The sequence below is a fragment of the Lepidothrix coronata genome, unplaced genomic scaffold (assembly GCF_001604755.1).
Source record: "Lepidothrix coronata isolate B3197 unplaced genomic scaffold, Lepidothrix_coronata-1.0 Scaffold17, whole genome shotgun sequence".
NCBI classification, from domain to species: Eukaryota; Metazoa; Chordata; class Aves; order Passeriformes; family Pipridae; genus Lepidothrix; species Lepidothrix coronata.
Genome location: NW_016690197.1, coordinates 2,994,931 through 3,067,019, shown reverse-complemented (window position 1 = coordinate 3,067,019; position 72,089 = coordinate 2,994,931). Strand labels below are relative to the sequence as shown.

The 72,089-nt window shown below is 37.6% G+C and overlaps 1 protein-coding gene and 2 long non-coding RNA genes across 7 annotated transcripts in view; 1 reads left to right on the top strand and 2 right to left on the bottom strand.

Annotated features, from left to right (window-relative positions):
* The window catches only part of SH2D4B (SH2 domain containing 4B), a 65,270-nt gene extending 62,511 nt beyond the window's left edge, over nt 1-2,759 (top strand). For all 5 annotated transcript variants that reach the window (XM_017806904.1, XM_017806905.1, XM_017806907.1 and 2 more), the window contains one exon: nt 2,103-2,759. In XM_017806904.1, the coding sequence (XP_017662393.1) occupies nt 2,103-2,195 (93 nt within the window). In that variant the 3' untranslated portion in view covers nt 2,196-2,759. The remainder of the gene's footprint in view (nt 1-2,102) is intronic.
* Nucleotides 2,760-7,069: 4,310 nt separating this feature from the next.
* LOC108493466 lies at nt 7,070-11,416 on the bottom strand. The gene is made up of 4 exons (XR_001873476.1): nt 11,147-11,416; nt 10,005-10,114; nt 9,195-9,288; nt 7,070-7,450 (listed from the first exon to the last, which is right to left on the bottom strand). It is a non-coding gene; the product is annotated as an uncharacterized LOC108493466 (long non-coding RNA).
* A 5,397-nt stretch (nt 11,417-16,813) lies between these two features.
* Nucleotides 16,814-50,153, bottom strand: LOC108493511. The gene is made up of 3 exons (XR_001873500.1): nt 50,041-50,153; nt 36,888-37,083; nt 16,814-16,862 (listed from the first exon to the last, which is right to left on the bottom strand). It is a non-coding gene; the product is annotated as an uncharacterized LOC108493511 (long non-coding RNA).
* Nucleotides 50,154-72,089: the final 21,936 nt, after the last annotated feature.

Here is a 72,089-nt window from a genome sequence, read left to right as displayed (position 1 = left end):
GGGACATGTTAAGGGTCACTCCTTATTACCCAAAGCAATCTTACAAGAGTAGTTTACTACTCGACTTTACGTGGGTTTGAATTACTTTGCCTCTGACTTTTGTTTCCTGTTGCCAGACTGTAACTAAACAGTAACACTGTTTCTGATAGCATAAGTTGTTTTCATGATCTTATATCTCTCTCCACCTTCATCAGTTTTAATTGCTTTTTTCTTAGCCACCCTTAGAATTTCTCTACATCATCTCTTTTCTAGTTCCTTTCCCCTTTTTTTATCCTTTTCTCACTCTTATCTCTAATTAATTTTATACATTTTTTGCTCCTCCTTTTCTTCACACCTTTTTATTTTTTAAGTGTTCAGCCTCACAAAGGTTATTTTTCTTCTAAATTCCCCCTCTTTTAAATCTTTTTTTTACCTCACCTAGTTTGCAACATCTGTTTAGTGTTGTCTTAGTGTCCCCTCACGGATCACTGTTACATGTCCACAAGTTGTATTTCCATATGGGGATATAGTAGGTGTCCCATTTGACTAAAAAACACATCCCCCCCTAATTTGATGAAATCTTCTCTCAATGGCCACCTTGGAAGCCAAAATCCCCTGTTCCCTTCTTCTTCCTCTGCCTCAGTTTTTATTGCTGAGCATGACATTATATGGTATGGAATATCCTTTTGGCCAGTTTGGGTCAACCAGCAGGACTGTGTCCCCTCCTAGCTTCTCTCTTATTTCCAACCTACTCTGCCAGCAGGGCCCAAGTAGGAAAAAGAGAGCCTTGATTCTGTGCAAGAACTGATCAGCAATGGCCAGAACCGTGGTGTGTTATCAATACTATCTTAGCCACAAATTCAGAACACAAGATCTCAATTCAGCACAGGCTGCTGTGAAGAAAGTTAACTCTACTCTAGCCAGACCCAGTACAACTGGAAAGAGTCAAACCAGAGGCTTGTCAGGGAAAGAAAAGCAGATATGCAACACCTCAAATGCAGATTGTCAGGTGCTGGATGTAGGACCTCTTGCTCATGTAGTATCCTCTCTGCTCCTGTAGAGGGGTGACAGTGACAACCAATTCCAACCAGCTCTGCTCCAGCTACGTTCCTGTATTTTCATCACAGCTCATGCTAAGCAATCAGTGTATTAGAGACACATCTATTTACAGACAGCAGTAGGGCACTTGTCAGAAGCAGAATGACTTTTAGTTCCTGCCATTAAAACGAAAAAACCAACACTTTCTTAGGTGTCCCCTGATAACAGTTAATAGCTGCCCCTGTAGGAAGTCTATCAGAGAAACTGGTTCATCTTTAATGTCAACGCACAATTCTCTTAACTGTCTAGCTTATAGCTATATTAAATCAGTCTCTTTGGCAATCCCTTCAGGAGGCATCATCCTGTCTGTCACGTGGTTTTCTTTGAAGCTTTTCTTCCTGCTCTTTCTGGTGAAGTACACTGTCAAGAGTCCCAAAGTCTTCTGGTAACCAACTAAGCAATCTGTATGTAAATGGTTGTGCTGTGGGCACACTTTCTCTTGCAGCTATTGCTGTATCATTTGGAGAAAATGCTGCTTTCTTCAGGACTATTTTTGTCAAGGGTATACTTTCTCACCCCATGGGTTGCATGGACTTCTCTTTGAGGGTCTTTTTCCCTTTCAGTAATCAGTCAGAAAGTTGTTCGTGTTGTGTGTGAGCAGTCAACGTTGAACTCTTGCTCTGTCTGCCCAGGGAAGCTTCTTTCATCCTATGAAATGACTGTGGAAATAGCATAGGAAGACTGGCATATGTCTGTTAAATTAACCCATAAGAACATCCTTTATGGGCATCTGTAGCTGGTTTTCCTAAGTAGTGTAGCAACTTGCAAGTAGTACAAACCTCAGCCTCTTGCGTACATTGATTGCGTACACTAATACACAAGTTACTACCAGGGTAAGTACAAGATAAACAAAGCATGAAGAAAATGATTAGTTGATAGGATCCCTTTTCTGATCTGTAATTATTTTATCAAGTGTTTATTCATAATTGGTTGCCAATGACAGTGGAGTGATGGTCTTTATTGCTATTCTTAGAAGATAAGGAAGGCTTAGATCCTTGATATTTTAATTGGTTTTATCTTTCCAGGAAGAAATCATCACATCATCGGGTGGGGAGCTACTACTGGAGCCATGTGGACAGCAGAAGAATCCACCAGACTATAGTCCTTTGTTTGAGTAACTGATCCAGGACTAACAGGGATGCATTCTGGATAGCTGTAGTAATAAATAGCTACAAAAGTAAACATTGAAAGTATTTAACAAACTTCCAAAGCCACTGGTCTTGTGGCCAAAAATATCCTCAAAAGAAGGCCTAAACTATTCCTGTTTTGCATCTGATTTATCATTATTATTCATGTTGCTAGCAAGTGAAAGGTGAGAAATTACCAGCAAATTACTAAAGAGAACTACTCCCAGAAAATTTTCAAGGTATTGTGGCCAATTGCACTGAATGCTACCTTCCTATCCTAATTTTTTCATGTCTGATGCAGCAAGAAGCACAGCCAGGAACTCTTCATAGAGTACTGTGGGAAGTATCAGTGTTGGTGAACAGATTCTTTTTTCCAAAGCAAGGTTTGTCAGGTTTTGTTGACAATCTCATTACTTGGTGGTGCACTTTTGATAACAAGAGAAGCAGCCTTAAAACATCCTTTTGCAGTTTGTGATTGCTTAGATAGGTAGGTGTAGCTTGAAACTTGGCATTATGCTTTTGAATTCAGGCCTACAAAATTCCTCACAGCAGAGACAGAACAAGGTCATACACATTATATTTACAATTTCATGCAGTCCAGCAGCCTTGGAAGAAACTTTACTCCTGTACAGTAAGTGGTCAGTTTATTCTAAAGAAAACAGTTTGACTTGCTGCAATTCTCTCACTGTCCTTGTCATGTTTTCTACTTTTAGATGTGCAAGAGACACACTGGACATTTCTAGCTTTACTTTGCTGTAGGACCAGGTATTTTCCTTAGCAGAGTTATAAGTGCTAGTGGGCTGGTATATTTGTACATAGAAAAGGTACAACTAATTACATTATCATCGTGCTATTTTATGTTTAAAAAAGATGCACATAATGTGTTCCTCATCCATCTGCTATATGTATTAACCCCATGTAAATAGACCAGGAGCTGAGATCTGTGGAGTAGTTGCTTAGCTTGCGGACTATAAAAATAATAAAATATCATCACAGTAGTTAATTTGTCCTCTTGAAATTTGTGTCTCAGCCATTCTTGCACTCTGGGCTGTCACATGGTATAGATGTAGTCCTGCATTGTTTCATTGCAGGACTGGACACTACTAGGGCAGTCAATTCAGAAAATGGAGTGAGAGACCTGCAAAACTGTTCCTATTACCTTCCTGTGCTCTGTTCCCATGAATGGCCAGATAGAAACTGCTGAATATAGAGGTGAGATTTTTTCAGCTCCAGGCATTAATTTTGCAGGGCAATATTTCAAATAACAGGGTTGTGACAGTTTTGCATGTAACTGATTTGTTTCAAGAGTGAAGTGGAACATGAGGGAAGAAGATGTGTACCTATTGGATAGTGTCAAAGCCATGACTTTAATAGGGAGTTTCTCTGTGCTTTTCATATGTGATGTGTATTTTGAGGTGTAATGTGGAGCAATCCATATGTGTTACTGTAACTTCGTGGTTCATTTTTCCAAAGAGCCTCACTACCTACCAGATGCTTCCTCTGAGAAACCAGCTCTGCACTTGTTCCATCTATAAAAGGCATCTCTAGAATCACCTTGGCCTGGAATCATTCGCAGCTGCACATGTTCCATCACAGAACAACTGGATCCCTACTTTGAAGGAGAAGGGGAAGGGATTTTTAAAGTTAAGGTATCCATAGACTTACCCTGAGGCCAGAAAGCAGCAGCTGGCTGTGTAGGACTGAGGGTCCAGAGGTGGTACTGAACAATTAAGGTGGTATTTAGACACCTAGGCATCTTTGCAGACCGGTGTTTTTCCTTTATGAACTTAAAAAAAACCCCACAAGCAAACAAACCAAGAACAACAAAAAAAACCCCACCATAAAATGGCACACCTTCTCTTTGGAAAAGGTGCTAGGCATGCTAGAAGACATGCAAATTACAAAGTTTTTGGAAGATTACTCAACCCATGGTGCACAGTTCTGTGAATATTTATAGACACAATATTGAAGAACTCGTTCCACATGGAATTCACATTCAGAAACTGAAAATAATACATCTATTTATTTCTAGAGTCACACTTCCCAGCACCTGCTTGTGTTTTGTTTAGCCATTAAGAAGGATTGGAAATATCAGCTCTAGCTTATGTGGCCTCTTGTGATGTGATTAAAATCAGAACAGCATCATCGTTGTCACTTCAGAGTACATTCCCTAAATTCTAATTTTCTAAATTTTTCTATCTGAATTCCATCTATTTCTCAGTCTAAGTTTTACCTAGCTTTAAAATAAAGCCCTTGTAAGTTCTCCTGCACATGATATTACTCAGAAAACTGCAATTTTGTGAGAGTTTTATTATGCTAATAAATGGCAGAATTCTAAAGTAAAGAAATTGCTTTTTTTTTTTCTCCATAGCCCTGCAAAATTAATGAAAAATAGCCAGTCAATTCATAGAGTTACAGTAAAGAAAAACTCAACAATATATAACCAGGAGCAGCAGCAGCAATGAAATATAGTGCACTTAACTGAAGGTAAATTTTGAGGGAAACAAAAGGAGATTGTAGGTAGCAGAAATTAAGAAAAACAAAAGCTTTCCTTGGTAGAAATGTGTAGCTGTTTCCAATATATTTGAGTGAAGTACAAGCATGGAGATCTTTTCTAAGCTAACAGATGCTTCTTACTGCCTTCCAAAAAAATAAGTGGACTATGAAAAGGTAAGCCAGTTAATAGGAAGAATAGAAGGAAAAGCAGGGAAGGAGTAAATATGGAAAATTAAGAAAATAAGAAAGGGGGAAATGTGCTTATCCCACTGCTTTGAAAGCATTTTGGATTTTTTTTTTTTTTTGCTGCTCTGGGAGGAAGACTGGGTGCTGCTACCTCCTTTTCTCTCTGCAAGATTTCATCTTTGAGCTAACAATCTACCTTGGAGCTAGATTTTACACTCTTGAATGTTAATAGTTGGGCTGGTCTGTACTGCAGCCTTGAATGCTCCATCTGCTTCACTCTGCCTCTACATGTAATGCTGTCTGAAGCTGTTCATCATTGGGTAAAAATATGTTCATAATGCTGTCATTTCCTTGTCTGCAATTGCTACCTATATTTCATCACACAATGACCTTCCAATCTTGCTTTTTAACCTCCTTTCTAGTGGTACCTGTTGTTGAGTCATAAGAGGTGCATGTTATGGATTTTCATTGTAAGATTTTCTGTCACTATTTCTTGTTGATGAGACCATTGGGAATACACTGAGAGACCTACCGTGGTAATTGTGTTTCATAAGGAAAAATACTACAGCAAGAAGGAAAACTTAAATGAATTGAAGTTTTCTCATGTCTGTTTCACACCAATGACACACGAGGTCCCAACCTTGTTTGAAGGTATCTTTGAAAAAGCATCTCTTGAGGATTTATTCTTGCTTCTTCCTGGATCCACAGATCCATCTGTTCTTTTGAATTTTGTTTTAATCTGTTATTGTACATAGACATCTCCAATTTAATACTCTCTCTTCTCTAAAAAAAAGAACAAAAACCAAGCAAAGAAAGAGACAGCAATCGTGGAGATTTTCAAGGCTACTCAAAGAATATAGATGCCAGTCTATTACCTCATTATTAATGGAATAATGATGTAGTATGAGTATTTATGTATTAGTTTTATAATAGTTGTCCTGGATTATTATTTGAAGTACTAAAACCCTATTGTCCTGAACAAGTACTAAGCAAAAGGAGATAGCATCTGCCTCAAGAAACAAATACCTAAATTTTTTTTTATAACAGAGATTTAGTTTCAGGCTTACTGAGTAGAAACTCTTTCCAAAGACCTGATTCAGAGTGAGAACTTCCACTAGGTTTCAATCACTTTGAATTGAATTAATAAAACCTATTCCATTGCTGAAGTGAAGCAGGATAAATAAGCTGACGACAGTAAAAGAATTTAATTTTGTATGAACTAGGGATCCACTTCTGCTCAGTCTTCCCTTGGTCACCACAAGCGTGAATATAGAGCACTAATGGAGTTACTCCACTCTTCACTGCACCCTAAATTCTTCCCTTTACATAAAGCCACAATAGAAACCTCATCTTGAGCAGAATGTGGCAGTTCACAGTAGGAGAAACTTTTCTCTTCCTTTATATGAATAAATTTGTTTGCATTATTCACAGCTTAGAGTTTATTTTTCAGTGATTTTCAAGGACTGACTTTCTTTACTGTTTCATTATGCCTTTGCTTTAAGATTCCTTTTTCCCTTCCCGAGAGGATAAGGTAAGTGACCTCTGTGAATGATGTGTCCCTGGCTGGGCTATAAATTGCAAAATGAGGTGTTTGCACTTGACCAGATGCTTGGTTTGTGTTTCCTGAGATGAATCTCCTGGATGCATACTGTCTGATGATAATGATGCATAATTGATTTTTATGGCTAATTTCTTGCCATGCAAGTGCTGTGTGAAGCCTTCTCTTCAAATATTTGTTTACTGCTAGTGATTAGTCCTGTAGCTAGTATATTTACATGATGGCCCATAGCTAATGCAAATTTTCTTCTAGGCTGGAGCCTTCAATGAGTTGGTTTTTTTCGCTCTTGGAATTTCTTCCATAGTTTTAAATGAAGGTAACATTTTATGGTATCTTTATTATATATCAAGAAGTGATTTTGCCTATGGAGGAGAAATAACATCAAAAGAGACTAGACATTGAGTTTGGTCCTAATCATGTTCTTTTGATCTATGCACAAAGGAAACACTTAGCATGTTAGTGTTTCCCTTAAAGTTTAGCTGCCTTTTCTCCCTTGTTCTCAGTTTTAGCGAGAACTGTGTGTGGGAGAAGGTCATATGCTCAAAACCATGGAGAGAAAAGAGAGAAGAGGCAGGACTATTTTATTCCATGTAATTTTACAATTCCATGTAATTTTACAGGCAAAGCTTGAATGAAGTATTTCCTGTGAGATTTACTGTTTTTCCCGCTTTGTATTCAGAGGACCTGTGCTGAGGCCTGTGGTTACTGTTTTCTTTACACAGCAGCAACAGGAAGGTGTTTCTACTGGGTATGTAAAGGGCACAAAGGGAGTTCAATGAGTAGTATTACAGTGCCCCAGGAATGGTACAGAACTATGCAGATCAAGCACATGATAAAGACATATTTTGTGCATAGGTGTGTAGAGCAAGGAGTGGTTGCAAATTCTTGTTTGCTAGAAGTTAATCCTTCTGATTGTATGATTGTCGTCATTGATGGTCAGTGCACATGAAGACATGGCCAATCTTAATGCACCTCTGATCCCACAAATTGATAGAACATAGATTGCCTGAAAGGAAAATCAGACATAGTTGTCTTAGACAAGTGTTAATAGGTAGTACTGTTGGATATTTATGGCAGAAAATTTTTAAATGTATAATGCATGTCAGGATACACAAATGCTAAACACTGCTTACCACATAAAGCATAATGTGACTTTTATAGCAATTAAAAAGTCAATGAAGAATAAAGCTACCCCTGGTTATACTGCTTTCCTGTAGGAAATATCAATACTGAAAACAAGAAAATGTTTTCTCATTTAGGAATTTAAGCTTGATAATGGCCTACAAGTCACTTCTGAGAGCTGTACAGTGATCTCCCATTACTAAGACAGCCAGCCTGTTGGACTTATATCTGTTCTTGATTCTCAAAGTTGTCTTGCTTGGGATAGCCTGAAGCTAATGAGAAATATGTTTTTACTAAGTCATTCAAATCCAGTGCAATGGAAGATGTGTTAAAGTATATGTTTCATTATAATTTTTACTGTTAACCTTTTCTCTCAAGGAATCCTAGAAAAAAAAAATTCTGACAGTGAAGGTCTGACTTCTAGATAACATTTTGTTACCTGTTATGTGCCGTACTCACAGCATGCTGGTTCATTCATTTTGAATTTCAGAGATCTATGTGCTACACTGGAACCTATCTCCATTTTTTAATAAGAAAACAGTAGATACATGTGTGTGAACAAACTGTTCTGTGGGATGAAAATGTTCACTGAATTCCAATGCTGAGCCCCCACAACATTCACTGGAGTTCATGTGGCAGTCCTTAGTTGATAAATATGAAAATCTTTTTTTAGGGTTACCTGTCAGAATCATTTTTCACTTTCCACAGAAAGAAATTGAGCTACGCTAAAATCTCCCATTGATAATTCTTAATGGAGAAATTTTGTTTTCAAAATAAAAAGCTCCATGGAATTGTTTCAATTTTTTAGAGTAAAAACAACATTTAAAAGTATCTAAAGGCATTTTTAATTGCAGAAAATATGAAAAGTAAGCAAAAATCTAGCACAGAAAAATTCTATTTTTTTCATTCATCCCTAAAAGAAAATGTGTTACATTAGGCTCAAAATTCAATACAGATATTGAATGTTTTTGACATTTCATTAGGTATCCATTCTCTCCCTTAGTGCTAGTTTTCTTCTAAGGAAAAATGGAAATACCCAGGGAGCAGTTATTCAAAATGTCAAGCCCATTAAATATCTGATTCGATGACTGAAATAAATTCATGAAGGTTTAAATAAGACCCTAGATAATTTTCTCCAAAAAAAAAATCAAGCTAGGAAAATGAGTTCAATAAAAAAACCTGATGTATGTCATTCACAGTTTTGAATATTTGGTGTTACATGCTTGGATTCTTACAATATGATTTACATTTATACATTACTAAAAAGTGTGAGCACTGAAAAATAATTAATTTAAATAGAATAATAAATAACATAGTGGAAATTAAGCCTGCTGTTCCAGTTTCTCTAAAAAAGATTAATTCTATCAATGGTTATGTAAAAGACTAAGTCTAGTCATGAGCTTCTGCAAAAAAAAGGATCTAATTTTCTAAGTAGTCATTGTGACTATTCACAATAGAAATCTCATCCTGGATTAAGGTTTCTGATTAAGAATGCAAAGTTCTGACTACGTGTGCAAATACAAAATGGAAACATTTGCAATGAACCAGTTATGTGTAAAAGTGAAACATCCCACAGAATAGTCACTGTAGTGTGGAGAAAATGAGTAGCTTGGACTCCAGTTGTTCACCTCAGGCTGGACTAGAAACATAGACTTCATCCAGAGTTCCAGGTCAGTGTGATCTCAACTCCTCTGCCAAAGACCACTGATTATTCAAGGAGACCTGGGGTCAGGAGAGAGTGTGAAAACTTTTGAAACTTTGAAATATTACCATGAAAAGAAAAAAAAGTACGTCCCCCTCCCCACCCTAGATAAGGATCAGTTTGCAAAAGGAAAAAAGAGGCATTATGGAGCTGGCAAGACATTGTTTTCCTCTTGGTGAACAGACATGTTCACAATTTGTTGAAGTCAATGAGAAGAAAGTGGGGAATAAGGATTTCACAGCCGGGTCATTTTTTATTCATTCTGTTCTACAGCACCACACATATAGTCATGAAGTGCTATCCCATCTGTTCTCGGAAGCAGTTCAAATCCAGTGGGCTAAAAATACCCTGTCTGCCAAGGAGACAGTCAAGGTGGTTTGAAAAGGCTTGAATGCTTTAACTTTGGGACACAGATAAAGGTGATAAATTAAGAGGCATCGGGGCTTTTTTTTTTCTCTCTCTTCCTCCCCCAGACTTATTAATAATGAACCAAACTCACAACAACCAAGGAGAAACCTGCCTACTGGCTAATACTGTTTGTAATCCTGTGTCTGCACCTGCCCTCAGTGCTAAAGTTCATTTCAAGTTACACTTCAGTAATTGATGATCACTTGCCATATCCCTTTATAAAGCTTTTTTATCAATGTCTTTAGTGGTTCATTTTCTATCAGCAGCAAATCAATGAAATTTTAATGGAACAGAGTGCCCTACTTGAGACTGAATTATGTTGCTTTACCTGTTTCAATATCAGATGAAGTTCTCAAAGGCTAGACAGATAATAGTTTTTCAGATTTTTTTTTTGCTGATAACTTTGTTTCTGTAGAATGGTGGCATCCTTGTAATCAGCTGTAATAAAGATTGAAGACATTAATAAACTTGTTTCTACTGTGAGAGACAATGGGAAAATGTGGGGTTTGAAGCTGATAGCTGGATCCTTGTAAATGGCACAGTGGTGTAGTTGGGAACAGATTGACTCTTGGAATACTGGCTGGGGATTCAGGGAGGATCTGAAATGGTTTAAAAGTCTGCAGGGTCATGCAGTAATTAACTATGCACAGGGAAGTACAACATGGTCATGAATTGAGTTCCCTTCTTGAAAACTGCAGGAGGAGCCTGTAACTGTTGTCAGAATAATCCCCCAGCACTGCTGGAACAGTGCCATCCATGACATCCCCCTCAGCCCAGCCTGGGAAGTACAGATGTCCTGCCACTGGCCTCGGCAGAGTATGGGTACAAGGGCTTTCCGTGTGTAAATCCTACCAGGCTATGTTTGCCACAGAATAAGAAATTTAAGAATCTTGAGAAGCTCCAACAACTCTTACATTGTCTTGGAGCCATCTGTACAGCAAAGTGGAGGAATTATTTTATTCCTTTGTAGAAATTCTTTCTTAGTCGTCCTCTAAGCCACGTGACCTAATCAAGTGGTATTTCATAATGTTTTTGCCCTACTGTATATCAATAAAAAAATATGACAAGATAATACTACTTCTACTGAAGCTTAAATTGACTTTTCCTGACAGTTTAGCTCCAGGCCTGTGCTCCACACCCCAGGCCATGTCACACAGGGTTGGCACTGGGCGATCCTGGTACAGCACACACAGGGGAGCATCCACTGGTGCCTCGGTGTGATGTGGGCGAGGCAGTCTGAGGTTCCTCAGAGCTACCTAAGGATAAACATCCCCTGGAGACGAGTCTTTGAGCAATGATGGGGAGCAATGAGGTGTTGGGTGATAACACACAGTGGTTGTGGGGCAGACCTGCAGCCACGGAGTGGGGCTGGCTGAGGGCGGCTGCCCCGAGAGAAAACTCGAGATAAGTATCAATCAAACACTTCTCTCTTTGTGTGGGGTAAAATTCCCTTGATCGATTTGAACTCACCTGAACTGATCAGGATTCACTGCCTGGCTTTGCTTTATGTCACCAGTTCTAGTGGATTCCCCCTTTACTCCGCTCCTGCTCTGTGGCCCTGGTGCGTCTGAGGGGCGGCTGGATGGAGGAGCCGCACCCCGGCCCGTCCTGGTCACTGTGAGAGGAGTCTCCCTCGCTGGATATTCCAGAGCTGTCTGGCTGCAGTCCTGTGCCATGTCCTCCAGGATGACCCTGCTTGAGCAGGGAGGTTGGACCAGATGACCCACTGAGGTCCCTTCCAACCTGACCAATCTTGTGACCTGTGAGGGCTCGGGAGGGGATCCTGTGGCTCTGCCGCGGTGGCTGGAGGGGCTGGTGGCTGCAGCCGAGGAGGAGGATGCAGGATGGAGTTGTCCCACCACACTTTGTTCATCACTGCTCTGCAGTGAAGACTCAGAGGCTGAGGGCTTAATTTTGCAGCTTTGCAGGAGGAAATTTCCCTATCAGTTTTCCTCTGCCAAAAGCCTCCTGTTTCCTGAGCCCTACCGAAAACCAGGCCTGAGAAAAAGGCCTGATAAAATCTTACTCCATGTCTTGATTCCTCTCAGGCTGAACAGAGCAGATAATTTACACATTGACAGGATGAAACTGGCAGTAGGAAACACTTGGGAGAATGCTGAATTGCTCTGTTTTAAGAATTCTCTGTCTGATGAAGAGGATTTAGTTGTGCTACTTGTGGCTGGACAACAGAGATACGAAGACTCTCAGGAAGGAAGCTGCCCTGTTGTCTCCAAAGAGAAGGAAAGGAACACTTTTCTCCAGTAATATTTACCTGATGGAGGCAGACCAGTAGGTAAGATGCATTTTTTTTTTTCTGGTTTATCTTAGAGTCTCATAATTGTCAGGGTAACAGTCCTGCAATGCTGGAAAGATACTAGCTAATTTTGGAACAGCAAAACCCACGGTGATTGCTAAAGAGGTTATTGTTCAGTGCCCCAATTTGTTAACCACGTCCAAAGTTTGAGTCTGATGCAGAAACAATCTAAAGGAAAAATTGTCCAACATGTTTGTATTTCCATGAATCACTAAACACAAATCACATATTAGTTCAGTATTGAGGTTGTGTACAAAAATGTGAATGTTTTCCAATGATTCCAATGGGATCAAGCTTTGAATGCAAAGGAAGATAAATTTGCCTTCTCACCTTCACAGTCACAACTGAAGCACACATCATCAGGGCAGCTTGTGTTTCTCTTAATGGAACTGTTTCTATTTGATGAAATAAACTATATCAGACTCTGAAAATGTAAATCTCATCACTAACACCTTTCTCCATACAGCACTAAACACAATTTCAGATATAGCAGAGGGAAAACTGTCTGAAGACTTAGAAATGTCAAAATAAAAATGTCCAAAATAGAATTGTTGTGCTAGAGAGTGGAGTGGCAAACAGCTATGTTCTGGTTGATTTGATGTGCTTTGGTACAGTCTATAAACTTTCAAAAACTGGGAATATATAACACATACTGAAATCATGCTCAATAATGTAATATAAGAAAGCTTTCATATAATAGGGAATGTTGTAAATGGCTACCAAGAATGTAATTTTGCCTGATTTTCACAATGAAATTATTCTGTTTCGATTTTTTTTTTTTGTAAAGTAATCTCAATATGCATCTTTTCACTACAGGAGAACAAGCTACAGAATATCTAAACAAAGTTAATGCTTTCTCAAGTAGTTCAGATGGAATGTTTATGTTAATATTTTTTGGGTGTTTTCCATGGTAATTTAATTTTCAACAAACTGAAGAGTACAACAGAGAAAATAAAATGTGGACATATGACACTGTAATTTTACTTGAATAGAAGCAGCAAATAGAGGATAAAGACTCTCCTGTGCTCGTTCTACAAAGCACAAAACTTGGTTAAAGAACTGCTTCATGACATACAGGAAAGGAAGCTGCTTTTAACTCAGAATGGAAGAATTGTAGAATCATAGAATAATTTGAGATTTTAAGGGATCTTTGAAGTCCTGTTTGTACTAAAATTTTAGAATATCTTCCTCTGGATTTGTGTGGAGTTTGCTCAATTTTCTCTAATCTTTCAGTATCTGGAGTTTTATTTTTTTCCTTGTCACCAGACCCTCTGGAGGACCATAGCTGATTAATTTGTTGGTTCAATCAATAGATCTGCCCATTTATTTTCATTATTTTCTTTTATATTGTCATTCCTAGAGCTCATCTTTCCATAAAGTTTTTGCCATACACCCTTTTTTTTTTTTTTACTTTTAATCTTACATTACAACAGAGCTACTGGAATTCATTATGTGTGAATACAAGCAGAAGTTCTACTGAAAAAAGCTGAAAAATGTTTTACAGAAACCAACTGGAAATTCTTGCCCATGTTTCATTTTTGCAGTATTAAAATTCTTAATATGTATGTCATAGAGCTATAGAGGGGTGTTTTGCTAGTGGTTTTGTTGTTTTGCTGTGGTTGTTGCTAGTGTTCTGTTTTGTTTTGTTTAAAAAAATATTTAATGGGATACTAGAGGATTTGTTGAAGGCTTCATAAGCCTAGACAACTGGAGTTTCTTCTTTAAGCTTGATATTTTACAGTGACTGCTGTTGTTTCATACCTAATGAAATGCTGTTGCTAGGAGTTCACAGCTACAGATGTGGCTGACAAAGTGTCTGGGGTGTTGGAGGTATATAAGAAAAAAAAAAAGAAAAGCAGCCCATTTCTAACCAAAGAATGCAAGGACACAATTTGTTGCTATTGACAGCATGAAAATGAATAAATATTGCAATAGTTACATGTCTACTCAACAAATTTATACCAGCAACTGAGTGATGTCTTTTCTCAGGATGGCAAGCAGACCAGTATTATCAACTTCCTTTATGGAGATCCTTCCTTTCAGGCAGTGAATTTGTGGTGTGAAATCAACATCTTGTTTATTGGTTTTCTTGTGTTCTTCCTCTTCCTAAAGCAGTATGCACATTATTACATTATACCATGTTTAAAAAAAGAATCTTAGTTGCATGTTAAGAGCTAGGCTCCAAAATTCATTATGGAAAAGGCCGACTGAGAAGTCTCAGATATTCCACATAGCATATTTGGAAAATTATTATTCAATACAGACGTAAAAAAAATGAATTTTGAGCTTTTGTTGAGGCACAGAAAGTTCTGAGAGTCCTTGTCAATGTATTTAGACACATATTATGAGAGTTAGTCACTGATAGTAATCATAAGGCTATAATAATCAGTGGATCATATTTTTTGGGACAACAAAGAGCTTGTTTATTGTAGCACAATTGTAGCACAAAGCCTATGTACTGGTTCACTATTTCTACTTCATTCTTCTTGTTGCTCCATTTTACAGGTCCATGATCTTCTGCTGCTCTGCTTCTTTCAGAGACATTGACATCTCCCCCTTCTTGATTCCTACCTCCTGCCTGCCTTTTCTTCCTTTTTTTTTTTCCTTTGTGTTACATTCTAATGTTTACTAGTAAGTCACTTCAGTGCCCCAATCAATGCTTGACACATTCCTTTGGCAACCGTGCCAGAGTAGTTATTGTAGAAAAGTTATTGTAGAAAAAGTAGAGAAGAAAACCTTGGATAAACAATTCAGTTGAAAAAAGCAAAACAATTTCAGGAAAACTGTATTTGTTCTGGTTTTATAGGTAACCATAATAGAACTCTCTTGAAGTTAAAGAAAAGTTCTGTGCCTCCACTGCCAGTCCCCTTAGGGTCTCATAAAGTTCCTGGCTCTTACTAGTTTTGATCAGAGTGCTGAAAGGACGCTCTGTTAGTGCCTGCCTGATCCAAAACTCCTGGAAATCCATGCAAGTCTGCCTTTATCTTCATCTTACAACTTGTTAAATGGCTGATACAAGAGGATGTATAAAGAATGGGAAGTCTCAAAAGAAGACCTTGATGCACCTCAAAGACCTGAATTCCATGAAACACTTTCAGATGAGGGTCTGAACTCTTGTGCTTTATATAAAAGCATCTGAATTTTTGAGAGCAGCCAATCTCTAATGAAAATGTCCTTATGTATTTTTTAATCTATCCTGCTACTTTAGATGGTAAATCCTTTAAAAACTCTTCAAAATAAATCAAAATGTCATACTGTGCCAAACGCCTGCTTTTTTCCCTCTGGATCCTAGCTTAAAAATGAATTCTCTAGAGTAGGAGATCACTCTGGATTACAGAACAGCTTCTTAAAATGTCAGTGGCAAACAGTCAGCAAATCCCTCATTATCAATAAAATGGCACCAATATGCAGTTAAAAAGTCATTTGTAATACTTCAAACCCATATCCTCACAAACCTTCTATCTTGTAGCAGTCTCACCAGCACCAGGCAAAATACAGTTTAATGCAAGAGGGACCCTTGGGGTTTTTGCATGCCTCATGATCTTGAGTAAAGGCTTTAGAAACTCCTGATGGACAAAGGACTTTGATTTTATTAGTGTTTTAAATGAAACCATTTAAAGTTGTTTTTAAGTCATCATCTTTCATTACTGTAATAGATATAAAATCCTTTAGTATGTTTTCAGATACCATTAATTTTCTGGATAAGAGTCTATTATTGTTTATGAAACTGCATTGCTCTGAATACTAGCTTCAATGTCACTAAATTAATCTTGTCGAGGGTTTTGATATCTGACTTGTGTTTAGTTACTTTATTCATTTACAGATATTCCTTAAAAGCTCTCTAACCTGTGAAGTGAAAAAAACCCACCACTTTAATGTAACCTGTGTGGAAATTGTAACTCAATAAGCCTTATGCTAGTATTTCTTCCATGTAGGTCAACTGTAAAATTCTCACTGACTTAATTGGCAGAGGAGTTAGACCTATATGAGAAAGAAAACAAGTCAGTGGAAAAAGAGTATGAAAATTTTATACTATCAGAGAAAATGTGGTGGTGTTCAAAAAAAGTGCAAGCACAGTGACAGGCATTGGTGTTGCATTGAAGAGTGCAGGTTTGTTTATGGTAGTGCTGGGCTTTCAGCACCACATTACTGTAAACTCATCTTCTTTCTGTAGATTTTATGGCTGCAAGGATTAATTTGACTCTATACTTTTGACTTACCCACTGAGGTTTTCTGACTGGCAATTAGGTGGCTGTTTATTGGGAATCCCATTAATGGAACACAGCTCATCTTACATTAACATCTGTGAGTGAGCATCCTGAAATGAGCTGTCCTTGAATATATGACTCACAAGGGCAAGTCTAGGTGTTGGATTGCAAGCTGCTGGCAGTCAAACATACCTGATGTATTAGGAGAGCTTGTAAAATATAACTCACTAAGAAAAAAAAGCTGGCCAGAAGATTAATAGATCTGTAATTTTTTTCTCCAAAAGAATTACAATGAAAATGATCTTGTAAAATGCATCTGTTATGAATTGTTGCTTACCAGTAAACATTCTTTCAGTAACATGCAGTACTAGGGCTCAAAATAGAGATGTTTTTGAAAGGAAAAACTCTCAAATTTTTGAATAAAGAATGGCCAGATTTGACTTTCAGAAATAATCCAGTCTGAGTAAACCAGTGTCAAGAGTGTGTGTCAAAGTTATTCTCAAATATCAAACCATTTTAAAATAAGATTCATGAATAGGAGGTAAGTTTCAAACACATACATTCTTTTTTATAACACATTACTCACATGCTCATGATAAAAGTTGTAGACCTCTGGTTGACTTCACTAAATCCTGAACTGCCCGTGTAGCTTTTCTTGTGTTTCCTGAAAATATTTTATGATTATTTCTGCAGCCTCTATTTTGTTCTAAGCTGTCAATCATGTTCATAACTGAGCAGTCAGCAGTGCTGACAGTGAATTGTGTAGTTGAATCTCAAAATACTTTCTGCTGGGAGTACAGATTAGACTATTGCAGTGGTATCCTTCATTTAACACTTGAGTTGGGAACAGCCAGGGCTGAACTTACTTGAATAACTCCATCCAAAAGGATGGAATGTGCAAGTTCCAGAGGATAGTCTAGACACACTTCAAGATGTAGAAAGTAGAGTTTTAAGATGTAAAAATGAGGCTCTAAAGTTTGGTGGTCACCACAACAGCTCCTCTGAGGTAAAAGTAAGTAAATGCATGTCAAGCTGTTTCTGTAGTCTAATCTATAACTTGGTTGTTTTGACTCTAAAGAACATAATCCTCAGCTTCAATTCATTCCCTACATGGGGATTTAAATGATCTTCTTCCCCTTACATAGCCTGGTCCTCTTATCCTACCAGAGAAAAATTCGAGCTCATTCAGAACAACAGCACACAGCCAGTGGAGATCTTAAGTACTGTTTTGAAGTTTCTGATCAGCTGTGTAGAGGGAGTTGGCATCCTGGGAAAACTGTAATGGTGCCTTGCCATGAACACAGTGTTTCCACAGCCTGTTAGAACGAGGCAATTGGATGTGGGCTAGAGACATAAGTGGAAAGAGTGTTTGCTCCATGACGGGCTGCAATCCAGTGAAGGTCCACCAGAGCAATAAAGTAATTATGAAACAAGTTCAAGCCAAACATTAATACTTTAATACAAAAGTATTAAAGTTAGGTACCAAACGTTTACTTTGCTCAGAGGGTTTATTTAAGGCTACACAAAACAGTACATCCAGTTTGTGAAAAGGTATGCACTGCCTGAGGAAGAGAAGTGTAATTAAAACCTCATTAAAACTGATATAAAAGGAAGTGCTTTGAAAAAACTACTCTCTCAGAGGCTCAGCATATCTAATTTCTTTCCTTTTGAGACTAGTGTACAGAATCTGAAAATGAGAATATAGTCTAAATAGTCTTATTCACACCGATATCAGTGAAATCATTTGCTTTGCATATTCCTGCTGCAAGCAGATGTAAAAGTATTCCTCTTGTACTCAGAGACCTGAAGTCAGTGAGCATAGTGCTGAGCCAAACTAGTAAACCCCGAACCGTGTGTGTATATTAACTCAGCTCTGACACTGTGCAAATTGTTAAGCTCAGCTCATCATTTTTGGTGCTCAACTTGATGATCATCTATAACTCATAATGCTGGAGTCAGGAAACTTCTGATGGGCCAAAGTTAAAGAAGGAGGAAAGGGGAAATAATTCACCAGTGATGATTATTCTCAACTGTTAGAGATCTTCTTGTAAGCTTTCTTCTAGAAAACATTTCTATGTCTGATAGTATTTATTCAAATATTCAAGAGATTTAGTCACTAGGACAAGCATCCTGAACTGGGATTGTGTAGACAGGACAATTGTACTTTGGCTAGTTGCAACATTCTTTAAAAAATATTTTACTGAACCAAGATGCCAGATCAATGTCTTTCTCATTTGTTCTTGGTATAATAGGAGATATTTGAGTGACTGTGGCATTCCCTTGTAGTTGGGTCAGTTTCATAATTATATATATATATATATATAAATATATACACACACACAGACAGAAGAATAGAACAGGGGACCCCCTGCTGCAACATCCCACCAAGATTTAACAAGGGTTTATGACTCATCATAAATGTTTAATGAGTTTTGACAGGTATGGAGTCAAGTAGGTTGCATTCTGGTTTTGTCTGGAGATTCACAACTAAACCTTTCTCAGGGTTTGGCAGACACAGCCAATTTAAGATGTTTCAGATCTCACTAAAATTGAAACAGGCATAAAATCCTCCTTAGCTAGTGTGTCACTGTCACTGGAAATGGTCTGAGTACTGAAATATCAGTTAATTCACTTTCTCATCACCCTTCTACTTAGGAGACAAGCAAACAGCACCCTCTGTAAAATAAATATTTTAATAACATTTTTTTCTTTGGCTTGCATGTGGTGTTATGCCTTTAAAATTAAAGCCAGAGAACAAGAGAAAAATTGACTTGTTTTGTAGCAACAGTAGCCATTTATGAACCATGATGATTATACGTTCTTCCAAGAAATGTAGCAGGCAGGGCTGACCGTTTTGGCAGACAGTGCTCTGCAGTTCATGCATTTGGATCTCACTGGGCACACACTACAGCCCAGCTTTTCAAATGTGATCCATTTTTCATTAGAGCTTCTAAGGGAAATTAAGGGTCTCGAATATGGTTATCAACAAAAATGCTCAATTGATGAATACTTTTGATGTATGTTAAATACAGCACACAGATGCAATGCTGTAACCCAGCCTAATCAAGAGAGTGTCTAGGTCCTATCTAGCCCACCACCATCTTTTTGAGAAGATACGGGGGTGTGTTGCCAAAGCAGTAACTGCTCCTCCTCACCCAGTGATGTGTAGAGAAGAGGTTGTTTTTGCAAGAATAGGAGTGTGTTTGCCTACAAAGGAGAGGAATACTAAGAAATACTTGAGACCTTTTGGCTGACTCAGTCCCAGCTGGAGGATAGCAGCTGTGGTGCCCCTGCACCTCAGGTGAGGGGGATGATGAGGGCTAAATTGCCCCACCCGTTCATTGGTGCCTCCACTGGTCGATGCAAATTTAGGATGTCTCTTCATTTCCTTTCCCCATTTGATGGGAATGCATAGGATACTTCAGTGCAAGGTAAAAGACCTCGCAGACTGAAATAAAGTGGAAAAAAAAGAAATCCTTGCTAGCAAGTCTCCAGGCAGTAATTCATCTAGGAGGCAGGCTAAAGTTCTCGTCCCCTTTTCATGATTTGTTGCCACTGCTTCTTTTCTTCTACATTATCACTGCAAAGAGTTGTCCTTTTGACTGTGTAAGCTTTCAAGGTCTTCAGGTAAGTGTTATTAGGAAACCTATTTCTTTTTTTCATGAAGAATATAATGGACTAAAACTATGATTTTTGTTTTGATATATCAAACTAATTTCAGTATTTTAAAGTCTGTTTAAAAATGTGAAAGAAGTTTATCTAGAGTTTCACAACTCTAATGACTACTGAAAGTAGTCAAATCCATGGACACCACTGAAAGCTGTCTTAAAACAAGAACTTGAACTTCAGCCTCTTACATCAGGTTGCAGGTTAAATATTTAGTAGGCTTTTGGCTATCTTGGGTAAAAGCTTTTTCTCTGTTCCTCCCTCCCTTCCTTACCTCTGTATTCAGAGAGACTGAATTTGTGTAATCAATGTATCTTCTTAATGTATCTTGTAGCCTTCTGGCTGTGCCACCAACACCAGATGAAGACATCAGAAATAGATTTGTTGTCTGGGGGAGAGGTGTGTTTACGGGGGTGTTTCTTTGGGTTTTGTGTGTTCTCCTGACTTTCTTTCTCCCAAAAGTTGAGCAAGAGGCCCCTAACTGAAAAAAACTGGGCTCAAGAAGTTAATGAGGGGAATAACTGGAGGATGATTGGCAGTGGAGGGTGATGAAAGTGTTTCAGCATGCAGTCAGGAGAAGGCAGATATATATGACTGTATGCTTATTTGCATATCTTAAGCAATTACCTGCAGAGACAGTAAGATTGCTAAGCAGTACTAAATTTTGGGAATATGTTTGTAGTACACTACAAGCACTGCCAAGGCTAAATTGCAGACATAATGGCTGGAATAACATACCATTATTAATCACATTTACTAATTAAGAAAATTGCACTGTTCCCCCCAAATATCATTAGAAAGAAAATATACAGTATTGAAGTTTCCATGAAAAATCAACAGTAAAAACAGTGTTGTTTTCCTGATAATACAAGTATTTAACTAGGAGGAAAAGCAGCATCAGCACTAAATTCCATGGGTTTCAGACATGATAGCAATGGACATTGTGAATTGGGGTTTAAAAAAGAATATGTCTACTGTGAATATTTTATATCTTGTTTACAAGATTCATCTACAAAAGACCAGACAGATTTAAAATATTTGTTTTGAATAGCAGAAAATGGCTTAGCTGTTACTCAAACTCTTTCAAAGACAAAAATAAGCTCAAAAAAGCAAGCAAATAAGCTACTTATGGTGAAATTTTCTATTCAGGACTGGCACATACATAAATCTGGGAAAAGTTCCTATTACCTATCATTCTCACTGTAAAGCTGCGTGAATGTGTGTAGTGCTCACAGCTTGAATGTGCAAAAGAATACACAGTGCAGGACAGGTGATGATCAATGCAATTTAAACACTTCATGGAACATCTGGGCTTTCAGTTCTTTTAAGATGGAGAAACAATGGCTTGACATGTTGACTGTGAAACTGCAAATGCCAGTATTGTACAGTATTTTTCAGTATTTTGTTTTGTGTCTTTCAGTGAAAGAATGCATACGAATCTTAGAAGTGTAGCACCAACAAGACATTTCTATGTAGCTGATCTCCTTTCAGTGAGACAGCGTTCATGAGAGATGTTTTGTCCTTCATTGTTTAAGCAGTGACAGAGCTTCCCTGGACACTAATGATAAACACAGAAACACTGTGAATTAGAATTTTTTCCCCAAAATTTCTGAAATCTCTTCTGCAAGCAAAGTTGATTTGTCTTTTCCCTTCTCCCAGTGAGAGTAGAGAACAATTTATAGCTACAGCATTTTTATCAGCTTTCACATTAGAGAACTGTTGACATGTTACTTGGAAGATTACTCTTCTCTAGACTAACCCTACTGAATTCCTGCAGCCTTTCCTTTTAGTTCACATTTTTAAGCCTTTATGACTTTTAATGTTTTCCTCAGGATTCAGTAGTTTGCTTTTGTGTGCCTTAAGCAGACAGACCAAAACACAGTCACTGTTCTTGCTGAGCTCTCACCAGGGTGAGGAGAAGCAGAGCAATTTGCTCTGCTTCAGATTTAAAATACTCCTGTTAGAACATTTCAGAATAAGTGCCCCAAAATGTTGACCCTTATTCAGGTTTAAACTTAACAACCAGATTTTTCCTGGCATAATCTGATGGTTTGCTTCCCTTCTTTTATTTATGCTCTTTATTTCCCCTTCCTATGGGTAGTGCTTTGGTCTGATTCCAACTGAATTTGTCTTACAGATTTTAAACCATTTTTCTGATTGTCCAGGGTTATTTCAAATTTTGATCATCTCCTTCAAAATCCTTTTAAATTATCCCAGTACAATGCAGTGTGTGATTTTTTTTTTTTAATGTGTGTTTATTTTATTACTCAAATAATTTATAGACCTTGTGGCTTGAACAGTTAAAAAATCTCTGAAAGACCTCACTTCAAGTCCTCTAGTCTGATACCAAGTCATAAACTATTAGTTTCTGAGATTTTTTTTGCTGGCCATTGTGCAAATATTTCTAGTTTTTTGTAATGTCAATGTCAAATACCTCACCAAAGCTGAGGTGTGGCACATCTATTGCTGAACCTTCTTCATTGGGCCAGCTAGCAGGAAATTCACTTGCTGTAGGATTGTGTTTTGTTTCCCTCATGGAGGGGATTATTTTATTTACTTATCACTATGCTCAGAATGCTGCAACTCTTCCAGGATCTTCCTAAGTATCAGATAAGGCTGGGTGGTCTGTGATCCTCAGGTACTCCTTTACTCTTTTAAAAATAGGTATTCTTTTCCCCTCCTGCTTTTGCAATCTCAGTCTTACTTTTCCCTAAATATCAGGATGAGTTTCTGATCTTGAAGCAAAAGTGTGTACACCTTTGTTTCTGGCGGAGCTCCGTCCAGCTGTATGTTTATTCGCCTTGCAGACTAATTAATTGCATTTCTCTTCTAGGTGTCACTATCTACACATGCATGCATGTGTTCAGGCACTCCCAGAAGTCTTTGTATGAAAGAACCGAGTTCAGAAAAAGCAGGCTAGAGCCCACAGAACAATACAGCTTTTTCAAAAACTCTCTCACAATATCAGTGTCTAAAAAAACATACATGAAGGAATGTTTTTAGGGATGGAAATTTACCTGTACTGTGTAAAGTGGGTGAGATACTTGCTAAGGTTCCACAGAATACATAGATGTAAGTGAACATGCAAAGTTCTGAACATTGGATAATTATTTTCTCCATTTCCACATCCTAAACTTACGAAGGAAATTAAGAGAAGTGTCTCAGAAAAATGTGAGCTGTGACTGTGACCATCAGATAGCCAGTGTTCCTTCTCAGGATAAGGACATGCAGACAATACTGAAAGCTGTTAGTACAGGGAAGCCATAGTCCCAGCCTGAATTATAGGGTTATAGAAGGATTTTAACTACTAAACATAACTAAGCCAGTTTGTACTTTGTATAGACGAATTTGGAACTGCAAACATACCCTGCAATTCCCCCAACAATCAGAAAACTCTTTGCCTGGTCCATAATGGAGGGGTAGAGGGAGGGCAAGCGCACAAGGGTGTCTGTGTTGCTATTAGATATCGTACACTTGATGTATTCTGATCATAGGTTACAATCCAATGGGTGAATTAAGATGTTTTTAGTGAGATACATGTTACAGGAAATCTCCAATTGAATGAGATGGTGGAAAATAATAGCAAAGTAATAAAGCATGAGTTAGGAAAGTTGCAAAAGCTACCTTTGCTCTGCAATATTTATTTTTATTCAACAAAGGGTCAGCACTGTTGCACAGGTGGTTATTTGCTAGTATTTATTTAACAATTGAAACAAGAATGCCTGCATTGTTAGAGCCTAGACATTGTCACTGGATATGTGCAAGCAAATACAGTGAGAGCAAAGGCATAAGAAAACATTCACTATATTTCAGCCTGCTGCAATTATTTGGTGAAAATGGTTCAGAGCATATCTAAGTCCTCAGGAGTTTTCAGGGGAAAACTGTTAAGTGTATGATGTTAATACATAAATACCTGAATTCCACAAAAGGACACTTAGAAATAGAGATCCTGCATAAGAACTTAGGGAAGCACTATAATAGAGAAGGTAATCCTGGTTGAATGGTGTCAAAGTGCTGCTACTGATGTTTTCATGTGCTGACATAGGTCAACTTAGTGATCAGTTGAATCCAGGAGATTTTTTTAACGAGCTCAAATTACAAATATCACTAGTTTATTAGTATGTCAGAATGATTAGAAAGTATGCCCTGGAGCTCTGGCAATAACCCTGGGGCTTGATTAGTGCAAGTAAAATGTGTTTGTTGCAAGGGAATGGAGCAGACCTTTGTTAATGTATTTTTTTCTGAGGTATTTCTGAGCACTGCCTCACTTGCAGTGAGAATCTTTGTGGGAGGCTGAGACTGCTACCAGGTTAGGGAAAAGACTCTTAAAGCAGGATTTACTTTGAAGTAATCTAAATGACTAATTAGATGATCGATACACAGCTTAGGGCAAGGTATCTAGAAGTAGTCAATACTCTCTTCTGAACTGAACTCTGTATCTCCCAACAGAACAGAGGTTTGTGAAGTCTCATAATCAAATATTGGACCTTCAATGCAAGTTGCCCAGCTTCCATGGGATCAGCTGAATTTTATCAGTGTACACCAGCTGGGATTTTCTCCCACAGACTTGTAACAACAGGAGATTGACAGTCAGATAAACAAAATTCACGTGTCAGGTTTTCTTTTCGGGAGCTGCAGTTTATCTGGGAATTAAATTTTAGTGTTATAGGGGAGAAAAAGCCTTTTAAACATGAAAATAATTAACGAACATTAAGCAGCAGCTAAAGCAAAATTAAAGTGGATAATCATGCCTTTCACCAGTAGTTCAGATATATGTTGTTATTTTTCTTTCAGAATGTTCAGTCAAAAGGATTGAATTAAAGAAAGTAAGATAATAATAGCCTTTTATTTTAATTGTAAATACTTATTTCTACATCAAAGACTCCATTTCTGCTTTCAATACTGAGCAGAGAATGTTTTGAAGATTTAATATTTTTTCCTAAGCCTATGTTTTTTCAACTCCAGCATTCCAAAACCAATTCTACTCTCCCAATATGTGGTCTTTCATCACACTGTTAACTTTGAGAAAAGTCTTTCCAACATTTCAGAAATTCTTTAATAGAATAAATGGCTGCAGTTACAATAACTGTTTCTTGTAGCCCATGGGGGTTCACGTGTCTAATAGTTGAGGAGCAAACATCTTTTTATGTGTTGAAAGGGAAGAATGACACATTCAGGCTTTGATGCATGTTATTGCCTGAGACTTCATCACGTTCATTAGGCCTTGAAATTAAAGTTTCTTGTAAAATTGAATGGGCTTCTACTAAGATTTGCCTGGGAAAATACAAGAGCATAGTTGTACCGAAATAAAAAACGCCTTTGTTTGTTTTTGGTTTAGTAACATTGAGAGCTACAAGTTGTATGTTCATTTTATGGGTTAAGTAAAAAGCTGCATTTTTCTGAAATGTTACCATGGCTTTAGGGGTAGTAGCTCAATATGATAATTAATTTTCATGTATTCTCTAAAGGAACTTCTTCATGTGGGAGATGTGGGACAGAAACCCTTATTACATTCATCCTTTACAGCTCCTAGCAGAACCTTGTGACTGCAGCTTTCCAGCATGACTTATTTCTTCCTCAGAACAATAAGGAGAATTAGAGATAAAAAGTTCTGGTTCTGGTTTTTGCAATATCTGTCTGAATCAACCAAACTCTCTGGAGTCCTTTCATTAATTTCAGTGATTTGCTATCAGTATATTTTAGGGACTGATTTGATGCCCTAGGACTATAAAAGGACTTAAAAAATTCTTAATGATATTATTTTAATTGCCATTTCTTTTATGAATATTTTACTTATTCACTTGTTTCTCCTAACTATCAATCTTACAATCCCTAAGTAAATGTTGGTACCATGTCTTCTCAAAGTTATATAATGAATTCAACAAAGCCCTTGCGGTTTCTTTTTAATAAAAAATTGCTTTTGATTTTAAATATGTGGGATGAAGAAGAAGGAAAAGAGGAAAAAAAAAAGAGTTTGCAAAAAAGACATAAAGCTCTCCATCTCATAGTAAACTGTGGACAAATTTTCCATGAAAGCAAAGTAACTTTTTCCTCTTGCTGTAGTTTGGAATTGATTTAAACAACAAGTAGAGGTTTAAAGAGGAATAACATTGACAAAGAGGACTATATTGAGTACATTTAGCTAAATAAACAAACTCGCTATCCCCAGTGACTTGATGGAACACAAGAACAAGATTTTCTTTGTTACCACTACTTAGAGTATAGAGTATACCACTCTCACTTTTTTTTTTTAAATTTTTAGATTTATGCACAAATACTTGTTCAACATGTATGTAAACATGTATAATCTGCAGTGACAACTGTGGTGTGTGTTGGAGACACACAAGTGGAATTATTAATTCTGTTTGTTCTCAGTCTGAAATCTCTGTTGTCTATAAGGAAGGTACAATATCTAAGCCTCAAATTGAAACTGGTGAGCCTTAATTATAAAATCAACTAGGGGAGAATGTTAAAAAAAAATGGTGTTAGCAGTTAATACAGAAAGGAAATGGCGCATGTGCAACATTCCCAATAGTAATAGAAAAATTGAAGTTCCATGTTTTAAATTAGTCCATCTAGACTAGATCTTTTTCTTACTTACACCTTGCTAAACATTTATTCAGAATGAGGCAAATGAATAATCATTCAGAATTACACCTGTAGATTAATAACTTTGAAGAACTCTTTGGTTAATTTTTTGTTTGGTGAATTGGGAAATTGTAGAGGTATACCATGAAACTACTGAAAATAAGTAAATTATGCTGGTTCAGTTGACATTAAAACTTGGAATGAAACTACACATGATTTAGAAGGATACCTTAAGGAGTTCAGTGTATTTTTTCTTATATACTAAAGTCACTATGTGCAGTAATTCCTAGGAAGCTCACAGTACAATGCAGCTGTTGATACTTGAAATAGTTGTAGTGGAACCTGGGTGTTTGCATTGCCATGTTTTTGGAGCACATGTTTACAAGTAACTGTTATAAAGTCTATAATACAGTGGCAGAGTTGCCATATAGAGAGAGCTTCACACTGCTTCTGCTGTGACTAGAACTTGAGTGGAGTAATCAAGGTGGTTTTCTCTGTTTCATCTGGCTCTAATACCCCCTGGTTAAGGGTCAAGGCCCTTAATCAATTCTCTGGGAGTCCTGTGTATCTGATTTCAAGCTACCCTGATTTGTTCCATAGAGAATTCTTGCAATCTCTCATCTACTGCTATTACCATCAAGAATTTCTGTTGGCACCCAGTAAAATGAGGTCAAGAGAACTGAAAGCAAATCAGGAAAAATCTTGTGCATTTTAGGTAATCACTGTTGTACTTCAGTAGACTTCTTGCAGGCACACAGTAAAAACTAGACTGAATAGCAGTCAGACAATGCTGTTTATTTTAGCAGCCCAACAAGATCCAAGTTACAATCTTGAAAAGAGATATTGCAAACAATGAAATATGTCTATTACCAATCAAGGGTGGGGTGTAAAAAGCATAGACTTTTACAATAATTTGACTTCAGACTTAGAAAAAAAAATCCCTCCAAGGAAGTTTGGGAAACTGATGGTCTATGATGAGCCCAAGAATGAGAAAACTCAAAAAAAAAAAAGGAGGGGGGGAGAAATCCCAAATGGAGAGTAAACAATGGTTTGCAAGATGAAACCTTGCACTGTATCAAATGTCCTGATATATTGAGCTTTTTTTCACTTCTAGTTATGTGAAGGACGATTCACTTTGTAATGGTAACATTTGGACATTGTGTACCTGCCTGCATAGGTGTCACTGTTTGTAGTTGGGATTTTATACTGTTCCTAGTTCCTTTCTAGTGTTTGCAGGAGTTCCATAATCATCTGGTTTGGTACAATGTAGCATAAATATTTCCTTTACATGATGCCAAAGCAGTTGTACCACAAAGGTGCTGAGCAAGGATTTCTGCTGGGCAGGTTACAGGTTTGGGAAATTACAGGTCTGTCAAAAGAATAGCTGACACAGCTGTAGAAGCTGTGGGAGCAGTGTTGATGGTTAATTGTGTTGTAGCAGAAGTGTGTTGACTGACCGGGATGAGCGGTGGGCAGCACTGTGTGTTGAATGCATGTCAAACTGATAGAGGGTGCACGTTCCTCATCAGGTTCCTCAGAAGATCTTGATCTTGAAAGACATATAAACTAGGAAGTGGGTTGTTGCTGTTCTGTCCCCTTAGTGTGAGTGCATAAGTAGAAGCACTGAGTCTTCATGCCTAAGTATCGTGGTGTTCATTGTTTTGGATATCGTGGTGTTCTTATCCCGGCCCATTCAATCTCCACATCTGATAACACTCTTCACTGCTCTGGCTCACGCCCATTTCCTACACACAGTGTGTAGGTTCACATCCTTCTTAATCTGTTCTTCTGAGAACATTGTGTTTTCTAATCAAATATTAATTTCATTTATTATGCATGGTTTCCAAACCTACATTCTAGTCTAATATTATTCAGGAAATTTTTAATACGATGGAGTCTTGCAACATTCATTGTGATGGAACAAACACAGCATTAAGGCTAGTGCTTGCAGCCTTAGACAAAATTTATTAGGATTCATATAGAATTTTATAACAAGAATAAATGTTTCAGTTAAAATCCCAAGGACAGGTCAAACAGCTTTTAGATAGAATCCTGTTTTCTATTAAAGTTCTACAAGCAAACCTCACATTTCTTATTACCAAACAGAATGGATATTCTTACTATCTAATCTTATAGACTATATGTCTGTTCATTTTTCTTTGCACAGGGTGACTTTGCTGATCCATGGATATTTAGTATGTAGGTGCTTTTCAGCTTTGAGAATAAGATATGAAATAGAACTTCAATGAGCTTTCCTCTTGTAAAGATTTTTGGGTTGGATCTGGATTTTATTTTTTTGTTTTGAAAGGGCATCTGGCTTTACATATATTTCAAGAAAAAGCTTGACTTACTGTTGTTTTCAAGAGACTTTGATAGTTTTGGTCCCTTCATCCATTATTATTTAGTATTACAATGTTTTGTTGTTCCCTGTGAAAGTACTCTCTGTTTAGAAACAGATCAGTGGAAAGTGTTATAGGTGGATATTTAGAAAGACTCCTTTTGCAAGTGGGTTAGCCATCATTCATATCATCTTGACCTGATTTGGGATAATAATGAAACCCCAAAATAATCTTTTTTGAACAATTTATTTTATAATTCTATTGGGCCAAGGATGTGAAGGCGAAACTAGCTGTCCCCTGATAGGTGATAGGGACACTTTTCTGAAAAGTAGTCACAGAATTTTGTCAAATTGTCTCGAATTTAATTAGTCAGACCAGCCTTTGAGTTGTAGTCAGAGGTTTGATACCTCTGTCAAATTACCTGGGTTCTATGGCTTGGCTCTGTTTGTAGAGTAGCAATAATACTACCAGGCTGCAGCACATGCTGTGAAAGGCCAAGGAAGCTGATGCTGAGTGCCAGTCTGGATGCCCACCTCTGCACAGTCCTTCTGGCTGTTTGTGGGACTGGTGCTGCTGTTCTGCATTAGAACATTCATCTGCATTTCATTGCAATGCTGTTATGGTAATAGCCCTGGCATCCTTTGACTATACAGATGCTTCCATGACTCTGCTCATCAGGCTGCTCACACGCCTCACCAAGACAGAGATCTAAAATTCCACAGAGAGAAGAAGCTTTTTATTCCTTCTGCCAGCACCATCCAGAGGTAGGAAAAAAGTTATCTTGAAAAATGAGGCTTTTCTTTGCAAAATTTTGCATAAATTCCCATCTGCAGAAACCTCCTTCCAAAACCAAGAGATTTAAAACATTCTCTCTGACATTGTTTTGGCAGCTAATGAAGCTTGAAGTTTAAATGAATTTGAACTCAAACAAATTCATATTGTTGCCTTTAGAAGTATAAGGAAAAAGAAAGTCATTAATAAAAGAGATGATTAAGGAATTATTATTTTATATTATCTATTCAAGATTATTCTGTCCATCTTCATTGTTTTGGATATGATTCCCTTTTCCCTCTCCTTCATTTCTGGCTGAATAGTCCTATGCAAGCTGAAGGTCTTATAAAGTGAACAAAAAAATAAGTTTAGGTAAACTGATGAGGCCACAATTCCACTGTCTTAGGTATGCAGCTGGCTTACAGAAGGAGCCTAAACAGCCTGAAGAAAAATAGCACTGACTTCAAGCATAAGCTAGAATTTGAGTTTAAATTTTTTTTAGCATGTGTGTCAGGTAACTTTATCACATTCCAAACCATTTATATGTATTAAATCTCAGGGAAAAAGGGTTCTACTTTTACCTCTCTACCTCACAATTTATGTGGTATAGAATTCACTAGTTTGCTCTGGTATGGAACTGAATGGATATGTTGGTTTATTATTTAAGATAATATCTTACAGAAATTATAACCACTTAAATTAGTGGTTACCTACCTAGCTGGTCACTTCAGTGCATATATTCCATTTTTACTCGTACATTCACCTTTACATGAGCAAAATTCAAGTCAATTGACAGTGTCATCCTGGTTATAACTACAAGAAAATTTCCTCATCATATGAAATAAAGGGAAAATTATATTTTGACAGAATAGTCATCAAGGTAGAATCAGTACAGATTGAAACATGTCTGGGAAAATTAAGTAGAGGCACCTGACAAATAGATTCATCTTTCTGCAAAATAGCATTGCATTTACTAGCATAAGGTGAAAGAAATCAAGAGACCCATGGCAAAACAGGGCCTTTTTCTCCTTTGGAAGGCTTTGCTTGTAGAACAGGACGCCTCATATGGCGTATTAGAGATAATGAAATTCAAAATACTTATGAAAATAGTTCTGCATGTCACACATGAAAGCTTTCACGTACCTTGTGTCCCTATGTGTACCTTGAAAGTTCATGTCACAGTTACACAAAGGAAAAATATGGAGGGAAGACTAGGATAATACTGTGGTGCTCAATGATAGTCTGCTTGTGAGTTTTCATAAATAGATAACACACTGTCAGCATTTGCTATTCAGACTGTAATTCATTCTTCACGATAGGAAAAAAAAAAGAGAATACTTTCTTCACCCCCTGCCCTCAGGAAATTGTTAGTAAGTGAAGAGATGGCCAGGTCTAGTGCACCCCTCCTGTAGGTAAGTCACCCAGGAACTCTCGAGCATCATAAATGCACATCACTGTCACTTAAGAACCTGAACATTTATGGAAAAGAACTGCTTCTACTCTGAATGGTGCAGTCAGGTATGTCAATTTAAAAGTGCCATGGTGGGCAAGGGAACAAAGCAGTTTGGGATTTTTTTGGAAGACGGCATTTGAAAGAAAAAAAAACATCCTCAACTACTCAGCAATGCCTTTATTATAGAGCTTGATGTAGTGTTCTGTTTTCATTTATTCAGAGATCATAAGAATTAGAACAGAAAATTCAGATAAAAACAAATAAGGTGGATCAAAGCACCTGTGGCTATTTAATCTTTGGTGATTATTTAAAATCATGGCAGATTTCTTGCATGGAGTCCAATTAATACTTTTTGTAATGAAATGTGAGTGACAAAGTAAACCCAGCAACCTGGACTCTAACCGATCAGATTTTTTTCTCTCCCCCTGTTTCTTCTTTTTTTTTTTTTCCGCTTTTTTTTCCCAAGTACCTACAAAGACTTCAAGGGGAATCCTTAGATCTGATTTCCTGGATTCAGTGCCATGGAAACTGGGTGCTTTCTGCTGGTGTCTATTACATCATAGATCTTGGCAGTTGACTGAGTGTGCCAGTTTCACTTTAAAACCTGCGGGTCAAGATGTCCTTCCTTGCTGTACCTCTGGAGGCTGTGCACTGCTAACTCTTAGAGCTGCACTTGATTTTTCTCTTCAGAACATTCCCTAAATTACACTTGCTAACAGGTTATTCATGTAGTCTTCACTTCCACACTAAAAGACACAGTTTACAGACATGAAAGAGGTCACCCTGTCTGTAGCCTTGTCCTTCTTGATGGTTCCATTACTTTGGAGTATAATGTGTGGTTTGTGGGCTTTCCCCTCATTTTACTCTACCGTGAGAAGATTTTGCAGAGAAGAAAGAGCAAACTCATGTGCCTCAGGTTCCTGAATTTTCCCTCTGTTCCAGGGCTTGTATGTGAATGATAATGCTGAGTATATGCGTAGAGGGACAGCAGGTTTGCTCTGACAGACTAGTCCATGTCTCCTCGAGGTGCGAGATTTCTGATGCTTGGATTCCTTTCAGGTGTCTGAAAACATTCTCTGTTTCTGAGTGGCCATGGCACTATGGTGAAATAAATCCAGTCCCAAAGAGGATTTAGATCACCATCTGAGTATTTGGCCTTTGCCAGTACATGACCTCGATTGTAAGAATTCTGTTTTGAGGTTTAATAAGAAGATTGTGTTAACTGGTGTAGGAGCTGAGCAGTGTTGATGTAGATTGAGATCTTTTGATGTGAAAATACAAACATTCACTTACAGAAGATCTGTAGTTTCTTCAATTTAATGAGCTTGACAGTGGAAAGTATTTTTTGTCTGCTTCATTTCCTTACCTTCATACACACTATGGTTATATCTCGCTCTGAAATAACTTGTCTTTTAATTGTAACAAAGGAAAAGAGCTCCTATTGCATGAGCTGCTAGCATTTACTAACACAGGATGACAAAAGTCTGATTAAGCTAAGGAAAGAGACTACATTAAGAATAAATGTGGAATAATTTGAAGATGGAACCTTTAAACCCACTGTTGTAACCTGAGGAAGAGTCAGATGGGTATGCACCTTCTAAATCCACAGCTCATTTGCACCTAAGCTGAGTCTGATTTCTAGACAACTGCCACACAGATGCTGTCCTTGGTCGTGTTTGTCCGTCTCTAAAAGAGAAGGAAACCCGACCAAGGGCAGGGAGCCTTCTTGCGGTGTGTTATACAAAGCAGGGCTGTGAAAAGATCCGACCATGAGCAGTGTAAAATGAGATGTTCTGCCTGAACGAGTCACTGGCCCCGGAGCCACAAGTACCTGGAACTTGTTCTCAGCAGGTGGCACTATTGGGCTTATCATCTTAGCACAGCTGCTTCCTCACTTCATTTCTCCCTCCCCCTCTTTTTTAATGAATTGTATTCATTTAATATCATGGTGATGCCTTCTGCATGTGTCTCAAACTGCAAGTCATGACTGGGTGGTGTTGTACCACTTTAAATGCCGAGGGCAGCAAAAACTGTACAGGAGCAAGGCTTCTCGCATTGATTGTGCTGGAAGTCCATTTCTTTCTGCTACTAACACAAAACCTGTTTTGATTCTGAGTAGAGCCTATTTCTATCACGTTTTTAATGACTAATTTTATTGCTTAGATGCAAGAAATTGCATGCATATTGATAGAATATATAATGGCATAGCAAACAGCTTTGGACAGAATTTACAGTGGCTCAGTCCTCTCAGCATCTTAGCTTCTGTTCCAGATGCAAAATACATCCTCTGAGGGGACCTACATGGTCTTTATGAATGTTGGCCCTGACTTTGTAATGAAGTGCCTCCCAGGCAACTTATTCCTAATACTTTGTGTCATTCTGCAGAGGTATTGATGTAAGAAATGCTCTTAAAAGGAACATTCTGGTTTCTGTAGTTGTATTTTTTAACTTCCCTGCACTTGCCAAACCAGTTTCCAGCAGTTGAATGCTCAGATTTCACCCCTGCTGCTTCACAAACTATGAGATCTTAGGGTTGTCATTGATGTAAAACTGATCATAATGAAGGTCTAATCTGCTAAAGTTGACTTGTATTATGGGAAAGTTTGGGTTTAAAAGAGCTAAGTATTCCTGATTCATTCTTGTGTGGCTGCTATCTGAATTGCGTTCTTCTATTTAAAAGAAGGGTATACTAATTCAGATCTGTGTACTTTTTTTACTTGAAAAGAGGATCACCAATGAGAGATGATGAGTAAGAAGAATGAGGAATAACAATAAATACCCCTGAAAACAGTTCCTCAGTGTAATTTGTAAGAGATATTCTACATTAAGACTCAAGACGAAAAAGAAAGAAGAAAGACTGTGACTTAAAAATGCTCGCAACTGGAATGTTAGTATTCTTAGCAGGTAAATAATAGCATCCTTCATACACCCTTATTTATGTGCATAACAGTTGACAAATAAAAAATAGGTTCCACAAGACAATTAAATGTGTCTATGTAACATCACCCAGACATTATCTCCACTTTTTTTTTATGTTGATTGCATCCACTCTGGGGTAAACTGTGCCCATGACAGAGTAGAACATAGATGTGTCTGAGTTATTCCTGTGCGTAATGTCTTCTTTGCCTAAGTCTTTAATAGTAAGAGCCTTTGAGTTTGGGTACTGAGCCCACTGAGCTGGAAGACAGGGATGAGGAGCAGAATGAAGCCCTCACTATCCAGGGGAAATTGTCAGTGCCCTACACCACTTAGACACACACAAGTCTATGGGACCAGATGGAATCCACCTGAGGGTACTGAGGCCACTGGGAGAAGAGCTCCCTGAGCCACTTTCTGCCATTTGCCAGCAGTTCTGGCTAACCAGGGAGGTCACAGAAGTTAGCAAATGTGATGTCCATCTACAAAAAGCGTTGGAAGGCGAATCCAGGGAATTCAGACTGTCAACCTGACCTTGGTGTCAGGAAAGGTTATGGAGCAGATCAACTTGAGTGCCATCATACAGCCCATGCAGGACAACCAGGGGACCGGGCCCAGTCAGCCTGGGTTTAGGAAAGGCATGTCCTGCTTGCCCAACCTGATCTCCTTCTATGATAAGGTGACCTGCTCAGTGGGTGAGGGAAAAACTGGGGGTGTTGTTTGCCTGGGCTTTAGTAAAGCTTTTCACACTGTTTTCCACAGCCTTTTCCTGGACAAACTGGCTGCTTGTGGCTTGGATTGGGTGCACAGTTCACTGGGAAAAAACCTGGCTGGATGGCTGGGCCCAGAGAGTGGTAGTGAATGGTGTTACATCCGACTGGTGGATGGTCACCGGTGGTGTTCCCCAGGGCTCACTACTGGGGCCAGTCCTGTCTATTATCTTTATCAAGGATTTGGATGAGGGGATTGAGTGCACCCTCAGTCAGCTGGCAGGTATCAAGTTGGGCAGGAGTGTGGATCTGCTGCAAGGGAGGAAGGCTCTGGAGAGGGATCTGGACAGGCTGGATCGATGGGCAGAGGCCAATTGTATGAGAGTCAACAAGGCCAAGGACCAGGTCCTGCACCTGGGTCACAACAGCCTCATGTAGGGGTACAGACTTGGGTCAGAGTGGCTGGAAGGCTGCTCAGGGGAAAAGGGTGTTGTGGTGTGGTTGACAAGCATGAGCCAGCAGTTTGCCCGGGTGACCAAGAAAGCCAATGACATCCTGGCTTGTATAAGGAATTGTGTGGCCAGCAGGACCAGGGCAGTGATTGTCCCCCATACTTGGCACAGGTGAGGCTGCACCTTGAGTGCCGTGTTCAGTCCTGAGCCCCTCACTTGAAGAAAGACATTGAGGTGCTGGAGCAACTCCAGAGAGGGGAAATTAAGCTGGTGAAGAGTCTGGAACACAAGTCTGGTGAGGAGTGCCTGAGGGAGCCTGGAGGGCGTTTCACCTGGAGACAAGGGGGCTGAGGGGAGACCTGCAAGGGGGTTGTGCCAAAGCCAGGGTCGGTCTCTTCTACCAAGTTGCAAGTGACAGGATGAAAGAAAACGGCCTCAAGGTACACTAGGGAAGGTTTAGATTGGATATTAGGAAAAATTTCTTCACTGGAAGGGTGGCCAAGTACTGGAACAGGCTGCTCAGGGAAGTGGCTGGGTCACCAATCCTTGAACTATTTAGAAGACGTGTAGATGTGGTACTTAGGGACATAGTTTAGTGGTGGACTTGGCAATGCTGGTTTAATGGTTGGACCTGGTGCTCTTCAAGGTCTTTTCCAATGTAAACAACTCCATGATCCTCAATAGTGGGATGTCTTGCTCATTATTTTTAACACCTTTTTTTTAAAAAAAATGTTTGCTATATTCTTATACTCAGTAACATGGAGCAAGAGCATATTGTGCTTTATGTGTTCAGTTTTGCTTGACTTTGTGTGGGCAAGTAAGAGGAGAAAAGTGACTAAGAGGCACAGTACATGCAGTTCTGATTGTGATCTGTCCTTGTCTGCTTGAGAACAGGGGTGTGGCCATGATATATTAAAAATGTATTTTGGACAGCTAAAATAATACTGGCTGCTTTTAGCAAGAATCTTGATATTTTGTTCAGAAGCCGTCCATTGACCTATCAGTTACTGTCTAGGTTTTTTTGCTTCATGAAAGAGAGTGTGTTTCTTTACTCATCACTTCTGAGGCACTAGCAGCTTTTCAGGCAGGTGTTCCATCTAACTGGAGATTCAAAAGATGTAGGGATTTTAGAGTAGATGTTTCAGCAACTCATCATGGCTGAGATGCTACTGCAATATCAGAACTTATCCTCTCTTAAGACCAATAAGAAATAATGAAACTCAGAGATGGTGATCAGAAGTATGAAACATGGCATGTTTCAAGGATGTGTCTCCAAACCTTTCTTGCTCAAAGGACATGTGAAACCTCTAGACAAAATTGTTTCCTAACACAGCATAGAATAACATCAGCACTCTCATAATGCACAGCTGTGTACCTTGTACCCTGTGGAGCTTAGTCTCTGCTCTGGAGAATTTCTTACATGACATTGCCATCTGGATGCATGCAAATTATTTTGTTCTTAGTTTTATAAAAACATTAGCCTGGCTGCTGAGGGGAGGTCATTCAGAGTGCCTTTATCCACATGTACATAAACACACGTTCCCTGCCCAAACAAGGTTACTACGTGTAGTGGCAAGGACAAAAGAATGACTTGATGTAAATAATAGTGATGCTATAGGTATGTAAAGAACGTAGCAGTTTGCCTACTTTATTTTACTAGTGAAGGCTGTCACTGCAGCAAGCCTCTTTTAGTTGTCTGTCATTTATTGTAAACTATATCTGTTCTATGGCAAGCCTAGCTTGCTGGATATGGTATGAAAATATCTCAAACATTTGGTCATTCTGTGCTCTTACCTGTCCCATGCTGACCTCGCAATTGCAAGACATCCTTCTTGTAAACATAATACATGATTTATTGCAATTCCCCCTCAGTCAGGCTTCCAGCAGAGTAGCTGCTTTGCTTATGCCTCTTCAGAGTTCAGGGCTATATTTGCTCTCTGGTTTTGAACAGTCCTGAGCAGATAAAACCTGTTTTGTCATCTTTATAGGCCTGTAAATTAGCAAACAGACTGCAATAAGTATGAATAAAGGGTAATTCAAAACAAATGGCATTGTCCATTTGTAAGTTGGTTTGTTTTTTGGGGGAGGGTGACTTATTTTGTCTTCTTTTAAGAAATGTGTTTAATGAAATAATGTGTTAGGACACCTTTGTATGTGCATTGCATACCTCAGGAATTTGCAGGTTGTGTCTGCATGCTGAGATATTTGCCAGCCTCAGAAAAGAAATTGTGTTTTCCTCTATTACTGATGGCCTGTAAGGAAAGGGTGTTTGCCACCTTCAAACACCTTTTTGTTCCCCTCCCCCAAGCTATTCAAGTGCAATGATGATAGCAGTGCTGTGACATACGTGGGCAAGATTTAAAATTCCTTTTGGAAAAAATTCTCAAACCATCAGAGCACTTCACACTCTTTAGCTGTGTCATTCTGACAGCTTCTCTTGGGCAATACATTGATTCCAATTTACACTCAGAGAAACTGAGGCACAAATAGGTAGATTAAATACACTGTCAGGGTTACTCTAGAGAAATACAGCTTCATTATAGCTGTCTGAGCCAAGGTTTGGGAATGTTTGGATCTGTGACTTGCCTGCAATTACACAGAATCAAAGAAATTTTGAAATTAATGTTCATAAGGCAATTTTTCTGCTCAAAACAGGGTTTCCCCCAACTGTAGATCCTCCTGTGAAAATTATTTTTTTCTTATGACCAGCCTGTACTTACTGATGTACAATTTGCAACTGTGTTAACTGAGAAAGAGGTGTCACCTAGAGGGGATATCTCTTGGCCCTCCTACCACAGAGGAAGAAGTTCCATAAAAACTGCCTTTTCTTTGACTACTGATAGTGACATAAGCACCCATGAGTGCTCGAGTTTAGGCAGTTCTTCCATTCTTTCCTATCTAATGGAAAAGTAAACAGACATTTACACTGTTTGGAGAATAAAAAATGAAATATCAGGCAAAAAATATAGAAAAACTGTTTCACCATGGTTCAGTCAGAAAACTGAGTCTGCCAGAAGAATGACATTGTCAGAATACTGAAATATTGGACTTGATAATTTTTCATTTGTAAATGAGAATAATTTGGTATCATTGCTACTTATTTTCGCACGAATCACATACCTTGTTAAGTGTCAAAGAATGAGTCCCCTCCAGGCCCTATTTGTTGTGCTATCAACAATCTGAAGAACTTGGAGACACTAAAAAGTTGACAGGTTCAAACATGACACTAGGTGTCTGTGTATTCAGAAGCTTGGTGAAGAATGCTCTGCTGATCTTAGCACAGCAGTTACACGACCAAGTGATTGAAAAGCAGCAGGTAAGACATCGTGGAAATGACCATCATAGACATTACACACAGCACAGACTGTCCATGGAACTGAAGAAGTGGAAAAATAGCAGATCTGGACAATTATCTGCAGCAGTAGAATTAATAGAACTGGCTAGAAAGTTTCAAAAAAGAAGCGTTCTTAGAATAAGTGCTCTAAGAAAAAGAGAGAGTGGAGAAGAATATTTCTCAGGTTGCAGTCACGCTTCACTCATTGTAACCTGTATACTTCAGGCACTGTGCATGAAATATATTTCCCTGCTGGTTCCACTGGTTCATAATACTTAACTAGTGAGATCTGCTTAAACACTGACTGATTCCACCCTGAACTCAAATTAAGGTTTAAATTCTTGAAACTTTGACACCAACATGTGACAGGTTATGAAATGGAGATAAGCTATGCCTTCTTTATTTAGAAGATATTAAGAGAGGTGATGGGTTTGGCCATGTAAACTTTTAGTGGCAGGAACACTGAAACATTCTTGCTATTTTAGTTTTGTCATAGGAATATAGAATAAGAGAAATACATAGCAAAAAAAAGTAGTTGATGTTGCTTTTTCATCACTTATAATTTTCTGGATTATTTAACAGGCTAAGAAATGCTGAGATTGTTCTTAATAAGGTAGACCATCATCACTGAAAGCATTCAAGAGTCACTTTTACCTTTGGTCTCTCCAAGTTTATGCTGTATTGTGTTGTCTCAAGAAAAGGTAGCAAGCAAATATGGTTGCTGTTAAAATATGGTAGTCATTTTTCTCCTTGTTCTACAGGGAAATAAATAAGCTATCCAAGCTGTTTTCTTCACCCATGTGAGTTCCTCTCTTTATTAGCACAGTTTTTCTGTCCAGTGCAACCCAGCTCTCAGTTCTCTTTGTAGAAACCCATTAAAGTCTGTTTTGACCAGAAACTATTAAAAAAAATAAAAATCATCTAAGTAGAGGTTTAAGTAGAAAAGCTTTCTTTTGGCAGCTTCGTGATAGAGCATTTCCTTCATTCCTCCCTGACTTATTAACATGTTGACTTTTGCAAGACATGGCTGTCGAGAGCATGTTATGGTGCTGAAGAGAAATTACTGGAGATTAAGAGCTCTCAACTTCTGTCCTTATTATCAGTAATTACCTAAACTACTGTCCCTGATAGGAGAAATTATTTGATCAGTTTTTTTAGGTGTGGGTGGTCAGCACTAAAACTCTAATTCGATCCTTTTATTTTCTCTAAAATGGTGTATTGTGTAAGAAATATAGATGTCAGGGTGGATAAACAAAAATGAGCTTTCAAGAAAAAGCTATGGAACGAGGTCTAAGGGAGTCCTTGACTGTTTACAGTGGAGATTGGTGAGAAGGGAAGGATTTTCATCTCTCTTTGCCATAGGTACGAGTGATACTGAAATTCTGTTTGAAGTTGCAGTACTCATGTTCTTCAAAAGAATGTTGAAAATCTGATGGTGTAAAAAAGAAACAAACCTCCTGTGTGTACTAATTGGAGACTATTATTTATAGAGATACAGAAGAGGTCAGCCTGATTAGTTGCCCACCAGGGAAGACATTTCCATCAGCTAACTTCCTAGTTACCTCTTTTGTTTTTTTTTTTTCATATAATTGAGAAAAATTGTATTTTTTCCATCTGACCTTGATATAGCTTCTCATTTCAGCCTATGTTGTAATTCAATATTAGTGGGTTGAGACTTGGAGGGAATGATTACTGACTTCCTAGCTTGTTTGTCCATGGAAACTGAAGCAAGGTTTCTGGGTCTAAACCAGAGGACAGTGAAGGACACCCTTTATCAGTCTCAAGACAGTACGGGGTCATCAGACCCTGCCATGCCAGCGGATATGAAAATGTGAAGAACAAGAACGCACAGTTATTTAGCATTTTAACATGGTAAAATAATTCTATTTACATGACTGTCTTCTCCAGTGACTACCAATACTGCATAATAAATCACCTAAATTATATCTAGAGAGACTTACTGTTCTATAATTGCTGCAATAAGGTGTTTTGTATGCTATGATTGCTTTCTACTATGCTTGTTTCACTTGGAAGACATTGAACCTCTTACCCAAACAAATTTCCACTGCAATGTGTTTCATAGTCTGCACAGTAGACAATACCTTTATAAGAGTGGGGTCAGGAGAGGGAAGCAGAGTGAAAAAGTTAATGCTGAGAATCATCTAAATATGTTGCCTCACCAAAAGTAAAGCAGTAACAAACTGAACAACAGCTAGGGCTTCTTATGATGATTTCTCTCCTGTTCTTCCTATGAATTCTAGACCAGCATGCAAGGTGAAAACTTAACTATCAGAGATGCTCATAGGCAGTGAAGCATGCCATACTTTATTGGAATTTAAAACTGCAGGCAATGGCATTTTCTGCCATTTTGGTGCTCATCCTATTCAAAAAGTAAATTCACTGTCTAATCACAAGTTGCATTGTCAGTCTAAACAGAGTAATGCAGGCATAAGGTAATCCCACAAGAATGAAAGCCAGTAAAATTACTCTTGTGTTTGCTTTTTCATTATGGAGGGAGCCTTTGAGCTTTCAAAATTAGTGGCCTTACATTCTTTGGGGCTTCCTAGGTGTGAGAGTCCAAGTTACACATGGCAATCAGATAGCTGGTCAGCTACCACTTTCCAAGGCTAAATGGTAGAATTAGACACTGATGGAAAGGAAAATAAAATATTGTGACCACTCTGTAATTGCTTCATCAGAGGCAATAGGGCTTTCATTTTGGGTACTTGCATGTGAAGACTCTATAATTGACCTGGGCAAAGAGCTCATGGTCCATGACCCAGCGAGTATTTTCTATTCAGTGATGCCCATTGCAACATTTTGTATTGTCTTGGCACAAATTAAGGCAGACATAGAAGATTAACAGCCCTGGAGAAGCAGGCCCATGGTGTTACTGGGAAGTCATTATTGACCTTTTAATTTTGTGCATTATGCACCCTCAGGGACACCCTCAGGATAACTGTATTTTAGAATAACATCAATATTTTGACATTAAAACCTTACAAGGACAGTAAACCAAACTTAAATCAGACGTGTTACAAACAATTCCTCCACAGCCAAATGCAGAAGGGGTGTGCTCAGCCCTGCAGGCCACATACCATTCTATGTACCTTTTGGATGTTGGCCTCAAGTTTAATGTTACTAAAGTAATTTATAAAGTGCCTTCCTAATGATTTATGCAAATATTTAGAGGGAACAGTAAACACAATAGTTAAGAACTCATTTTGCTGAGAAATGTAACTTTGAACTTATCTGTTCCTCATACATGTGATCAAATATTAATTCCTCGGGATAAGATGTGCTTGTCTAGATGTTGAATAAGGTAGTCTAACATACTAGACACCCGAATGTATAGTAATCTAGAAGGCTGTTCAGTTAACTGGAATCAGAAACTTGACATTGTTTTCCTATTTCTGACACAGCCTTCCCAGGCAACTTGACTTGAATCAATTAATCTTGTATGGTATTTTTGCATTCCAGACATAAGACTTTCAGAAGCAAGAAATAAATACTGTGAGATAGAAAGGACAGGAAATACATTTCTTTACATGGCTTTTGCATTTTTCATGGTGAGGGTTTTTTTATGTATACCCCAAATATGCACATTTATAGAGGATCATTGGTCTCCTTTCTTGAGGGCACACATCTCCCTGGCAGAATGCCATGCATTTGAACCACTGCAAAAGCTACCCAGTCAGAACAGCTGACACTGCACGAGGTATTGGTCTAAGAACAATCAGACTTACAGAACCAAGCTTCTCCCTGGTTCTATTTTAAGCCCAACACTCTTAGGGAGCTTGTACTTTGACTGTAAATGCTACTCCTGTCCTGAGATGTCTGAAGAATTCGTGTTCTACAGCAGTTCATCTGGCAGTTCTCATCCAGAAGCAGACTTCTGGAAATGAAACAGCAGTGGTCCCACCCCCTGTTTTGCCTACATCTGGTCCTTGAGAGGTGGGTCTTGCCTCTGTTTCTGCTAAGCTGAGGTGAGGTTTTAGACTGACTACAACCTCTGGCTGCTGCTGCCATTTGCAGCAGTATCAGTCACCAGCAAGGTGGCTCTTGAGATCTTTTTCTGCTGCCAGCCAGAACTCAGTGGAACCCAGCCTTTTCCCTTCCCTTCTTAGTCCCTGATCTATGGGGTAGCTACATTCAGTGTCATCTTCAAGTGTTCTTCCCACCACTTATTGTAGTTTAATCTGAGCTCTTTTAAACAGTACTGCAAAACCTATGAATTAATGGAGAATACAATTATACATATTTAAGATGGTAGTGCAATACAGGCTTATGGGGGGGTATTTGGGCCCTTGTTGGCCTGAATTTTAGAAAATTGCATAGCAAACTAAGAAGGTTTTTTGGTTTTTTTTTAAGAATCCGTTAGCTTCCAATTCAATTACAGGTTTCTTTCTTTTATGTGAAAGAAATAAAGGCTTTAACAAAGGCTGACACATCCTACAAGACTAATGTTTGCATGACAAGAATCAGGAACAATGACAAAAATAAACACCACTGGAAAACCGATTTATGGGACTTGTTTTTTAATCTACCCAAATTGTATTAGTCTAGACCTTTTACTCAAAAGCTCTTACCTCAGTCTGTTACCCTAAAGCAAACTGGAGAGAAGGACAAATATTTTAGTACCAGACTACAGCCATTTATATTGATGTGCTTAAGTATAGGGTTTTGATTTATTTGATAGAAAAATAAACTCATTATCTAGAAAGAGGAGTCTAGTGGTTAAAACCAAAGATATAATTTTATAATATTCGTAACTGGTCAAGTGGCACTTTAAAGAAATAATCCATCCAATAGATAAATGACATGAAAGATCCAAATTTAAACAAAAAAGAAAAAGCCAAGCAGTCTACATTTTTGTCTTTATGAGAGTAATAATATCTAACAGTATAAGTAATTTCATACTTTTATTTTGTTCCTGAATTTCTCTGAATTTTAAAATTTAAATGGAATTTGAAATCACTCTTCTTTGTGCCACTAATGCTCAAACCCTCAAAACTTTAAGAAGAGATGAAAGTACCCATTTTTCAGGCTAGGACAACTGCCACAGTTGAAGTAGAACCTTGTCTGGGTCCCTTATCTGGTTCACAAATAAGTAATTATGAATTTCAACAACTTATTTATGTGTGATTTTTCTACCTAGTAACAGAATTACAGGGTTATTTAAGCTGTGTACTATTCAGTAGCTGGCAAGAGCCTTGAAAGGGTTATTGGTTTGCACTGCTCTGTAATTAATAAATTGTGCAGAATAAGTATTTTTTTATTCCAGCATCCATTATGGTCTTTTTAGAACAAGCACACACTGCTGAATGAAGGTCTAACTAACTAATATACTCTGGCTATTTTTGCTTTCTAGACTGGCAACCTCACAGTCCATGTGACCTTTCATATTTCTTCTCTGCACTAGCTTACCAGGTATGACTCTTTCTCTAAGTGCCATATAATGAATAAGGTCAAGGTATGGGTTCACATTCAGGGAAAAAAACCAAACCAAAAAACAACTTAATTGAGCAAAGTATGTTTAAAAAATTGTAAAAACTGTTCTTTGTGGTTTTGCTAAGTACCTGCTGATTGTATGCTGAATCTCTATTTCCATTGGTCCATGTATGAACAGCCATATACTGTAAGAAAACTGATTACAGTGGAGAAAGGAGAATCTTGTGGGAGTGAGGAGTTCTAAGTCCAAGCTTGGTTTGAACAGTTCAGAGTTGGAATACATGACTATATGGGGCTTCAACACTTTTGAGTTCAGAATAGGACTCATATTTGGCTAGTTTACTGTAATAATGCTTTGAACATCCCTTATTCAAGATTTCTGGAGAGCTTGTAGTGACAAAACCAACTTTGTTGTGCATACCTTCTTTCAAGTCAGTTTTCTTGATGACTGAAGCTGCAAAAAGTAAACAACTACAAATTTTAACCTTTTTTCCACTGAAAAGGTAAAGAATACTGTGTTTTACACATTTTTTTTCCAAGGTGTTATAGGGTTTACTACATGCAATTTTGTTTCATTGTAAGAACTGTGGCTGGGAAAACAGACACTTTCATAAGGTCTGCTACTCTACCTGTCCTATGTCTTTGGCAATCAACCATGGCTTCTCCTGAGTCGAAGAATAATTTGCAAGAGTCGTGGATTTATCTCAAATTTTTGATTTCTTAACTTATTTGTGTGACAAAAGCGTAGCTTTATCAGAGACTAAATTGCCGTGCAGAGTTTTAAATGATTACACAAAGGTGTTCTAGTGCTAATAATCTACTAGTACAGGTGTGAAATGCAGAATATGTTTTCAAAGCAGATAATGCTGAGTGACAGCTGAAGTCATTTATAAAAAATAAACAAGTATTAAGTTCCTCCATTAGAATTACTGTGACAGGATGTAGTCATTACCTCTCCATTTTTTTGTTGTGATTTTTATTCATCTAATAATAACATCAATTACATGGGTAGAAAAAATACCTTGAGTATGTGTGGGAAGTCTGCTCCTCATAAGTTTGATTTGTTGTCATTGATCCAGTTTTATGGGATATTCAATATAGGAGAGGCAAAGAAATCAAGCAGTTTTTGGTAGTCTAGAATGAGTAACATTAAAGTCTGACTTCTACTTGCTAGCCAGTGTTTAGGCTTTCCAAGTAACCAAAACTCTAATGCATGACAAATTGGCCACCTATCAGCTTTTCTTTGCTTTGTCATACAGAACATAACTAATGTTGTCTAATACTGTCAGACTTTAATGCCCCTTCCCAAGCGTTTTTGCCCTTTCTACTGTGGGAAGAAGGGACATGCTTTGAAGGCTCATCCTTCTTTAAGTGGACTCTGTAGGAATGGAAGTTAAGCAAGACCAGACTCTAAACAGGGTGATGACTCATGTTAAGTATTTATAGATTAATTGTGTAGAAAAGAAGATGATATCGCTGATAAAAAGCAGTATGTCACAACTTTTTTTTTCCTCCCCAGAACTGACATAAAGCAGGTTTCTAGGGCCCAGATCCTGCTGTTTTTTCTGTCTCTGTCTCTTTGGAGATGTTCTAATTTCACCAGGCTGGGATATATCCATGGGAAACCTTGAATTTTTCACTTGATTCAGGATTTTATTTTATTGATATGATAGATTTAAAAAAATATTATTAATCTCTTCCTATTCTGTAAGCAGTTATTTTTCAGGGTATTCAGATTTTAAGCTTGCTTTCCATCCCACCTTAGCCTCCTGAGAATAACTGTTTCTGAATTAATTCAGCTGAAAAAAACCCAAAACCTAGTAATTTTTGCCGCTGTGGACTGACTTCTGGTAAACTGAGGGATTAATTTCAAGTTACTTGTCAAAATATTCTTGCTTGGGAGTTCAATTAATCTGTTGTATTGTCTCCTGAATAGTCTGTTCTGTGGGCAGTTTCTTTCTAGTGTTACTTCCCACTGCATACGAAGTATCTCACTCGCTCTCAGGTATTATCTGAGGGATTTATGGGCTGCTCTTCCTCAGACACGTTGTGGTACTTCTCCCTGAGACTATTGAAGTGCTTGCCACGGTAGCCGTGGGTTAGCAGGGTAGTGGAGCACGATGCTGTTCCTTGATTTGCTGTGGAGGAGGGGGGTGTGAAGTGGATAAGAGCTGAGAGGTGGGTGTAAGTGGCTGTGATCGTGGAGTGCTGGAATAAGAGCTTTGGATGTAGTGGTGGGGAGAATGAAATTAGTGCCTTTGAACTGCTTTGAAACTGCTTGACTAATAACTGGCTCCATTTATAAGGCTGATAAGTGGGTTTCTACCTTCTATCAGACACTTATGACTGAATAGAAACCATTTCAGTCTCCTGAGGAAGAGAGGTTTATATTGCCCTCAATAAATTTGGAGATCTTGTGTTGGTAATTTATGTTTTTGGTGTAAATATACATACATACATTTATGCACATATATAATTGTATCAATCGATCTTCAATGTTTGCCCACAACCTGTGAAATCCTTTCCTAAGAATACTCCAAAATATTGAGCCCCACTAAAGGGCTTCCTGCTTCTGAAAATGAAGCTATTGACAATATTTTAAATGAAATTTCCTAATCTCCCAACACATTCTGAATTAAGTTTTCTAAACTCCCTTTCAGTTGGCACATTTTATCCCATCTTAAAAGGCAGATACCTTAACATCAGGACTAAAGGCTCCTACAGTATAAAATAAATGACTATGAGATAAAATTGAATTTTTTTTAACATAAAGTAAATAAATATCCCAAGTCTGATTTCAGCTTTAGCATTGCTGACACACCTACTAACAACCCCATGTCAAATAAGAAGGTGTCAAATAATGCTCTGTGTGTGACTGTAACTTTAACTTACAAAACTACTGTGGACCTGGTATCTAACATGTATTTAGTCACTTTTCTAGCAACAGCAGCATATAGAGGAGCATGATATGAGAATCATATACTGTGACAAAAATGAAGGTAAGAAAGGTAACAAATATAGCTTCCACATGATTTAAAGTACTGAGCATTTCAAAACTGAGTTGTCTGTGAAATGTTCAAAGGGTGGACTTGAGATATGTAAAACTGGAGAGACAAAGGAATCCCTGTTCTTCCCTCAGCTTCAGTGCTTTCATCTCACGCTTCAATCTTTCATTTATATATTATAATTAAAAATTAATTATAATTACTAAAAACTAATTTCATTTAACCAGATAAAACCCTGGGCTAACACGATTTAAAATATTTTTACTTGGAAAGGAGAAATCAATGATTATATCACATGCTGGAAGACTTACAGGTAGTCTGCATTTTTCTGTGCCACAGTTTACTTGGAAATACCTTTCCTATCTTGAAACCATTATTTTCACCATTAGAGAAATCAGATAAAACCTCTTGTTGTGTTGCATTATCTCACTTATCCTTCACTTGTGGGAAAATGCAGAGCTATACAAAAGCATTAATATTTATTTTTGTATTAATTTTCAAGTTTAAACATGAATGTGTGGAGGAGGGAGAAGTGCTTCAAATCCTTAGCTAAAATCAAGTCTTTTTAAACTTACTTATGGCTGATCAAGAGGACAAAGATTCAATTTGTAATGAATTCAATTAGCATACTTTAGATAAAATCTTACTGTGCATTCAGGGAAATGTTTGATTGTTTACTGGCTGGATTTGTCTCATGAGAGCTGGTTGAGAGAGGTATTAGTGGATTAGCTAAGAATTCGTTGGCCTTCAACTCAATACTAGCATTTATACTGTGAGTTTAGTAGATTTATGAAGCACTGACTCAATACTCAGGAGTCAAAAAAGGTAGAATGAATTTTAGAATTTTTCAGGAAACTCAGTGAAGAAAGCAGAGAACTTAATTATGCCGCTTCTACAGCCATGGTCCATTCATATTATCAACACTATATACATCAATAGCTCAGAGTAGAAGGAAAGACCTCTCCACAGATGACTGAGGAGAGGATGAGAGAGGATGAGAGAGAAGTCTGTGAAGTCTTGGATGGCTTCCTGCTTGCAGAGAGTATCAGCAGCAAGTGGATTGTGACAGGCAAAAAGACCATGAGTAGAATCTGACTGGAGAAAAGGACTCTTATCTTTCAGAAGTAGCAAAAAATTAACATTAATAATGTTTTACAGTAGTAGTATTGCACTGTCACCAATTGTTTTTTGTCATTGTCTCTTATCGTAGGACAAATTAGGTTCACGTGTCACTTCCCATCTGCTTTTTTGTACTTGTACACAAAGTAATGCCATTCAAACTTTGTCATGGTTCGGGCCCCAGAAGACATCACAAAACTTGAAACTCTGTTTCATTCTATAATTTCATTGCTCCCTCTTTTCCTTTTCTTCCTACATAAAATTCTAGTATAACTTACTTCTGAAGAATTAGTAGAATAGGCACTTAGTAAAATTATATTTTTCTGTTTCTGACTTAATTAATTGATGTAGAAACTGGATTTCAGAGAATGAGAAACAATTGCAGCAAGGGCAGCTAATAACACACTTTTTATATCCATGTAAAAATCTTTTTTTTACTCCATTGTTACATTAGATTCCATATTTTGCTCCCACCTCTTCATGTCAGGAGATTTTTACCCTTTCTCACAACTCAGTTTTGAGGTTTTGGAAACTGTAAACTGGAGAATCCAAAGTATTAGAAGATCCAAAATGCTCTCTGAAACAGGCTCCAGAAATATTACATATTTACATGTCTGCATACTTCACTCTGTTTTACATCCCTCTGAAAATCTGTTTGTAGACAAGCAAATTTCCCACTCTGAGTTTCCTAGCCTGTGCTGTAATCCATTCCACTCTTGAACAGATGCCACACACTTTCATTCTATATTATATGAATGATTTGCCCTTGGATCCACAAAAAATATCCTGAACTTATTTTATTTGACGACAACACCGAGTTTAACTCAAGACTCAAGAGGGCAAAAGGTTTCCTAATTATTCACCATGCCTCTTGCTGGAGCACTGACTAGAAAATGTCTATTATTTTGCTAAACAGCAAAAAAGTGTATTTATATGTGCAGTTAGCATGCAACCTTTTCAGCGCTTCCCTGTGCCTTACATTTCTGACATCTTTTTCAGTTGTCGTTCTGAAAATGTCATGGATCAAATCCTTCAGTAAGGACGTAATACAGAACAAACCTGACTTGTTATGACCTTAAGACTGATTTTGTTGAACTATATTCTTTCTGTTTGCAGAATATGGCTTCCTAACCTGCATAAGACAGTTTTTTGATTTGGTTTGGTTTTTTTGCTTTGCATAAAAATGGTCCTAGCTAGTAGAAAGAACACCTCTTGCATAATAATCAACATACTTCCTTAAATAAGGAATGAATGGCAAGTGTGGGCCCACCTTATCTTTTCAGGGAAATACCTCCCTATATTCCCTCCAGTTACATCTACACTAGTAAAGCTTCACAGAAAGGAAAGAACTTTGTGACTCTGGTTTATATTTATTCATAAATTGTCAATTGCTCTGGCAGTCCATTGAAAATATTTCCTCTCAGAGTCCTGTTTTCGAATCAGCCAAACGGAATTTCCAACAAGCTCTTTTACCAACTGCATCAATAACAGATTAAGGACAGCAGCTTTCAGTGAACAGGATTATTCCTGTCAGTGGTATAAACAGTACCACTGTCACTTGTTTTGTTTTGATGCTGGAATACTGGAGTCTTGACTGCAGATTCTAAGAAGAAACCTTGGATACACAGGGAAAGCTATTTTTGGACTGAGGCACTGCAGTTAAAGCAGTATTGATCAATCTACAGGATAAAGCTTGTTTAAATATTATTGGTTTCATTGATTTTTCTCTTTTTTACCATTGTAGCAAAATAATTGTGAAGTGCATTCTAGATATTGTCCTCAGTTGTCATAACTGTCACTTCCCCAGAGAAAAGTGCCATTGTAAACATAAACATCTACACTACAAAATGAAAAAAAAAGTGTGTGTTATACTGGGCAGTACCTGTAAAAAGCAATAATTGCTTTTACATCATTCATTTATTTAGAAAGTTCAGCTGGTCTACTTCTACTTCTAAATCCTCTAACACTTGCCTTAAGAATGTCAAACCCAGACTGTGTTGTAACAACCCTTATTGCAAAATTAATGCTCTGCGCTTACCTATGCAGGCACTCGGAAAGGTGATGACAAATGTGCTTCTTACCAAACAAAAATGACAAGGGAATACCTTTGACTCCTTTTACAAAACCAATATATTGCAAGGTTGTTCTCTGGAAACCTTTGAAGTACACCGTGGTGGTTGCCATCCCGCCGGAACCCAGGCTGGACATCACAATCTGCTTCCTGGTCGCGGATTTTTTTTGCTGTTTTGCTGATGGCAGATTCTGGCAGTTGAAACATCCACTGTGAAATTGTGATAGCCAGAGATTCAGGTTAATTCTTTCCTTAGAAGTCAGAAATATCTTTGCAATATGTGATATAAATGCAAAAGTAACCCATGACTGCTCTCTACCTCCTCTACCACACCACCAAAGCAGAAAGGTGCATTACCCTGGGGATGAGTGGTGTGGTCCCTGCCCCAGGAGAAAAGGAATTAGAGTCCCTGCTGTTTCTCTCTGGCTGAAACTGGCCACTAATGTTTTTTTCTGCCATCTGACCATTATGCAATTTGAGAGGGGTGTCCATAGTGACCACTGTGCATTCGTGGATGAGGTGTTTCAGAGGCTTACTTTGAAATCTCCCTTGGCTCATTTTCTAGAGTTGTCAAATTGATCAGAATTAACCTGTCATACATCACTCAAAATTCTGATTAACCAATGAAGATTTCTATTAGTTTAATTCTTTGTATTTTGGTCTGCCTTTGTAAAACCCTTTCTCTGGGAGGGGTTAGGAGTTTTCTATTTGAGAAAGCTGAAGGAATGTGAGGGATTTTTTCACCCCCAAGCAAATTCCACTCTACTAGTATTTGTGTGGAAATAATTAATTTGGATTTAATCACAGTAAATTTTACCTATATAGCTATAAGCAGTGTGGCAGTTAATTACAAAATCACTCAAGGAGTTGTTACTGAAGGAACATAGTATAGAGGGAAGAGTATTAACCTAGCAAATCAAAATTAAATGAACCAGCAGGAAGAAAAATAAACCAAAAACCCTCCCGAAAAAAACTTTCACTTTTTCAAGGATTTATTCTTTCCACTCCTCCCCAATTACTGTCAAAAAGCTGTCTCGAAACATTTTTTCCCAGAAATGTAATTGAAAAGGGCATCTCATTTGCAGATGAATTATGTCACTGAAGACATTACTGAAAATATACAGCAGCCAAATCACCAAAGGAACAAGTATAAGGACGAGATGGTCAGCAAGTTCTAAAGTGATAATCTGTTTGGAAATTTGTGTGTTGCAAGCTTTAAATAATGAAGAAATGTCCATCTCAGTCAAATCCATGGTACCTTGTTTGTCTTCAAATGTATTCTTCACATCCACTGAGACCAAAAAGAATTTCCGAACTTGGTAATTGTTTCCCAGCCAGGTCAAAAGGACACAGAGTTCATGACGGTGAGAAGGAATTGAAAGTATTGACACAGTTTTCCTTATGCAAAATTTATAAATGAAAGGATTTTGCTATTTTTCAACAAATGTCAATACCAGCCTTCATTTTAGACTGATATTCTTATCAGATCAGTGAAACTTGTAAGGAGTGAATTTAATTTTTCTACTATTCTAAAACATGTCCACTCTTACATGGATACTGGATATAGGGATGAATATGTTTTAAGACAACAGATTGAGCTGTTTGTAACTACCAAATTGAATGCAATTTTTGCCTAAACAGCAGTTTTTTGAGTTATTTTATTTTAGAAATTTTACAACTTTTCCATTTACACAGAGTAAAAACAACTCCTAAAGGTTTTCCTGGTTAAAACCATTTCTTATTTTTAGCAGTAAACAGTAAAAAGTACCCCAAAATAGAATTTTCTTTCTGTTGGCTTTCCCATAAAAGTGATTTTTTTTTTTAACCCTGTACATGAAATATATACTTAATTGTGCCTTGATTTGAAGGCACAATTTAATTTCAGTGCTGATAAATGAAGAAGGTTTAATGGGAATAACACTGGATATTCAGCTTTATTGTCTTTCTTGGCTGATACAAGCTTTATTTTAAAGCCCTATTAAAAACACATCACATGTCCTGTACTGCTGTAGTGTCACAGCTTGCCCAATTCGTAAGCCCTGGTATGACATGTACACACAGATCTATTTGTATTTGGGACTATGTTGAGTTTTGTAAGAAAAAGCTCTGATCTTGCTTTTTGTAATGCTCTCTGCTGAGTAGAGGATGTTTTTTGTAGAAGGAAGCAGCAAAAGAATTTAATCACCTATTGGAGCATTAATTCAAGTGAGCTTTTAGGGAAGAGTTTTATCAGATGAATGATTGCTCTTTGGCTGGAATCTACCCAGAACTCTTGGCCTAGAATTACATTTCCTCTTTTCCCTGTTTGGTGTATCTGTGCAATTCAGTCACGCTACTTAGGTTTCCTGCAGAACTGAAATCAAAGGTCTCAACTACAGCTTATAAGTGGAATGGAATGCTGGATGAGATGATGGCACCTGGTATCAGAAAAGAGGTACATGAGAGCAGAATGGGTGTGTGGATGTTTAAGGTGACTGTGTCAGGCCTCGAGGTGCTGGTGACAATTGGGATATTGAACACCATCAGCAAAAAGCTATTAGAAAAGAGCAAAAAGCAGTATGCAACATATTGCTTTTCTTTCCTTGAAGGAAAATTTCCAACAGATCTTAAAATACAAGTACAGTGTTTATGGCATCTCTATTTCTTAGAATATCCATAGTATTTTTTAATTTTATTCATTCATTTGGGAATCTGAATGCTTTATCTGTGTGCTTAAATGTAGTTCTTTAGTGATGACCTATTATTTAAAATCCGATCTTTCTTTCTCAGCCACAATTACACTCCTTGGATAAATAGAAAGTCAGAGAAGTCAGAAATAAAGTGAATATACTAACTATTGAAACTTAAGATTTGAGGCATAATGATTCTCTGAAAAAAGGGACAGTCATTTTTATTGTAAGCTATATGCAGTAGCAGGAAGGCAACCCAACAGACTAGTGAAGAATATTGCCATGAGACTGACTCTAGAGCCAGCAGGAAGCATGCTTTATTGCCATGAGATTCATAACAATAACCACAGTATTGATTTTTTTTCTTTATAGATCTTGGAGAAAAAAATAATAAAATGTAAATTGCAATCTAATTAGAGTGGAAAACACAGCACAGTTGACTGTTATTTCAGTTCCCATAGAGAGTGAGCGGAGAAAAATAAGATCCCAGTCAGTGAGAAGTAATGTATTGCTCCCAAAAGATCCCACAAGATAGTAGAAGCTTAATGAACGCTGAAAGAACTCCCCTTATATCTTTGAATTAATTCACTTAAGTTGTGAAATAATACACATTACTTGGGTAACAGTGGGAAAAGAATTCTAGCAACCTCAAAAGTAATGCCACCACCAGAAGGCTAAAGAAAGGTAAGGAAGGTCAAATAGGACAAAACCACAATAGACCATTAAAATCAGTCTCCAGAGCCACAAACAAAACACTAACCTGATTGGTTACCCACATTTACACTATGTTCAGTGCAAATTTTGTCTAACAAAAAACTGTGACAAAATATATATTAGGTTAGTGGGCTAAAATCCTATTTGTAAGCTCAGAGGGGTCTAAGTACAGGACAAAAGAGAAACATCATTTGTGGCTGAAAATCCTGCCAGTAGAATCCAGGGTTCCACCATTGCTCTTCCAGAACTTTTCCTTGTCAGCTTTCTCATTTGTCAGTGGTAGAGTAGAGCTACCATCAAATATAAATAGTGAAGGATGGGATTACAGGCACTACGTTGGGGAGAATGTACGTAAAATAACTTCCATTGTTGGTGGATACGTCTTTATTTCATCTAAGTAAGATTTAGCTTATGTGAACAATGAGTAAGTGGGCTTTGTAGTGGCAAATTTCAAACACTTTCAAGGAGTCTGTTTTTTTTATTTACATTTAAGGATTGTGTGGTAAAAACATCAAGGATATATTTCATGAATATTCTGCAAATTTGCAAATAATGCAATATATGTCAGGATTTAAGGAAACTTACTATAGCTGTAGAGAAAGGTGAGAATATGAACAGGTAATTGATTCAAAAAACCTGCTTTTAGTTTGATATTATTCAGATTTATTTTCCCTTTTAGTGATGACTAAATTTCAAATATTATATTAACCTTTTCATTTCAAAGTCTTCATCTTTCTCTTTTTCATATTCCTTCCTTCCATGTATCATTTTTCTGAGATACCACAAAGCAGTAACACTGCTGCAGTTAATTGCTTGAGAATTAAATATTTTACAAATGTAATAACTATTTTTTGACAGTTTTTGCCCTTCATAAAACAATTGAAACATCTTTCAATAAAAACAAACAACAAAACAAGGGATAATATATTCATCTTGATTCAAATGCAAAACTAAGTGAAAGCTTAAGCGAACCTCTCCACTTTTCTCTCATTGATGGCCATGTTCAGTGTAAGCAGCTTGAATAAATGACTCATTTGAATATACTATTAAAATAATTGCATTACTTGCACTGCTTTATTGAAATAACTGTATGACGTGTTTTTAACTGCCCATCGTTCTTGAATAATTACTTAGAAAGATCTGGATTCTTCTATGTACATTTTGCTTCAAATCTCTGTTTGCATGTTTTATAATGTGTTATGTCTGTCTTGGGCTATATTATGAGCAGATGGAAGTATTTCTTTTTAGAACATATTAAAGTAAACTGTCAGAATCATATCTTATCAAAACGTACCATTTCCTCTGGGTTTACATGTTAAAATACGTGATAAACACCATTTCTTTGTCAATGAGTCAATTATCTCAGCAGCTAGTCAATGACTCAAACAAAAGAGTCAATGCTCTTTTAAGAAATCTGGGAAGAGGGATGGGAGGTTGCTTCTTACTTCAGCAACTTCTGAGCCTGCTCAAGGCAGAAGATGCTCCAAACCTACGTGTGGGAACAGGGAGCTGAGAACCTCCAGCTCCAACAGACAGTGTCAGACTTGAGTGAGAAGCAGAGGCAAGAAAACCAGGCCTAATTGGCAACAGAAGTTGGAACTGTATTGGAAAGAGGAGATGGTAATTTCACTATTGATTTCATATCAAATACTCCCATTGGAGTATCCTAAAGTTTGGATATGGATGCATGAATATATCAAACTAAACTGGTCCTTCTGACTCTGGTCCTTCTGACTCTGATCCTTCACATGCTTTTTTATCCAAATGGAAAACAAAAATTACATGCTCTAACTGAATGAAAAAATGGGACATAGACGTAAGTGAAAGGGTATAATTCCCTCAATTAATAAACATTGCTGGGATAATTGTTAAATAAGAGAATGTGGCAAGTGGCATAAAAGGAAATTGCTATTTTTCTTTGTGTTCAGTGTAACATGTAAAAGAAAGCACTTTGATTCTAATTCATCACACCATTTAAGGGCATTCTTCAGCTCAAAGTTTGTAATTTTTAGATAATAAACCAGTTACAAATCTATTCTAGACTGGCAACATGTGCTTACTAGTGGGGAAGTAACTTCTGCTCCCTTCTCTAAGGACAGCTGCTGACACTGAGTGAGACTCACCATCCCAGCTGCCCTGTTAACCTCCTTCATGTTTGCAGTGGCCAAGGCCAAGCACAGACATAGCTTTGGTGGCTTCAGGTCAATCTGGCTACCCATTGTTAGAGTCTGCTGGGTACTTTCTTTTAGCATGTTTTTATCCAATTTGTGGATGAATAAAGAGCTCTGATCATCGGAGTGGAGTGCCTGAAATGACAGCAGTCGGATCACTTAGCATGTATGAAACATCCTAAATAGCCCATGGGAATTAGTGTCATAAATTGACTATAAATTAAATTAAACTAATATTTAATGCAACCTCCAGAGTTGGAAGGGACCCCCAAGGATGAAATTTTTACTCCACACAGGGCAGCCTGAAAGTTAAACTACATATCTAAGAAGGTTTTCCAAATGTTTCTGAACACTGACAGGTGTGGGGCCATGACCCCTTCCCTGGGAATCTTTTACAGCAGTTGACCACTACCTCAAAGAACCTTTTCACTAGACTCCAGTCTGAACTTCCCCTGATGCCACTGTAAGCCATTTCTTCATGTTCCTATCACCAGACACCAAGAAGAAGAATTCATTGCTTCTCATGAGGAAGTTGAGGGAAGCAATGAAGTCACTCCTCATTTTCCTCTTTGCTAAGCTGAACCAAGCTACTATCTTCAGCTGCTCCTCATAAATCAGGCCCTGTAGTAATTTTATTTTATTTGTTGCTTTTAATAATTTTGTGTACAGAATTACCTCTATCAATGTATGTGATGTCTAATAAGGAAGTAATGACCTCCTTGCATCAACTTAAGCCTACTTGCCACATACATAATGCAACATAAAGTTTTCAGCGGTAAATATGTTGGTAAGAAAAGTCTTTTCTTTCAAATTAACAATGAATGATATGTAGGAAAACCCCAAAAGTCTCACACTTAATACTGCACTAAGATTACAGCAGTTTATTTTTTATTGTCCCAGACTAAACCAGATTATTTCTCAAACCAGATATTTATACAAGAAACACATTTTGTGAGAAGGAAACATTTATGTGGAGGAGGAAAGCCATTAAAATAATTTCTGACCAAATATTTGCAGCTGCAATGAGAACTGATGTACAGTGGAAATTCTCAGGGAACTGATTTTCATTTATAAACTGCAGTGATTTTCAAGTCAGGAAGAAAGTGGGATTTAAAAAAATCTGTGGTGTTTGGCAAAAATTCTGGCGGTAATCCTTTGGAAAAAGTGTGGAAGTGAATACAGGGGTTTTACAAATGAAATTTTTGTTTTAAGAATCAATGTATTACCTATGTGTGACAAAATCTTATTCCTCCCTTTCCTTTTACCTTGATGTGTATTGATAGAGCCTCGAGGCAGCAGAAGCATATTTCAAATTTGGTAGCTATGGCAGACAATGCACTGAGCTGGGGCAAAGTGTCAGGATGATGAAGCAGCAATCCACAGTGCTTTGTTTGCAGAGTAGGAAGAAAGGAGGAAAGCTGGAATGAGCTATAATTGGGGGGGCAAAGGATCCTTATCATCATAGATCATCTGCCAAAAACAATGTCATGGGATGAATACCCCCGTGAGTCCTCAGCAGCATCTCTTATGTGCTTATAGCTGTCCTTTGTGACCTGTGGAAACACCCTACTACCTTCAGTAACCTTGTAAAAATCTCATTTAACTAGAATTTGCAGAAGGAAACACTAGGACACTAAGTTAATACATGTCTAAAAATACATATGGCCTAGTAACTGTGATGCTATTATCAGGTGGCAATCCTTGTACACTTTAGGATGTTCCTTGAGATCACAATGCCTTTCATTGCCATACTTATTACACATATAAGAGCAAGGAAGAAAGGTTTAGTTTTTCCTTTCTTTCTCTGCTAATAAGGAAATAAATTACAGACTTAACAGATCATGTTTAAATCAGTAACTCTCTTTTTTTATAGTGGAGACACTGAAGGAGTCAGCAGCTGATAATATGGAGTGACCAAAGTAGCATCTATTATTTCTTATCTGAGACATACTTTGCCAGAGAACTGAAGGCTGAATTGCAAATAGACTTACCTCCTTCTATGTTATTTACATACTATTTCAAAATCTGTTTTTATTGAGTGGCTTTGATATTATCTTTAGGAAATGAGTGTGATGAGATATTAATTTCCTTCCTTCTAATTTTCCACTGCAGATTACTTGGGTTTGTAAAGCTAATCATAATCAGTCTAATGGAAGTGTTCTTTTCATTCAAACTTATTTTTATATTACTTTATGGTATTTTAATATGGTACAGTTTTTCACCTGATTCGTAATTTTCTTCAGCTAAGGTACTAGATTCTGGAAAAAGCTGAGTTTTCAGATGCATAGTGTGCATTGCTTTCTCTTTTTGGTTTGGATGGTGAAGCAGCAACTGTAGTTGATACTTCTGAGTTATGACATAAACTGCAGTACATAGAATGGATTAGAATGAGGACCAGTTGTGTTTCAAACTCACTGTGTCTGCTTTTAGATATCATACATTTTAGATCTAAAATTAGCTTCTGCCTGAATACGAAGAACTCAGAGAAGTGGGATCTGCAAAATGGGGCTATAAACCTCTAAAGAGCATCTGTCACTTTCTCTGTCAAAAAATTATGTTGAAGAACAACACCAGGATGTGCTAGATACGGAAAAAAAGGACATTTTGGTCTCTGTTTTCAAAACTTCCTTGGCTGGATTTGACTAGGAATAATGCATGTTATTTAACCTTTTGATATACTGTTGATGTAGCTCTCAAACTGAGGGAATCACAATGTTTTTTCTGAAGAGCATGTGAGAAAGAGATGTGGGAATAAATATTGTGGATGGTGATTTGCAGGTGCTGTTACACAGATCTATTCTACACTTCACCGTTTTCATCTTTGCCATGCACTTCTAAACTCCCTCAGCTTCACAATACCTGTTCTATTAATTTTATATTCACTATCTTCCAAAAGCTCTTCCATTAGAATGGTATCAGTAAACAGGACTTCACTAATAGCTGTGACAGTGAATAATTAGCACATTGGTATTTAGGTTTCCAGGCCCTCCCTCTGCTTTGTTTAAAGAAGGCAGGCGTGAAGGATGTCCCTGTGATCTGTCTTGGCCTTCATCACTGCCAATTGTGTGAAAGTTTCAGCAGTGTGAGACACAACTCATTAACACGACAGGTTTACCAGTTCTGTTATAATTAAGGCTCGTTCTGTCTTCAGCAATAATCAAATGTGATATTTTGTGTTGTAATTGTGAGATTAAGAAATAGGCTTCTGAATGTGTGGGAAAATTCAAATAGTAAATTCCATCTTAATGTCATGAGAATGGTATGAAAAGATGTGGTATGAGAAGCACTTGTAACTGACAACCTGGCATATACGAAATAATTTTCAGCTTTGAAAATACACTATTTTATTAGTAGTACGTGTTATAGTAGTGCATAACTGCAACTAAAATAATTATCTGAATCAGGAAATTTTAGATATGTACTGTATAAAAACAAGGTCTTGCATATGACAAATCTGGGAGTGGTGAATAAATAATCTGAAGAAGACTAGAAATCAATTACATATCTTATGTTGTCTTACATTATAGTTGTAATAATATAACAGGAAATAAAAATAACAGGTAAAGCAATGTTGTAGAAAACTGGTGTTGCAGAGTGAAATATCTTGTTTTGGTAGCACTTCACACTGGAAAAATCTAAATTATAGCTGAATTTATAAATCTCATCATTTTAGTAATCTTTTTATTGTAGTTTTTCCCCCTCATGTAATGTTTCATTTAAATATTGCAATTTAAAGATCAGCTCTATAAATATTTGGAATTTTCATGCATTGAAATTGTTGTTGCTAGTACAAGTTGCATAACAGATCAAATAGAAACTCCTACCCCCCTGTGCTCCCCCTCTGTCCCAGGAACAGAATGCACTGAGTTATTGGGTTGGATCAACAAGAAAAATCTGAATTATCAGTCTCAGAGCACAGTGTGTTGAGGTAAACCAAAACTGCCCCTTGGTTTTTTGTAATATATCAGGCTGTAATTTGTGTTTATTCAGTAGCTGCTACACAGATCGCTGCACTTTCCCTGTAGTCAGCTGGAGGGGATTGCACGGTTGCTACCTCAGTGCAAACCAACCCTAGTCATGAATCAGAGCCCTGGATATTTTCAAGAGCTTGGATTTAGCCAATTGTTCCCATCACTCTTCTCTCTTGACTAGTTTTAACAAGTTCTGTGAACTAATTAATCAACTCAGTCACTAAGTGAGGAAAGCAGGAAACGAATATGCTGTTTTGGATTAAAGAAGACAGAGGAAGGTACTGGCTTTTGTGCTGCAGATAAGCAAGTTTTGCTGCATCTTTCTCAGTAGTGCAGAAACTGAAATTAAGAGAGTTAAATTAGGTCATAGAAATCCCTAAAATTAAAAAAGGGTAGATTTTTTCTCAGAAAGATTACATAACATGCCACCAGAACTAAGTCCCATTCATGAACCTGGAGTATTCTCTGCACAAATTCTCTGAATTGTCCACTGCAAATAGAGTTACTACTTGTTGAGGAATACATTCAGTGCAGGTAGCTTGGAGTACAGCTGGAGTTTGAGCTCCAGATGGGAGCCCAGACAAGAGACTGCACAGCAAAGGGCCTGGCCACCTGTGGTCTGGCCAAGTGAGGGACACTGAGGGACATGGCAGGAGTCAAGGACCCCCAGACTGTCCAGTGCTTGGACTGTGAGAGGATAAAAGCCCAAGATTTCCTTTGTTCAGAGTCTCTCCTCAGAGGCACCAGTTTGAGATGTTATTTTGCTCTTTAATTATTGCACTGAGATTAAATTATTTGAAGGATCTGGATGTCTGAGACTCTGCTTTGGGAGATTTCCTTCCTAATGATATTTAACTTTCCCTGGAAGTGTTTTGAGCAATACACACAAAAAGTGCCTCTACCACCAGCTGAAAACTTTCAAGCCGAATTTTTTTTGAATTTTTTTTTTTTTTTTTTTACTCTTAAGAGTTCATGTATATAAATTTTTATGCAGCTGATATCTTAAGGAGAAAAAGAATAAAATGTTGAGAGGTATGAAGCTATGCTTTACAGAGGTCAGAACGTATGGTTTAAACCAAATCAGGTTCAAAGCACTTAATTGGATACTTTACAACGTGTAATCAACAATCAGTGAACTATACATTAAGAATCAATATCCAATAAGCCACCAAATTGGGTGCTTTCAGAGTGTTAACAAATGCCCACAAATTTCTAGATATCCTATGTCATTAATCCAACCCCTGGAGCAAAGGGCTCAGACCACCCCCACAAGCTCCCCACCCTCCCCCAGTGATGTACCCCCACTCTGGGTTTGGGTGCCTACTTGGTGCACCCCAAGATCTCACTCTCCTCATGGGAGTGTGACTGCTCATCGTGTCTGATGACAAAGATGCTCTGTCAGGCCTTGACAGAGGATGTGCTGCCTGTGTGAAAACTTGGAGCTGCATCAAAACAGGTTTTGACCACTTCTGTGTCAACCTCGAGGTCTCCTCTCTCTTACAAATGTTCTTGCTTCAATAATTCTTTTTGGGCTCAACGCTTTGTTTCAGAAGTCTCTGTAATTTCTCAGTTGTTATTTAATCCCTCTGATGGTTCTCTTTCACTTTAACATAAGCCTCCCAGGTAGTTTTGTGTAATTTGATTCACTCATGTTGTTTACATTTGCATTCAAGCCTTTGCAAGTGTTATTCAGACCATTTGTCAAAGGTTGACCATGGGAGCACTCTCATACTATTCAGTTGAAAAGAAATATTTACAGTAAGTGTTTTGAAAGCTTTTGGTTAGTTTTCAGCTGTGGGTGGATGGAAACATTGGTGTTGAAAAACATCAATTCAGATCTTAAAAGACAAATGTAAATGCTTTGGATATTTTCACCCTGTCATAGCTTTGTCATGTACTTGGCCATGCTTGTCTGTCTGTTGGCACAGTTCATCTTTCTGCCCTTAACAGAACAGAATCATATTGAAAAATCAAGGATAGATCAAAGTGGTTTTGTGTGTCCTTGAAAATAGATAAATATACATGGCTCCTCTTATAACTTTTATATTAACTGTTATGCAACATACTTCCCAATTTGGTCTTTATATTCACTTATATTTTACATTGTGTTGGGGCACTTCAAGTCTTGCATTATGCTCACATAATAAGCTGCTGATGAGTTATGCTACATTCTGTGGCTTATATAAATTAATAAACCCTGTATTTTCTGCTGGAAAGGACATTTGCTCTCTCTTCTATTTATCTTTACTGTGTCTGCTTTATAGTTATATTTGGTAAAGGCTTCAAAACTGAATGTTACCTATGTATTTAAACATATGTGTGTTATGGTGATATCAAAGTCTTTTTTCACCTCTTAGTAAATCATCTTTTGCTTAACAAAGGCAGACAAGGGTATTTAAATGCTTGGTTAAGTTAACTTTGCACCTTTGTTTTACAAGTTTGTTTATTTTTAAAAGTTAAATGGTGAATAGAAAGGAGCAGGTAAAACTCATGAAAATTTTGTTTTCCTCCTAGCTTACCTGCAGCAAACACTTTAAAGGATAAATACGGGTGAACAGAGATTCCATTTCTGTGTTTTATTCATTTTACCTCCAAGCCTTTACTGCATTACCTAGAGGAGAATTTAGGTGTTATTTGCAGTGTCAGTAGACCACAGGACTGAACCAACTTCTCACGTTTAGCACAAGGCTAGGTACATTCAACACTCATGACAATATTATAGCTAAAAATATTACAGGATGAAAGTAATTTGCAGTGTTTTAGTTGAAGACTGAAATATTGTGCCTTTAAATACACAGGCTTCAAATTCATGTGGAGAGCAAAACATAGTCATGGTCTCTACAATCTAGGACAGTGATCTTTTCTTCTCTCCATAGCCAAAGAAACAGAAAATAAGAGGAATGTATTTGTGCTGCAAAAGTAATTGAAGTACCCTGATATTAAAGAAAACTGCACTCTCCAGTCCTGTCAGAAGAGGGAATAATAAACCTTGCTACAAGGTAAGTACTTTTTCCTTTCCATTGTGGTTGGCATTTTGCAGTGGTGAGCATATCATCGATAGGGACTTGATTATGGTACCAAAGAAGATTCATACATTTTAGCAGGAATGATAACTTTCTGGCTTCTGGAGGCTTCCAAGGTATTTTTCAGTCACTATAATAGCTGTGTATTTCTTGGTTTGCCTTAGGTAAAGCTGCTGATATCTTTGTACCTCTTTCTTATTCTGTAAAATGGTTTTTACAGTATGTCCTTCACTTTTTTCTATTGTAAACCTGTATACATGTACATGTGAGCTTTTGGGTTCAGCTTCTGATCTTTATCTTAGTATAAATTACATAAAAAGATCCAGGAGGAAAAGAACAATCTTTATTATTTTGATTTTTTTTTTTAATATACAGCAAATCCTACTGGGCTAAAGGCCCTCCCCTCATCATCAAGTTGGTGAAAATTTGGTGCAGTGGGTCTCTGTGCATCACTGCCCAACACTGGGCTCATTATAAAGTCTTTCTCCCTGCAAACTAGCTTATGTTTAGCACATAAGTCCACTGGAGTTCACAGAGTACATGCGTGATAGCAGCAAGAGATACAGCAGATATTAAAAGGCAATGTAGATAATATATCTGAAAATGGTAATGCAAAAGGCATAGCTTGAAACACTATTGCCACTCTCATACTGCAATTGCACTTGATGTAGGAAGAACTTATCCTTTGTCACAGGAACAAACACTGACAAAGGTATGTTTGTCAAATTTTCTTCTTTTTAAAAAATATGGTCAATGCAAGTTAGTTATTGCAGACACAGAACTCCCCATGATCTAAAGTGAATCAGAAATATCTTTGCAGAAATTATGAAGAGTAAATAGTGTGAACAATAATTAAAGCAGGCACAAATAACTGAGAAAATCTTTTTTTAAGCATTGGGCAGTCCAAGGGGATGTTACAGAGTTTTCAGTATTATGTATGCACCTGCAATCCAGTATTGCATTCTGTATGTCTCAAATTCCTGTTCAGAATTCCCACAGTCATAGAATCATAGAATAGTTTGGGTTGCAAGGGACCTTTTGAGGTCATTTAGTTCAAACATCCTGTAGCGTGCAGGGACATCTTCAACTAGATGAGGTTGCTCAGCCCTGTCCAGCCTGACCTTGAGTTTTCCAGGGATGGGGTGTCTGCCACGACTCTGGACAACCTGTTCCCAGTGTTTCACTGCATTCATCTTAAAAAATTTCTTCCTTATCTGGTCTAAATTGACCCCCTTTTAGATTAAAACCATTACCCATTGTCCTATTGCAACCCTGCTGAAATGTTTTGTCCCCACCTTTCTTATAAGCTCCCTTAAAGTACTGAAAGGTCACAATGAGGTCTCCCCAGAGCCTTCTCCTGACTGAACAGGCTCTTTTCATATGAGAGGGGTTTCATTTCTCTGATCATTTTTTGTGACCCTCCTCTGGACCTGCTCCAAGAGGTCCATGTCCTTCCTGTGCTGAGGGCCCCAGAGCTGGATGCAGTGCTCCAGGTGGGGTCTCACAAGAGCAGAGTAGAGGAGCAGAATCCCTTCCCTCAACCTGCGGTTCACGGCACTTTTGATGCAGCCCAGGATACAACTGCCTTCCTGGGCTAGAAGTGTGCATGGCTGGACCATGTCCAGCTTTTCCATCCAACCAGCACTCCCAAGTCCTTCTGGCCAGGGCTGCTCTCAGTCTGTTCATTCCCCAGCCTGCATTAATACTGAGTATTGCCCTGGCAATGGTTGGTATCATACCAATTCCACAGTAAAGAGGATTGCACTTTGCATCAGGAGCCTTACTAAGTGTTTGCTGGATCTACCAATAAATTAGAAAGACATATGAAAATTTATGCCAGGATAGATCAATTCTTTTATCTTGGCAATCCAATGAATGGCTAGGACTGGACCTTCAGGAAGACAACAAGAACTGAGATAATGGTGAAGGAGAGGCAGATATCATGAATAGAAAGAACTCCAAGTGAAGGGAGATGGGGATAAAATAGCTAACAGCACAATGTCTCCTAAAGTCGTTTGACCAAGGAGGAGCCAGGGATAGAAGTCTTTTTATGTGTATGCCTTTTTGATTCAACGGTCTTAGAAGACCCAAACTTACAGTTTAATTTGTGGACTCAGTAGACAGTTAAATAGCTCTTTAGGAAACAAATATTGTTTATTAGAATATCAAGGATGAAAAGACTTGGTAATAACTTTTATGTTACTCTTAATTATATTTTTCCATGCATGTGTTTGTTTGTTTGTTTGTTTGTTTTTTTTTGGGGGGGTTTTTTTTTTGTTTGTTTGTTTGTTTGGGTTTTTTGGTGGGGTTTTGATTTTGTTGTTGTTGTTGTTGTTTTTGGTTTGTTTGTTTGTTTTTTTCCTTCAGCAATCCATGTTATTGATAAATTCTTAATGTATTCTAATGCACCCAAGGCTGATGTTAGTACAGAAACCTGCATGATAACATAAGTTCTATATACAAGAATTGAAATCTGCTCTGTTTTCTCCTCTTCCTTTGCCATAACAGTAATAGAAAGAATTGACTGTGTGAAAACTAAGCTCATGGTGCTTATGGTTGTTGGGTCATTCTGATTCAAATATTATGCCCCTGGGGCTGGTGAAGAACAGTTTTATTTTGCATTTTCATTTTCATCAGTTAAATTGTGGCAGACTCAAGGAAAAAACTGTTATTTCTCATCTGTATTTTTTTACTTTTTCAGATTATATAGAATCAGTTTGCTTTTTTTTACCACACTTACAGTAATCAATTGACTTACAGGTGTTCTTTTTGTTGAAAACCATTAAAAGAGAATAGCATATGACAAAATAATTTCATTGAGTTTAAGATTAACAATTGTAGCCTTGCAGCAGAACTATTTGCTGAAACTTGGACAGGGCAATATTCAACCATCAATACAAAAAAAAGTTTCAAAACCATCCTAAAGTTGATTTTGTTAAACTTTTTTTAGGACAAATACTAAATGCTCAAACAACATCAAAATCCTCTACTTTATTTTAATATTTTGAAATGTATTTTTATGTTCTTTAATTTTGCTATTAGGTATTAATGGTCCCACGTAAACACAGGGGGTTTTTTATTGCTTCAAGAATTCTTAAGACTTAAGTCTTCCCTTAGAGTTTGAATGAACATGGATTTTTCAATCTCATTTTTTCAGTGAAACTGCCATTTTGTCCTCTGCACATTTCTAATTATGCTCCCATTGAGGCTGTAATGTGCACAGTGGTTCATGATTATACTGTATAACAGTGCTTATTCTGTGTATGGAGATCTGTACATGTGGCAGCTTCAGCCCCTGTAACTACTGAAATGAAACAACTCCTTTCTTATTGTTTGTGAATCTCCCTTTCTTTGATCAAGCATCGTTTTTTCCATGACCATGTGTTAACTTTCTCTGATCCATCTTTTTCTCTGCACTTTTTCTGTACTTCCTAATTTTAATATAACCATAGCAATTTGCTAGACTGTAAACAGAATGTGTACAGGCCATTTATATCTTGTAGCCACTGCAATTCAAGGCCAGTCCAAAGACAATGTCAGATATGAGCAGTATATTCAAGACAAAACAGTGAATCATCTCAACCGGACGAATGGCCCATTTTCAGTGCTCACCATTCTTTTCTTCCTCACTTTTATTGCTCAGATGTGGGACATATTTTGGATGACGGTGTTTGTTCAAAGACCTCATCTCCCTGTTCAGGATGGAATCTGAATTCCAACCCTGATACACTGTTGACACTAAAAACAGATGGCTGTGAGGCCACTGGTGTAAAATAGCTGTTTAGAGAGGTGAGCTGAGCTCGTGTCGTGTTTTGAAAACAGAAATGTCAAGAGTCAAAGAGATTTATATCTGTTTCAAAACCTGAAAGGATTTAGTATCTTCTATTGCTTATTTTGATCACAATCTATATTTTAAAGTCAGACAATTCCTACTAGAGGTATTACTCTAAGTAACAGTCTGGAAGAGGTGAAAAACTGATGCCTTGTCTTATGGGAATCAATACATCCTCAGACTTTCCAGAATGGTTTGAAGGTTAAAGCTTTGACTTAAATCTAATTTGTATCAGGAAAAGGAACGTGATGTAATTTCAATATAGATGGTGATAAACATTGGTAATTCAGCAATATAAATAATACAGCAACCTAACTGGAGCCCAAGGACTCGAACACCTTAATTTATATCATAAATCTTTGTAAACTGTTGTTGGGAAGATTTTCTATCCTCGACATTTATTTATTTATTTGTTTGTTTGTTTATTTATTTATTTATTTATTTATTTATTGAATAATAATTTGTTGTTAAAAGGAGCTGGGATGTATTTGAACCACACAGTGCAAAACTCATTTTGTGGGACTAAATGACATTGGGAGTTTATGTCAGGGCAATAATTACTTTTCAGAAGTGTCTCCAGGCCTCACATACTATCAGGATTTCAGAACCTAGGAAAAAACGGATAATAATATGAAACATGGTAACCCAGGGTGAGAGCCAGGTGACAAAAGCCAAGAGGAATGTCAGGCTGGAAGGTTGCCTTCCTTCCTTCAGGCACAGGTGAGTTCCCTGAACCCCAGTCCATTCCTGGCGTGCCTGCAGAGAACCTACAGAGGTTGCTGCACCCAAGCTGCCCCTACTTGTCTTCTGTGTCTTCAGCTGGCACTTTCCCCCAGCACTAAATTACTTAATATAAGTGAGGGAAACAACAACTTAACTCTCTCTGAAGAGTCTTTCTCGAAACATGTTGGATTTTCTGGTGATCTACAGTGCCAAACTAGAAGCCTCTGATGATAGATTTGTAGTGTGTGCTAGCAAAGCTCATTTGGATCTTTATTCTTTACACAGATAATCAAACACCCTGGAAATGGTCTTCAAAGTACTTTAAGATAGTTTCCAGTTCTACTGTAAAAATGTAAAGCTGTGCATATTTTTCTGAAATGCAGTGAAATAGGAAATATTATCCAACTTTATGCTGCAAAACTATTTAAACAAGCATAAAGCTGTTCTTGGACCTAGGTACTAGAAGACAAAATATATAGTGATGTTATAAGGAGTGGGTTTTGTCAGAATAGAGAATACAGTTACCACATTTTCTGCATAAGAATGAGTTTAGCTTCAAAGAGAAGTATCAAAGTTAGGAAAAAATATTTCAGTGGACTAACACTGTCTCAAAATCAGTATTTGTTAATAATTTCCTTTGAAAAATATCCCAGAATTTAAAAAAAATTTGAGAAAGTGTTGGAAAAAAAAAAATCAAAGCTGATTTTTCAGTGAACATTTTCACATTACATATTAGCTCATTTCAAGAAAAAACCCCTTGAAAACTAAAATTTTACAGAAGTTAAAAATTAATCTGCCCTAAAGTAGAGTAAGCTGTGCTTAGTTAATTTCTTGAAGGTATTTTTGTTCCCAAGTTTTCATTTTACTGGCAAAAAAGATAACTAAACTTCATATAAATTATTTTTCCTTGAGTTTATCTCCTTTTTTCAATCTCCTTTTTTCAATCTCCTTTTGACTTAGTCACTATACCCAAAAATGAGTGATATATACAGTTCAACTTAGGACAGAGTTTATATAGTTAGGATGCCTATTATTTACGGAAGTAGTTTGATGAAGCCTGTAAAATCTGGTGGTTTTCATCTCCTGGAATCTTGGCTTCCTGGGAGAAGCGCAGCTCCCTTTATCAAAATGCAGAGCAAAACATGGCAACATGTTCCTCAAAAGTTCAAACAACTGAAAGGACCCATGCATTGTATATACAAGATGTCCTTTGCTATTCTTTGGAGGGCAAGTATGAATTTGATTTGTGATTCTGGAAGGTTTGGTGTTTCTCTAATGTGTCCAAAATGGACACAGTTGTGGCTCTGGCAATCCCACCCTTATTCAACATCCAACAGGCAATGTTGCCACAGACGGAGTAGAAATCCAAGAGAGGTGTTAGTTCCAGGTTTTTCCCATTCTCCTCTCCAGTGCTCTAGCAAATGCAGAGTCTTCTTTCATACTACAGAGCTGTATGGGACAAAACTCATTGTGGCATCAAAACTGTAGGCTAGGATTTTAAAAATCTGTATTTAAGTAAATTAAAATGCCAAAAAGCGTATCTCCTATCTCAGCCTTAGTCTCCCATGGAAGATAAACAGTTAACATCTCCTAGGCCTCTGAGGACCTTGCTAGTTAAAAAACTTGCAACTAATGCTCTTGCCAGTCAGCACAATTTAATTAATGAAGGAATGTGTTATGTAAAAGGAGTGGATTCTTTGTTAAAGGATGTGTTGTCTACAGTCTCTTCATCTGGAGGTTTTCAGTTGCTGTTGTTATTTATCATATTCCGCTTATCTGACTGAGTTGCGGTGAAGGAGTTGAATAACCTAGAGATATAAAAATTCTGCAACTGTCCCCTTTTGGCAGAGTTCTAATCAGCAGAGTCTGTCATTCCATTGCCTGGTGTTCTCTCCTATAGTTACAGTAAAAAGCTTCTTCTGTTCCAACCTGATCTAAATTGTAATTCTGGTTATTTCTATGACATTCCCATGAATAAAAAAGTGAGACTGTGCCTCAGTGGAAATTAATTGAATGCATTCAGACAAATTCTTCTTGTTTTGTTATTTGCTTCTGAAATGATTATGCAAACTGCATTTAAATAAGTTCCAAATATGTCCAAGCACCTGCAAAGCTTCATCATTCTCTGTTGTCCATCAAGCACAAAGTCACAATGAGACCTTGCTGTTGGAGTGTATGTAACAAACCTCCCCCTGGTTATTTCCTTCTTGCTGTCATGTGCTTGATGAAAGTGTGTTGCCATATATTAAATAAAACCCTCCAAAACATTGAACTGGAAATAAAAACAGTTAAAACCAAAACGAAAAGTACTTTGAGTATAAAAGAATTCAGCAGTCACTGCATTAATTCCCAAGGAACATACTGTTTTTCTGCAAGTCATAATTACAGTCAAACAGTGGTAAATGCACGACCTTGTTTCATACAGTCATGCCTTTAACAAGGTTATTCCTCTCCTTTATCTTTATTTAACAGAGCCCATTGTGTTCTTATGTATGGTTTGATGCTAAAACCAATGTTCTCTTTAATAGGTTTTGAAGAAAATTTCTTTAATGCATATCTGCAGAAACATTTGTAGAATCGATATATTTGCATTTCAATACACCTTTGTTTAACTGGCTCGAGATGAGGCTGACCCACAACTTGTCTCTCTGTAGAAATGCTATTTTTATTTCCTTCTTTGGGGCAATTGTTTCTACTTTGCAGTGCCTGAATACAGTTACAGTCTGACACACGGTTGTTTTACATTATATTACTAATTTAATGAGGTGGGTGGAGGTACCTGAAACACAGAAGATGATGAAAACATCAGTGTAAGGCTCTGAAAATATTTTATTCTTTTTAAAGACGTTTTAATTCAGAAAATCTTAAAAGCTGTGTTTTTCAAAAAGGCATTAGAATGCTTTATTATTTCTGCATGTGCACATACACACCACACTCACATTACACAGAGTAATACCAGTAATTTCGGTTGTCTCACATAACTAGTACCTGCTTTCGTGTTGGCAGAAGCAGCAGAAAAGATTGGGCTTGCGGGAGCAAAGAGCAATGGTAGCAAATTGTCCTGTCAGCCTTAGGCAACTACTTATTTCTCCCAGAACTAGATACAGCAAAAGCCAGACAGCGCTGCAATGCTGCTTAATGGATATTTATCTCTCCTGATAATTTTTTAGGTGGTAACATAACTTCGTCTACATTTGATCTATAGAGGTATGCAGGGAGTCTTCACACAAGTGTTGTGTGGTTTGGGGATCTTGGGTGGTTTAGGGTTGGTTTTGTTTGTTTGTTTGTTTGTTTTCTTAATCTATGTCATTGTTGAGCATGTGTATTTGTTTAGTTTGGAAAACACCTCTTTTCCCTTCTGGAAATTTTTTTTTGGTTGTGAAAGTTCTAAAATTCTGGTAAGATGATAAGAAATCATTGAAATACTACTTTAATCACACATGGGAATAGCAAGGGAGATTTGAAACCCTAATGGCAGAAACAATGAAATAATTCTTGCAGAGGTACAAATCACTCAAGATTAGCTTTGTACTAGATTTAGAAATACTCCAACCATTTGGGCCTTGTAGTAATGAAACATCTGATTCAAAGTAATTAACCTTCAACTTTTGTTTTATTTCATCAAAGCTTATAGCCTATGCATGGCTAAATTGATGAAAGGTAGATGCAGAGACACCTTTGTTGATGTGGTTGCATAACAGAAGCACCTAAAAAGGAATTCAAGCACACGAATGAAAGCTGAAGAAAAAAATTAGCGTCAAATTGACATTGGATGGAAAGATAAACACAGGCTATAAATTTAATGCTGTAAAGATACATATCTGTGTGAGCCTTGGACAACTGGTTATAGCAGATTAAAGAAGATCAAAAGGAATCAAGAGAAAAAGTAGGCAACTTGAACCAAATGCTGAGAGCTTCATCTGTTTATAGTCTGTAGTGCTGGAGAGATCATTGTAATTACCCAGTCTAACTACTTGTGTAACTTTTGGTTTGAAACCTTGTAAGTAGAAGGAATCATTACAGATCTGACTGACTGCAAATATTCCCTCCCTGGGACTAACAGTGCTCTCATTCACTTGCTGTTCCACTGAACATGTCAGGGTGTACAGGGACCTCTCTATTTGAGCACATTAACATCTCCCATCTGCTTATTCCCTCTTGTGACGGGCAGTTGAGTTCATGTTTGTGTGCTTCATGAACATTATTTAATCCAAACAACTTTTACCTGATTTAAAAAGAGCTATAGGTGTCCAGAGATAAGAGAAACCTCTGTGATTAAGTTCCTTTTTATTGATAATAGAAAGTTGTCTTTGATTTATAAATATATGTAAGTATATGCATGCACATGAAAACAAATATATCTAAATATATAGGGGTGTCCAGGGAATAATTATGAGGATTAAGTTTTTGTTATTCCAATGTAGTGCAATTAGTTCTATGAAACAATACATAGCAGTAAACTAAATTAGTATTTCTCCTCACTATGGTGTGCATTTGTTAAAAATACTTAGTGTTTGCACCAGTAAAGCAGTTGAGATCCTTGAAGTATGCATTCTAAAGGGAGTTAGAGGAGATCCTAATGCTTTACCAGGAAAACTGCTTCACAGTTTCCTAAAGATGCCCGGTGAATACAAGGATTGACTTGGCTGATGAGCTAGGAAAAGGCACCAGTGAGGAAGGTCTGCCTTTTCAAGAAAACGAAAAGAAAACTGAAACTAATTGTGTGGGTAGATGTTTGATCACTGAGACAAATGATCTTTTCAGTTGTGGACTTGTGTTTGTGGTTCTTCATAATCTGTGCTTAATAAAATCACTGAAAACCTAAAGAGTTCTTCCTCACCTCCCAGAAACTCTTACACTTTCTGCTTTTTTTAAAAATTAGATTATGTTTTTAATGACTCAGTGTTATATTT